General features: G+C 53.9%; 1 protein-coding gene across 1 annotated transcript; it reads right to left on the minus strand.

Moving 5' to 3' along the window:
* Nucleotides 1-15,124: 15,124 nt before the first annotated feature.
* Nucleotides 15,125-53,972, minus strand: ALX4 (ALX homeobox 4). The gene is made up of 4 exons (XM_032415069.1): nt 53,531-53,972; nt 24,177-24,487; nt 17,772-17,900; nt 15,125-15,454 (listed from the first exon to the last, which is right to left on the minus strand). Exons 1-4 carry the CDS (start codon nt 53,970-53,972, stop codon nt 15,125-15,127), a joined length of 1,212 nt encoding a protein of 403 aa, XP_032270960.1.
* Nucleotides 53,973-70,323: the final 16,351 nt, after the last annotated feature.

Genomic DNA, 70,323 nt, shown 5'->3' on the forward strand with positions numbered 1-70,323 from the left:
TACTGTTCTTCATGTGAGGATGCTACATTGAACAGAACAAAATGCCCACTTTTATCTAAAAGTTTACATTCTAAGAAGGAAGACAACCAAAACAAGTAAATGAATATAATTTCAAATGGTAATAAATGCTGTGAAGAAAATAAAGCAGAGTAAGGGGAGATAGTGGCTTGGGCATGAGGAGGTATTTAGATGGGTTGGTCAGAGTGACATTTAAGCACAGATGTAAATGTTGAGAAGGAGTGAACCATGAGGGTACAAGGCAGAGGGAACAGCTAACACGAAGGCCCTCAGGCAGGGACAAGCTCAGCTTGTTTTAAGAACAGCAAGAACGCCTGTGTATTTAGTGTGGAGAGCATGGTAGGGATGACACCAGAAAAGTAGGCCAGAGCCAAATTGTGTTAGGACCATGTAGGCCAAAATGATTCTAGATTTTTATTCTGTGTGATTGGAAGACACTGGAAGGTTTTAAGCAAAGCAGTGATATCTGAATGGTATTTTTCTAAAAGATCATTTCAGCTACTGTGTGGAGAGTAGGCTACATGGAGCAAGAATGAAGGAAAGGAAATCAGTTAGAAGGCTTTTTTAGGGAGCCCAAGTGAGAGATGATGGCTTAGTTAGATTTGGGTGGTAGTAGCAGAGGTAGTTAAGAAGTTACACTGGGAATACAGTCTTACTGGACTTCTTGATGAATGTAGGAGAAGAAAACAATAGAGGATTCACAGCCAACTCCTAGTTTTTTGTCCTGAGTAACAGAGTGATACCATTAACAGGAATATGTCGACTATGCAGGGGTGAGGGCAGTCAAGTGTTCAGAGTGAAAATCAAGTGCCTTACTGCAGACATGCTAAGTTTGAGATACCTTTTGGACATCTAAGTGGTAGTGTCATTTAAGCAGTTATATATCTAGAGCTCAGGGGAAAAGTTAGGACTGAATATATAGATGGGATTTAAAACCCTTAGACTAGATGAGATTGCCCAGAGAGTCAGTATAGGTTGACAAGATAAAAGGACTAAGACCTGATTACTAGGCCTACTCTAACATTTATAGAGAGAAAAAAAAAAAAAAAAGGAAAATCCAGAAAAGGAGACTGAAAAATTGCTGGTTAGTTAGGAAGAAAGCTGGGAAGGTATCTGTAAGATAGACTGTGATAAAGATGCACGTTGTAAACCCTAGAGCAACCACTAAAAACCTTTAAAAGAGGCATAGCTAATAGGCCAATATTGAAGGTGGAACACAAGAAAAATATTTAATCAAAAAGGCAGGAAAAAGAAAGTAAACAAAGAACAGACAGGACAAATAAAATAATAGAGTAGACTTAAACCCAAATATATCAGTGATTGCATTAAATGTAAATGGTCTAAACATTGTAGGTAAAGGGTAGAGATTATTCTGAATTCAACAGCAAGAGCAATTAAATGCTATCTATAAGGAAAACACTATAAAATATAGGTAGAGTATACTAGACAATCATGAATCATAAGAAAAGTGGGGATGATTAATTCATAAGGGGCAAAATTAACTTAAAAACAGGAATATTGCTAGGGAGAAAGAGAAATGTTTCATATGATAAAGGAATCAATTCATCAAGAAGACAAAACAGGTAGTCCTAAATTAGGCACTGAGTAATGATGCTTCAAAATATATAAAGCAAAAACAACTGAAAGTGAATAAGAAAATCTACAATTGTATTTGGATGTTTTAACAGTCCTCTCTTAGTAATTTTTAAAAAAGATTTTATCTGTTTATTAGAGCATGAGCCAGTGGGGGTGAGTAGAGGCTGAGGGAGAGCAGACTCCGTGCTGAGCAGGGAGCCTAACATGGGGCTCGATCCCCAGACCTTGAGATCATGACCTGAGCCAAAGATAGATGTTTAACCAGCTGAGCCACCCAGCACCCCACTCTCTTAGTAATTGACAGAACAAGTTGGTAGAAAAGTCAGAAAGATACAGATGACTTGAATAATACTATCAACTGTCTTGGCTTAATTGACAGTTATAGAATACTTCATTCACTAATAACTGAATACACATTCTTCTCAAGTATACATACAACATGCACCACAAATGCTTGCACCATAAAATAACTCTCAGTAATTTTTGAGGAAACAAAAACATAAAAACTATGTTCTCTGTTCACAATGGAATTAAATTAATAACAGATATTTGTGAAAGTCCCCAATAGGTGGAAATTAACATATTTCTAAATAATGCATGGGTTCATAAAGACACAAAGGAAATTAGAAATATTTGGGGCTAAATGAAAATGAAAACAATGTATCACAGTGTGGGATAGAGTACTAGGAGATCTATAGCTTGAAGTGCTTATGCTAGAAAAGAATTAAAATCAGGTCACCTGGCTGGTTCAGTTGGAAGAACATGTGACTCTTGATCTCGGGATGGTGAGTTCGAGCCCCACATCGGGTGTAGAGGTGACTTAAATAAATAAAACTTTAAAGAGGGTAAAAATAAGGGCGCCTAGGTGGTTCAGTCGGTTAAGTGTCTGCCTTTGGCTCAGGTCATGATCCCAGGGTCCTGGGATTGAGCCCCATGTCAGGCTCCCTGCTCAGCAGGGAGCTTGCTTATCCCTTTCCTCCCCGCTTGTGCTCTCTTTCTCTGTCTCTGTCACTATCTCTGTCTCTCTCAAATAAAATCTTTTTTAAAAAAGTAAAAAGAAAAAAGAAAACTAAAATCAATTAACCAAGCTTAAGAAACTACCTTAAGAAACTTGAAGAGCAAATTAAGTCCAAAGTAGAAGAAAGAAGGAAGAATGGAAATAAATGGAAAATGGACAAAGAATGGAGAAAAATAAATTAAAAACTGGTTCTTTGAAAAAATCAATAAGTGCTCTATACTGTTCAAGGAAAAAAAGAAGTTATAAATTACCAGTATCAGGAATCAAAATGAGGACAGATTCTAAAAATATTAAAAGGGGAATACATATGAACAACTTTATACTGATAAATTCTGCCACATAGGTGAAATGGACACAATCCTTGAAACACACAAAGGGATGAAACTGCCTCAAGAAGAAATAGAAAATCTGAATAGTCTTATATCTGTTAAAGCAATCAAATCCACAGTTTAAAACTTAACTCAAAGCAAAACCCACATAGTTTTACTGGCAAATTCTATCAAACAATTAAGGAAGAAATAATACCAATCTTATATAAACTTTTTTCAAAAATAGAAGAGGAATAAATAGGTATAATTTACATAATGTATGTTTTAAAGAAACATAGAAAACACAAAGACATGCACACAAACGTTCATAGCAGCTTTATTCAGAATAGCTGAAAACTGGAAACAACTCACATGTTCAACAGATAAGTGGATAGACAAATTGTGGTATATCCATACAATGGAATACAATTAAGCAATAAAAGTAACAAACTACTGAGACACAAGACATGGATGATTTTCCAAAACAGGTGAACAAAAGCCAGAGACAAATGAGTACATACTGTATATACATACAGTATGTATTCTTACACACACACACACACACACACGTGTGTGTGTGTGTGTGTGTGTGTATAAAACTTTGATAAAGCTTTACAACAGGTAAAACTCACCTGGAGTGATAGAGTAGATCAGTGGTTGCCTGAGGCTGGGGATTGACTGGGATGAGTCACAGGGGAACTTTTTGGGATCAGGAGAATATGGTGACGGTTACGTGTGTGTGTATGTGTATACATATATATATTTGTCCAAGCTCATCTGAATCTACACTTAAAATTTATTATGTAAATTATACCTCAATAAAGATTATTTTTTAAGTGGTAATGAAATACTGTCACCTTTTACAGCTCCTTGGTTTTGTTGTGGGCTGGGATCCCTTTCCCTTCTTAACTTGGAGTTCTCTTAGGGCCTCAGGATCTAGGCTGCCTCTAGTTCCATTGCTTTAACTTAGTGTTTTCTGATAGGTTCTTGATGTGGAATGCAGGCTTGCCAGCCATCCAGCTAACATCAAATGCTTGCTATGATGCTTTGCCGGGTGCTACAAATAAATAGGTGAAGAATATACCATTTCCACCTTCGAGGAGCTTATAATGGAATTAATAAATACAGGAGATAAGTCATTTAGAATCCTATCATATAAGTGCATAATTCAGGGTGAGTTGTGCACATTCCCTGCCATGGTAGGAAGAGTGTGATCACTTCTGACTTGGGGAAGGAGGTGGCACTTGAGGTGGTCCTGGAGAATTAATAGGTGAAGATGGGCACTAGGTGGATAGGGGTGTGTTGAGAGGTTAGGGCAGGCACTTTGACTTGAGAGTGAAAGAAACCAAGAAGATGGGAAGTGTGATGCAAAAATCCTCAACAAAATATTAGTGAACTGAATCCAACAATATATTTAAAAAATCATGCATCATGCTCAAGTGGGACTTATTCCCCGGATGCAAGGGGGGGGGGGTTCAGTATTTGCAATTAATGTGATAGGTCACATCAATAAGAGGATAAAAGCCATATGATCATTTCAATAGATGCAGAAAAAGCATTTGACAAAGTACAACATCCATTCATGATAAAAGTCCTCTGCAAAGTGGGTCTAGAGGGAACGTATCTCAACATAATAAAGGCCTTAGATGAAAAACCCATAGCCAACATCACACTCAATGTGAAAAACTGAGAGCTTTTCCCCTAAGGTCAGGAACAAGACGAGTATGTCCACTCTCACCTTTTTTATTCAACATAGTACTGCAAGTCTGAGCTGCAGCAGTCAGACAACATAAAGAAATAAAGGCATCCAAATTGGTAAGGAAGGAATAAAACTTTCACTATTTGCAGATGACATGATACCATATATAGAAAACCCTGAAGACTCTGCCAAAAAACTACTAGAACTGATAAGTGAGTTCAGTAAAATTGCAGGATACAAAATCAAGGTACAGAAACCTGTTGCATACCTGTACACTAAAAATGAAGCAGCAGAAAGTGAAATTAAGAATACAGTCCCATTTATAATTGCACCAAAGCCAATAAAACACCTAGGAATAAGTTTATCCAAGAAAGTGAGAGACCAACATACTGAAAGCTACAAGATATTAATGAAAGAAATTGAAGAAGATACTCTGTGCTCGTGGATTGGAAGAATTAATATTGTTAACATGTCCATACTATCCAAAGCAATCTACAGATTTAATACAATCCCTATCAAAATACCAATAGCACTTTTCACAGAACTAGAACAAATAATCCTAAAATTTGTATGGAACCACAAAAGACCTCTAATAGCCAAAGCAATCTTTTTTTTTTTTTTTAAGATTTTATTTGAGAGAGAGTGCGTGCTCAAGAGAGAGCATGAGTGGGGGGAGGGGGAGAGAGAGAAGCAGACTCCCCACTGAGCAGGGAGCCTAACGTGGGGCTCAATCCCCGGACCCTGGGTTCATGACCTGAGCCGAAGGCAGACACGGAGCCACCTAGGTGCCCCCAAAGCAATCTTGAAAAACAAAAAACTGGAGGCATAGTAATTCCAGATTTCAAGTTATATTACAAAGCTGTAGTAATCAAAACAGTATGGTACTGGCACAAAGATAGACTCATAGATCAATGGAACAGAATAGAAAACCCAGAAATAAACCCACAATTATATGGTCAATTAATCTTTGACAAAGGAGGAAAGAATATACAAGAGGAAAAAGATAAGTCTCTTCAACAAATGATGTTGGGAAAGATAGACAGCCACATGCTGACGAATGAAACTGGGCTGCTGTCTTACACCACACACAAAAATAAACTCAAGATGGACTGAAGACCTAAATGTGAGACCTGAAACCATAAAAATCCTAGAAGAGAACACAGGCAGTAATCTGACATTGGTCATAGCAACAGTTTTCTAGATATGTCACCTGAGGCAAGGGAAATAAAAGCAAAAAAAAGCCTATTGGGACTACATAAAAATAAAAAGCTTCTGTACAGCAAAGGAAACGATCAACAAAACTAAAAGGCAGCCTATGGATTGGGAGAAGATACTTGCAAATGACATATCAGGTAAAGGGCTAGTATCCAAGATCTATAAAGAACTTAACAAACTCAACACCCAAAAAAAACAAATAATCCAATTAAGCAATGTGCAGAAGACATGAACAGACATTTCTCCAAAGAAGACATCCAGAAGGCCAACAGACACATGAAAAGACGCTCAGTATCACTCATCATCAGGGAAATCAAAACTACCATAAGATACCACCTCACACCTGTCAGAATGGCTAAAATCAACAACCTGAGACCAGTGTCGGCAAGAATGTGAGAAAAAGGAACCCTCTTGCACTGTTGGTGGGAATGTAAACTGGTGCAGCCCCTGTGGAAAACAGTATGGAAGTTCCTTAAGAAATTAAAAATAAAACTGCCCTATGATCGAGGAATTGCAGTACCAGGTATTTACCCAAAAAATACAAATGCTATTTCAAAGGGATACATGCACCCCTATGTTTATTGCAGCATTATCTACAATAACCAAACTATGGAAGCAACCCAAGTGCCCACTGACTGATGATCAGATAAAGAAGAGGTGGTGTATATATATATATATATGTTTGTGTGTGTGTGTATATAATGGGATATTACTCAGCCAAAAAAAAGAATAAAATCTTGCCATTTGCAACAACATGAATGGGGCTAGAGAGCAGAATGCTAGCGAAATAAGTCAGAGAAAGACAAATACTATATGATCTCACTCATATGTGGAATTTAGGAAACAAAGGAGCAAATGGGGGGAAAGGGAGTCAAACCAAGAAACAGACTCTTAACTATAGAGAACACACTGATGGTTACTGGAGGGGACGGGGTGGGGGAAATAGTGGATGGGGATTAAAGAGTACACATCATGATCAAATAAAATGATTTTTTAAAAAAGATGGGAAAGTGTAATGGATGTCTTGGATTTGCAGGAACCCTGAGTCCAGGCTGGGGTGTTAGAAAAGATGAGGCTGGACAGGAGTTTAGGCCTAAATAAAAGAGCTGAAATGTCTGTGTAGGCCGTGCCCAGGCTCTTCAGATGCTTGTTGGAGTTAGGGAGTTGGGTCGTTGCAGCCGCGCTGGTGTCAGGATGGGATGAGCAGGCAGGGAGGGACTAGGAATGGCACGGGACCACTTCGAGGTGGCCTAGGAAGAAAGCGACAAGGCACGGAGTTGAGATGTTGCCAGGCCCGTATGGAAACTTGCTGGGACCTGCTGAGAGCCTCTGGGACATGAGACTGGGGAAGCGCGGTGCGCATCTGGCTCTGCACATCCCCTCCGAGGTCACACACCAGCCACATTGCTTGTTATAGGCTGAATTGTGTCCCCCTGCAAAATCCACAGATGGAAGCCCTAAATCCCCCCAGTGTGACTGGGTTTGGACATAGGGCCTATAAGGAAGTAATAAAGGCTATGTGAGGTCTTAAGGGTGGGGTCTTAATGCCATAGGACTGGTGTCTTTATAAGAAAAGGAGGAGACACCACAACTCTTTCTGCATGAGCACAGAGACAAAGCCGTGAGCGCACGGGGAAAGCAACCATCTACGAGCCAGGAAGCGAAGCCTCGCTGGAAACCAAATCTGCCAGCACCTTGATCGTGGACTTCTTGCCTCCGGAACTGTGAGAAAATAGCCATTATTTAAGCCACTCTGAGTGTGGGTGGGTGTCTTGTTCTGGCAGCCCGAGCACACGACTACGCTGCTCACCACCAGATCGCTCGCCGGCACCCCTTTTTCAGTCCCGTAAGTATAAGACCGGCGGTTCTCAGGGCTCCCCAGTGTGGCAACTTCCCAGATACCAGAGTGCATGATTTCTCCTGTCTGTTCAGTGAGCTCCAAACTCGTTTCAAATGCTGTCATGCTTTTGGACGTCATAACCGCCTTGCGAGAGAAGTGGGAGAGAGCTGGTTGTCCCCATTTTACAGATGAAGTGATGGAAAGTTGGAGATGGCCTGAGATAACCGAGCTAATAAGTGGCCGCATCTCAACAGAGCTTGCCGTCCACACCTGTCTCCAAGAGGAGATACGGGCCACGTCATCCTTCATCAGGATGCCGATGGCTGTCCTCGCTTCTTCCTCGTCCTGCCAGCACACGTGCACGCACTTTCTTTTCCTTCTCTCTCCGTGGTAGAGCTGGGCCTTTATGTCACAGCATTGGGAGCTCCCGTCTTTGTCACAGAGCCTGGCCATCACAGAGATCTGTTGGGAGTAGAGGACGGAGGAGGGACGGGGAGGGGGCTGGGGGCGCCCCGGGGTCGGGGGGGGCAGGAACACCTGACCCGGGCTGCGGGGAGATCCCGTGCAGGCCCCACAGCGGGTTTGCTCCCAGCTACTTAAGGCAACACCTTAACACATGGTGCGCACATGGTCATAAACTGAAGCTCCTTTCGGAAGTTCGCCTTCCTCAAGCCTGTTGGTCTGTGTAGAGCCGAAAAATAAATCTGTTTGGAATCACAGCATTCCTGGGAAAATGTCAACTCTCACACCCCATTGTCTCTGGAGCTGACGTGCATCTTCTCACTTCTGAGCACAGAGACGGTTTGCAGTGGCCCTATTTTGGGGAGCAGGCTGTTTGTGGAGGGCCTATTGTTCCTCGGCAGCTGAGCACGCAAGTCTGGGCCTGTGGGGGGGGAAGGCCACCACCGCGGCACCGCCCCACTCCCCAGCAGCTACAATGGGGGGGTTCTGCTGATAAACGGACCCGGAGGGGCCAGCTTGCGGCGCCCTGAGGGCAGCGTTGTTTCCTGTGGCAATACCTGGGGCGGTGGGGTTGGTGAGGAACTGAAGGCAGGACGAGCTTCCGCTGGGTTGGCGGCGGGTGGGGGGGGGGGGGGGGGCCGGGGGGGGGGGGGGGGGGGTGCTGCGTGAGGATGGCCCCGAGGCAGGTGGCGGTGTGGAGGGCGTAGGGGCGTGAGGACTATCCAGGGACGACTTGGAGAAAGTAGGGTTTGAGCCCCAGACGCAGCAGAAGAGGTCTGAGATGAGCACCCTGGGCAATGAGACCACTCGGGCCGTCTTGGGCAGCTGGCCTTGTGCTGGCTCAACCCCAGGAACGCTAAGCAAAGAGGCCGGGCTTCCTGTCCTGGCTTTGGCGAGTTTCGAGTGCCCTTGACCCCTGGAGGAACAGGGTGGGAAAGGCCCACGGCCAGGTGGAGACTCTTGAGTTCACTCCTGGCTGATCCCTGGTGGCCTGAGCCAGCTTCCAGCTCTCTCTACCTGAATCCCTTCTCTGACCTTCCTCTTCCCCTCGTGACCCAGAGCATCGCCTCATTCCCATCCTCCCGTTTATTCACGCGGTTACTCAACCGAGTATTTTCTGAGACATCCAGATGTGAACAGAACCAACCTGTCTCTCCTCGGAGCCCTTTAGGCACGTGGGGCAGCAGGTAAGTAGATGACGTGTACAGATGATGTGCTGAAACAGGATTAGAAACAGCTCTGCGGAAGCACAGAGGGGCCAGCAGTTGACCTCGGGTGCAGGTGGGGGTGGGGCCTGGGCTTAAGGAAGAGCTTCACGGAGGGTGTCGCCGTTGGGAGGAAGCCTTAGGGAACCAACAGGAGTTCTCCCGGTGCCCGCAGCTGACCGGGGCGTGTGAGCATTCCAGTAATGTGGCCAAGTGAAAGGCCCCAGATGCTGTGGGGGGCAGTGAGTGGTCCTGGAGGGCTGAGCCACAGTCCTGTTCGAGGGAGGCCTGCTGGCCTCGCCCTCCCAGAGATTCTCCTCAGACGCACGGGTCCCAGGGACAGGGCCCCTGTCAAGCCGCCTGCACTTAGGCCTAGCACTCACCTGGACTCGGGGGGCTGGGGTGCTCGGGGCCACGAGGCGGACAGCACCGCGTGCACACAGGGTTTCCCTCTCCGCTTCAGTTCCTGCCCGGGGACTTGGCAGTGATGGGGGATGCCACCCTGACCCAGAGCCTGAAGAGGTGACAGGTGTCTTCTTTAAAAACAATGCCCAGCCCAGGCCAACCTAAAACCCGGTTGGGTCTATACCGAATAGGACCTCACTCACCACAGGTAGCAAATCGATGTGGCTCCAAGAAAGCAACACTTAAAAAGCTGGAAAGAGAGGATGGGAAGGGCCTTTGTGGTGGACGCCCAGCTGGTAACCGGAGGGAGATGTCTTTCTTTGGGAGACGATCGTCGTCCGTTATGTCGCTGTCGGCTTACAAAGGCTCTCCATGAGGCCCTCCCCACGCTGGTGAACTGGTCAGGGACAGGCTTATTGCCCACTGCAACGTGAGAGCTGACCCCCCTCTCCACACTGTGGTCCCTTGGAGGCTAACTCTTTCTTCCATGAGTCGCCTTCACGTCGGGAAGCAAGGAAGCCCCTAGTCTGGGGCAAGAACCTGGGCCCTCCCTGCTTCGTAATTTGCTTCTAGAGCCTTGCTTTAAAAAAATCATCTGGCTACATCTCCGGCAGGTTCCCTTAGCCACTAAGGAGTAGAGCCAGGACTGGGACCGGCTTCTCCTGGAGGACTGTCCGGTGCTCTGGGCCAAGCGGCCAGGCTCCCCTGCCCTGGACCTCCATGTCCCGGCTCTCTCTGCTTCCAGAACAGCCCCCGGAGATAGAGACCGGCGCTCAGGGACCGGGGAGGTGGGGGGTGGCTGGCTGGGCCGCTGTGAAGACCTCGGTGTATGGGCAGTGCTGTGCGTACCCGAGCCATGGCGTTGCGGGGGGAGGGTGGTGGCAAAGGAGCTGCGGGGACCCTTTCTGCTGCCTGAGAAGTGGACTCTGGTCCGCCGCCAACATCTTCCCCCCACCTCCCGTTTGCCTGCTGTGCAGGCAGGTTCTCTGGGATGAAGGGGGGCTGTCCCAGACCCTTGCAGGCCAAGCGCCCCCTCTCTGTGCAGGAGCCCTGGCCACCTGTTGTTAATCTAGCCCTGGTAATCCATTCTGTACTGTGTCAGCAGTTCAAAAGGGCACTGTTAGTATTTTTTGCCGACTTCAATTAATGTGAGATTTCAGAGGCCCCTCTGATCACATTTCATCTGTCACAAGTCAGGAACAAAACAGACAGGTTCCAGTCGAGAGGAGGAAGGAGAAGGAGTTTATTGCAAACACCGACCAAACAGACAGGGTGGGCTGTGCCCAGCGAAGGGCACCCCGGAGCGCCCAGTTGCTGCCGCTCAAGCCATTTGGGCCCCATGCCTAGGCCCTAGTCCCCTTCTCGCCAATATTCCTCCCCTCCCAAAGAAGATGTAAGTGCAATAACTTACTTTAAAAGGCAAGAAATGATTCTCTTAATAGTTTGCTATAATGTAGTTACACGGTGCTATAGGGCAGTAAAACTTTATGGAACTGACCTCATTTTTTTAAACATTTTTTCTGAATTTTTAATGTATTTTTAATATATATTTTTAATATTCCACCCCAGGCCATTAAGCTAAAGGAAAAGTTGCGTTTATACAGGGTTAAAATATCTTACAATGAGAACAGTCAGTGTTGGGTGAGGTTCACGTTCCTTGGAGCGCTCAGCTCTCTCTTCAACCACTGCACATCCAAACAGATTATTAGGCATTGAAAACTGTCCTTCAAAATCAGTAGTATAAAGGCCTAGCTCTATGTGTGTACGTGAAGGGGGAGAGGCGGAGGGCGGGATTAGGTCACGTTTGGTTCGCCAGAAGGCCTTTCCTCCCTACAGCATCCTCGGTGAGGTGAAGCGGGGTTGTTGCGACTTTGGAAGTAGGGTTCTCGTGGTCTTCTTATTTTTCTCTCTCATGGCCATGGGTGATTATCCTGGGGCCGGTTTGCCAGCCATCCTCCCCCCAGCTAGTCTGGTTTGCCTTTGCCCCTGACAGGGCCATCAAGCAGACCAGAGGCCCCGGGGTGTCCTACGAGACGGTCTCCCCTCAACCTGGCTGCCCAAGTGAGATACACGGTAGCTTTCATGGACAAGCTCCTCTTGACTACCCAGCCGAAAGGAGGGCCCGTGGGGCACTGGAGCTGGGCCCCACGTGGCCACTGCCGCAGATGCTGGGGACCCACCTCGAGACTGCCGCCCCCCCGTCCCCTCGCAGTGTCTTCCAGCCCACCTGGCCACCATGCTTCCCCGAGCTGGAGGCGCGGTAGTGAGAGCCGAGAATCAAGTATAGCGGAAAGGATTCAAGAAAGGTTACAAAGTCCGTGTGTCCCCCCCCACCCCGTGCCGTGGAGGATGTGGGGACAAGCCTCTCCGTGTGCCCCCAGGGCCCTCTCCCCCCGCGCCCCGGGAGTCGTGAGGGCAGCACCTTCGCGTCGAGCCCCGGCCGCCTGGCCTCGTTCCCAGCGGGGCCTGGAGGCTCTCAGTGCTGAGGGGGCTGCCCGTCGGTCCGCTGACTCCTCAGGCTCGCGTCTCTGTCTCTGTCGAGACCTTGGGCACGGAGCCAAAGGGAATACTCAGCTCGTGTAGCTTATTGGCTTGGCGGTGACCCACCGGGGCCGGCTGGCGCCCCTCTCTGCCCGCCTGCCCGAGCCCTCGCGCCCGAGGAAGGCAGCCCGCCGGCCCCAGAGAGTCACCCGAGCGTGCGGGCTCCTCGCAGGAGCTGCCGCGGGGACGCCTCCTGCCCTCCAAGGTCTGGGCCTGGCCACCCGCGGGGAAGGCGGCCGAGGGAAGGCTGAGGAGAGGGAGGCCCGCCGGCAGAGAGGGGAGAGGCAGGGGAGAGGCTGCGTGAGGCTCAGGCCCCGCGTGTACCCCACTCCCCAGGGCAGTCACGCCCCCCTCTGTCCCACCCCCCCGCCCCCGGGCTGGGACCTTCTCATCTCCATTGTGAAGGGAGCGTACTAAGTAGACGATCTTTAAGTCCCTCCCAGCACCGGGTTTTCTGATTCTCCGAGTATTGGGCCGGCCCTGGGGGGCCTGGGGCAGGGAACTACCTGTGGGGAGGTGAACAGGCACATTTCACCCCGACATGTGAATCATAAATACTTGGCTCTGTTGGTGGGAAGGGCAGCCAGAAAGCAGCCAGATAGAGGAATTGAGCACCAGGAGTCCCTTCCAGAAGAATCTGCCTGGAGCCCCCTCCCTCCCCTCCTCCTCTGGGGATCTCCCAGTTCTCCATCTCTCTGCACGGATCCCCTCCCGGGTAAGAACATGTGTGACGAGGGGTCCTCCCTTGTCCTTGCCGGCCACCAGAGCCCTTGAGGGGAATGATTCCCAGCCTTAAGTGCTTCTCCCTTTCCCTTCCTAGATTTGGGGAGCCTGAGTTATTTCAGTGAACCTCAGAACTGCAAAAGGCTTCCTAAGAGTCATTCCAAGATCCTCAGATATATGGAACATTTAAAACCAACATTTAACTCCATGTCCAAGATGCTTTTCACTTCTAGAAGATCCATGTTAGAGCTATACGGTTCACAAAGAGGTCTGACTCTTACCAAGGGAAGCCAAAGCCAGATCCTTCCCCAGGCCTGTTTCCAGGGCCGATGAGAGCACAAGGCAGAGGCGGGGACTGTGATTCCTTCTAAGCCTTGAGCGGCTCAAGGGCAGAGGATCTCACCCTCCACCCAAGCCAAGAGGCTGTCCTGTGTGCAGGCCCCCAAGCCTGCTGGACTTGGCCCTCCTCCCTGACTTGTCCCCAGGGGCTGCCTGCTGGAGGGGCCTCTCAGGCTCTCAAGGCCGGCCCCAGAGGACAGGGACCGTGTGCCACTAGCTTAGGTGACGGCTGGATCTGGTGCCAAAACTCGAGCTGCTCGTCTCCACTCAGGCAGAGGTGGAGTTCCTCCCCAGGAGGAGGCACCTTCCTGCAGGCAGGGAAACGGCTTCTGGACGGCATCCTGCCCCCCACATCCGGAACAGAGCAAGCGACCCAGAGGAGCGGAGCCCACCAGCCCTTCTAGAGGCTGGAGAGAGGGGGCTGAGATTTCGGATTCCCTAGGGACGAAGGGCAAGAGCAGACTCTCTCTGCCCTCGCCTGGAAGAACACGGGGCCCCCACCCACCGTGGAAGGCTCTGGGCAGGTAGGGTGCCGCTCCAGGGATGGCTGGCGAGGGACAGGCAGTCTGAGGCGGTTGTAGGGGCCGAGAGGCAGAGCGTGAGCACACATCCTTTAGCAAATTCCGCACGCTGCTCTCGACCCCCCTCTCCCAACATCACTGCAGGCCCTACTCGTGTGTTCCGAGGTATAAGTCCTTCCACGCCAGGACACTGCTCAGCAGCGCTGGCGAGCGCCCAGAATGGGTGGGGGAAGGGACAAGCGTCTCCAGGTCCTCCTGGAGGGGCCTGGCTGGCTAGAGAACAAAGCTGCCCAGACCTGCCCACTGCAACAGGCATCCTGCGGGCTGTGGGCTGTCGGGCGGTCAGGAGAGCGGAAGTGAGTGCCTGAGCCCCTGTCCCTTCCCGGACACCTCCCGGCAGCTCTTCCTCTCTCTAGAAGCTCTTCTTCTTGCAGCACTGTGGGTACTGTGGGTGGCCTGTGTCCTCCCCTTGCAGTGTTCACCGAGATCCAGAGTCTGCGGGTGCAAGGGAGTTGGAACGAGCCCCCTCGGGGACGGTCCACTCTCCTAGACGCCAGCATTGCTGGATGACAGCAGGATTCTTCAGCTCCAGCCCCTCTCCTGTTCTGTCCAGCCCTCCAGGTGGGTCCAGCACAGGGGCACGGCCAGGGTGGGTGGAGGGGAGGCGGGTGCCTTGGGCCCAGGAGGTCGGATTCCGTGGGCTTTTAGGAGGACAACGGGGGGATGGGAGGGCCAGGAGGCCAACTCTGCAGGACTCGGAAGAACAGAACTCTGTTCTTCAGCCACAGTCACTGGCCCGGTGACCAGGGGACCACACGGCAGAGGGAAGGACGGACGTGACGGCACGTGGCTTTGCTCGGTCTGGATGGGAATCTAGCCTTGACTCAACCCTCAAACCGGGCAGGGCAGAAGAGCAGGAGTGGGGAGAAAGGGTCTTCAGCTTATAATGGATGCAAAGCTGCAAAACTCGGCCACCTGGCTTCCTCCACGGCCTCCGGCCAGGAGCGGGGGCTCGGCCTCGGTGCCAGGGTGGGCGGGACCTGCTGCCCCCTCCCTCCCAGCGGCCCACGGGGCCTCACACTTGGGGTGGCTGAAAGTGCTGAGGGCCGGGCCCCTGGCCCAGGCCAGGTTCCTAAGAGGAAAGTCGAACGGGAGGCTGGGGGCCTGGGGAGCGTGGGCGTGGCCAGGGCCCCAAGGTGGGGGAGGGCGTGGGGACGGGCCGAGCGGTGCCCTGTCATGTGGCCCAGGAGATGGCCGCACTGTGCTCCTTGGCCTTCATGCGCAGGGCCGCGATGCTCGAGGTCTTGCGGTCCGGCTCGCCGTTGAGCTCGTAGCCGTTGAGGCCCGGGCTGAGGCCCGCCGCTCCGAACAGGCCTCCCATGTGTGTCTGGCCCACGTGGCCGCCAGCCCCGGAGACGCTCAGGAAGTCGGTGACGCCGCTGGCCCCGGAGCCCGGGGGGTGGGTGTGAGGGGACATGCAGGCGGGCACCGGGTCGCAGGGGACCACACAGGCTGGCACTGGTGAGGCAGCCCCATTGTTGCCGATCCAGGACGGGTTCTGAATCTGGGGAGAGGGAAGGGAGAGCCGGCTGGGGCAGGGGTGCGGGGGGAGGGCATGTGGGGGGCGGGGGGCTGGCCCTGTCCCCAGACGACCTCGCCCCGCTCACAAGCCCTTCGTTATGCTGAGATCATGCCCGAGTGTTTACCCGGAGCCTCTCAAAACCTTTATGGCCATCAGGACCTGGGAGGGTTTGGGTTTTGTGCTTGGCTCCCAGCAGAGAGAAATTGTTTTCAGGACCGAACTTCAAACTCCATCAAGGGCCGGGTCACAGGGCTGCCTTCAGGGCACAGCCAAGCTGCTGAGGGCGGCCCCCGCCTCAGCCAGCTGACTTTGGAACTTGAGATGCAGGGGCCGACTTTCCCTCCCTGCGCCCCTGAAGGTCAGCAACTGTGTCTTACTCCCCTGTGGCTCCTCACCAGGCCTGGGGCATCCCAGGAACCTGAGAAATGGGAGCTGACCCCAACTCAGAGAGCTTTGGCGTTGGGAACGTGGGCTCTGGGCTTGCAGGTTGTGGTGTGGAGGGGGCAGGGCTGGGCAGTGGGGCCTCATCTCCCAGTGTCAAGACCAGCGGCTGAGCTTCCAAAGGCTGTGTCCTCGAGGCTTCACAACTGGCTCAGGATGGAAGGGGCTGCCTCAGGATGTGGTGAGTGCCTGCGGGTGGATGGATGAAGCCAGGCTGGATGCCCACAGGCCAGGGCGTGTGCGTGTGGGGGTGTGTGTGTGTGTGATGCTCAGGCAGCACGTGGGGGGTGGACTGGAGGCCAACCTGGGCTGGGGAGGGCCAGGGTAAGCAGGACCAGAGGAAACGAGAACTCTCAGCCCTGTGCATGGGATCACAGGGGGCCCTCAAGCAGCTTCTGCTGGCCTGCTCTCCTCCCCACCCATGTTTGTAGTCCACTCACATTGAAAGCCGAATGAGGGGGGACCTCGGCCCCCAAGTCCCACAGGGCATTGTCATGGCCACAAGAACCACTGGCAGATTGGCCTGACCACAGTCCTCCTGCCTGGGGTGGTGGGGAATCAGCGGCCTTTCCCTTCCCCTCCGTCAGGAGGCGTGTGATATGTGGTGTTGCAGGTGGGAAGGGTGAGCCCGCCCTGTGTTGGTCCCCTCCCCGCTCCCTCCAGCAGGGAGCTCAGGCAGCAGAGATCCAGACCCAGGAGCCAGGCTGGAGGCTCATCCTCCCAGGACAGAGGGCGGGGAGAGAGGAAAGTACACAGCAGGAGCTGAGGATGAGGTGTGTGTGTGCGTGTGTGTGTGTGAGACACCCCACATTCCTCAGCCTCACCCCAGGCCTGACCCCCTGACCCCATGGATCCCGGCAGGGGGATGGGCAGAGCTGGTCTGGGGGCGGGGGGAGGGCATCCCGGGGGGCCACGGGACAGCAGGGCCCCGGGACAGTGGGTCTTAAAGGAAACAGGAAGGCCTGCGCCACCGGCTCGCTGCTGGGTGGGGCCGGGCTTGGAGCTGAAGGCAGAGGCCATGCTGCCACGGCCACCAAGAGGCCTGAGGGAGGGACCAGTCGCCTCTGCCGGGCAGGCTGTGGGGTGTGAGGAGTGGACCCAGCTAGAAAGACATCTCTGCAAGTGCCCCGGTGTCGGCCACTGCTCACACCACTTCTCACCCCTTTGCATCTCATGAAGACTCCAATGCCGCTAGAATGGTGCCAGGCTGACGGGACGGGACAGAGGAGAGGGCAGGTCGGGACACAGCCGCCTGGGAGAGCTCAGAGCTGCAGAGCGACCTTTAACCGGCTATTTAGTCCCCAGAGTACTTCTGTGTTGTCTAATTTTGGCCTTTCAACAACCTCACGAAAGAGTTGGGGTGGGTACTTTCATCGTGTCCAGTTTTCAGAAGACACCGAAGCTCGGAGAGCTCATGGCTTGTCTGAAGTGAGAAGGGTCTGGGGCCGGAGGACAGCGCGTCTCGGGACTCAGACCTCCCTGTTCGCTACAGCCCTGCCTCAAGCCCCCCAGCTTTCCGGACTTCGCTTTCCTAGGAGACACTGGGTGGCTCCTGATGGCCTGGGGGCCCTGGTCTTCAGCCTGCCTTGCTTCTGATGCCCACAGCGAAAGGGGCAAACATGGCAGAGGAGAAAGCCTCCCTCTCTGTCCAGGCCTGCCCCTCCCTAATGCCCAGCCAAGCCTGGGCCGGCACGTAGGGTAGACAGAAACGGCCCCGGCCTCGCACATTCTGGGGCGAACAGGCACACACCTGCACCGGGCTTGCTGAGTCCCATCTGCGGGGGGCTAGGCCCTCCTCTGAGATGCCCATTCCCGGAGCCCGAGGGGCTGGAGCCGGCCGCTCGGGGCTGGGACTTACCTGGGCGTAGTTCTCGGCTCGGGTGAGGAGGGGCAGCTCGTAGGCAGTGGAGAAGTGGGTTCGAACCTGCTGCATCTGCCCAAAACGCTCCCTCTTCCTCCACTTGGCCCTCCGGTTCTGGAACCAGACCTACAGGACAGAGCCGTTGTCACGGGGGGGTCAGACGGTACACGTCATTCCCTGGAGCTCCCACCCATCGCAGCACATGGTCTGGGCCATGGGGCTGCAGGGAAGGGTCTGCCTCAGCCTTTAGCTTCCAGGCTCACAATCTAGAACGAGCCGTGCTGAGGGTCGGGAAGGTGAGCTTAACCCCAGCTAACCACAGTGTGCTCTTGGGCCAGACTTCGTTATTCCAAGCTTCAGAATGCAGAGCAGGCAAATGTCGCACCCACGCGTCACGTCACTGGTCATCCTAGCGGTCATCTAACCAACCCCAGCACCGTGTGGCCTGGCCGGCCTCGGGCCACGGACTCCTGAGGGGAACCTGACAAAAGTTGTGACGGCTCCTCTCGAAAATCATTCTCTAGATGCTCACACACACAGTCTGGCCATAATTTTCCAAAAGCTCCGGGGTTCCCTGGGGCCTGTCTAGTGGCCCAGAATCAGAATTCCTACCTGTCTGAGTCCCCTCTGCAGCCTTCGTGTTGGAAAGTCTCCCCACTCGGGCCCCCTGTGGCAGCAGAGGCCTTCAGGGATGGCTTCGTGGAGGGGGGGCCTGGGGCCGGGCCAGAGTGTAGAAACAGCAGGGCACGCTCAGGAGACCCCAGGAGGCCCCGCTGCTCAGCTGGCCGGCGGTGGGAGAGAAAGACCCGTGGACGCAGAGGTCAGATTGTGGAGGGCCTTGATGCCCAGCCCTGGGGTTTGCTCTTGGTGTGGCCAGTAAAGGTGGCCACCGTGAGGTCTCATGCAGAGGGTGGCCTGACTCTAAGGAGGAGTGAAGACCCCCCTGTCCCTGAGCAGGGGCCGCTGGGGCACTGGCTGCAGTGGGGAGGGTGGTCTCTGAGCCGGCGTGTGAGCTGTGGTCTCTGACGGGTGGGGGGGGCTGTTGGCTCCTTTGCAGGAATACTTCTGACAGGCTGAGAACTTTCCCAGGCTTCATGGACAAGAGCTGGACTTGGGGCCTGCTAGCCCTGCACGTGGCTTGGGATCTGGGGCCAGAGGCGGGGTGGGGAAGGGGGCAGGGACAGGTGGGAGAGGGTGTGAGGAGGGGAGGGGTCAGCTTCCAGACCAGAAATGGCTTCAGGCTGAGTCAAAGGCAGGCCTCGGAGTCCCCAGAGAGAGGTTTCTGTCAGCTGTGTCCCTGCCAGTGGACTCAGGTGCAAGTGGGCACACCCCAACGGCAGCCCGCCAGCAGCCGAGCTGAGAGCCCCGAGCATCCTCGGAGGAGGGAGAAGGAGCTGGGCCAGAGGCGGGGAGGGCTCCCCACGGGGTAGCGCAGAGGCTGCTCAGCCCGGCTTCCAGTGGAGCCGCGCCCCCGAGCGCCCATTCCAGCCCCGGCATTGCCACTGGCCTCGCTTTCTGTGTCTGCAAAATGGGGCCAATATCTGTACTGACGTCCTCACGGGGGTGGCGCCTCACAGAACAGCAGGTGAGAGATGAGAAATGCTGTCACAGAGTTTCCGAGAGTACTGCACACTCGTTTATTTATAGCTCCTGACTTTTTCTTGCTGTCTTTCGCTAAAAGGAAAAGAAGTTGGGGTGTGTGTGACTCATGTTAGTGTGGGGAGGGTGGGGGCAGGGAGCCAGTGTGGCGCTGCACCTCAGTTTCCCTCCCTGGTCCCAAGGATACATGCGTGTGTGCACACGCACGTGCACGCGCACGCACGGGCTGGCATTGCTTTGACAGTCATTCTGCCTCCCTGACTTGAGTCTGGTGTAGGAGACGCACTCAGCCCCTGCTCCAGAGCCTCCTGGGCCCCTTTTCCTCCAGGGGCTCCTAGGGTCCAGGCCCAGGCCGCCCGCTGAGAGCCAAGGGCGGATCGGGTCTCCTCTCTGCGCCACTGAAACGGGATCCCCCTTTATCAGTGGCCTGGAATGGGGGCCGGGGGGCAGGATGAGAGAATGAATCAGAGGAGCTTGTTTTCATTTCATGTTTAATTTCCTGCAGGCTTAGCTCCGTCTTTCCGCTCCTTCCTCAGCCTCCCAGGGTTTGCTGGGGGGGAAGCCAGGGGGAGGGGAGAAGCCCGCTGGAGGCATCAAGATATATGGCTCCATTCTTTCTTCGGGGGGTGGGGAGAAGGTGAGGAAAAGTGTCCGCGGCCGCCACTGTGGGGGGCTTGCCGGGAGCCCCGGTGGTGGGAGGCGGGAGCGGCAGGTGGAGGGGCGCTCCTGGAGATGTCCCGCAGGCTCTGGATGGGCTGGGGAGGCACTGCAAGGGGACGGGGCGGCCGGTCCCAGAAGTGGGAGGAGGAGCACAGTGGGGGGAGATGGAATGTGGGGGCTGGAGCGGTGGTGGGGGTGCTGGGTTATCTGGGAAGACAGCTGAGCAGCGGGGGAGGAGTGCGCAGAGATAACGCTGTCTTTGGGATGGGAGTGGAGGAGGGCCCGGCCCAGGGATGGAAGGGAGGGTTAAAGACCCAGAGACTTCGGGAGGCGGGAGGCGAGGCTGTGGGGCAGCAGAACCGCCCAAACCCTCTTCCCTTGCCTGCAGCACTGGGCCCCGTTCCTGCGCAGGGCTGGAGCTCTTCTGCTAAGTGAGCCCCGCGGCTCTGCAGTCTCAAGCCTCAAGCCCCCCAGCTTGGGTGGCGGCCGGACATCCTCACGGCCCCTCTGAGCTCACGGTGGAGGGCCTGGAGATGAGGCACGGCCGTCCTTCCATCTCTGGCCCCCGGAGCCTGGCGCTCGGAGAGCTCCCCACAGATGCTCTGTGCCTCAGGGCTCTGCGGCCCCAGCCTGTCTCCACAGGACAACCCTAAGGGGGAGAGGGGACCACGAGGTCCAGCCTTCCAGTCTGCATGTCGCGCCCCAGGACCACCCCGCTCCCGGCCCACCCTGGCCTGGGCCTGCTCAGCACAGGCCTCTCCCCAAGGAACCAACCGTCTTGGCAGGGGCCTCAGTAACCGCAGCCCATCTGGGGCCAGGGCGGGGTGGCCCAGGGCGGGGAGGCCTCTGTCTTATTGTCTTCAGCACCAGCTGCGGAGATTGGAATCCCAGACAGCAGAGAGAGGCCCCTGCAGCCCCTGGAGCAGGGCCAAACCCCGAGCTTCTTCCCAGGAAAGGTCCATCTTGGAGCCGCCCACCCCCTCCCTGTCCCCAGCGCCACTCTATGCCAGGCACCTGGCTTCCCACCAGCCGAGTACGGGCCCCGAACAAACCCAGCAGGGGCAGGCAGGGGGTTCCACCACCACTCCCCCCAAACCTCGGGGCACTGCCAGGCTCGATCCAGAGGTCTGACGCACATGGAGATCCCACCCACCCTGCTGCCTTTATACAAAGAAAAGTCTCAGAACAATATGGCCCATGTCCTGCAGAGCCAACTAAAGTAAAAGAAACACTGGGCTGGAGCTCTGGAGTCCTGGATTCTAGTCTCAGCCCCGCCACTGAGTCACTGTTCCTGAGTCACCTGACCACAGGTGATCATGTCCCACCTGTGGGCCTCCTCCTACTTATTATCAAACGAGAGGACCAGATAGATGATCCTTTCCAGCACTAACGTTCTATATTCCTATGATCCTCCCCTTAGATGAGAAGATATGCAAACACATCAGCGTTTCCCTTTCTGCCTTGGCTGCTGGGAAGCTCAGGGTTGAAATCTGTGCTCAGTGGCAACTATGATTATTAGCCTAGATGTTTGACGTAATTACCTGCCTATTTCATGGCACCATTCTTGTTTTTAGATGAAACTAACAAGTCTTTAATTGTAGCTGCCTCAACTCCATTTTGGAAACAGGCATAAATGGGTGTGTGCGCACACGCAGAGGGAACACTCTGCTTTGGGTATGGGATGGCACCTGAAAAATGTTCTCTATAGCCCAGTGTCGTTTCCATGGTTTGTCCTAGAAGAGCCATCCTTCTTTTGATACTAAGTGAATTCTACTCCCAGGCACTCCCATGCACTTGTAAGGAACACACACACACACACTGTGCAGAGGATGGATCAGTCGATCCCACACGAACACGGTGCCTATAGGAATGTCCCATAACCAGCCACCCCCTTCTCCACCAGCTCCTTCAGTTCCTCCCAATCCAGGGGCTGGGCCGAGGCCAGGTTCTGGGGTTCCTGTCCAGACTCTGAGGCCCGGGAGGTCACACGGCGGCCTATCCTGATGCAAATAAGACAGCTGGTGCGTGAATGCTTGTGGAATGACAGGAAAGCCTCACCTGCCCTGCCTTCCTTCCCCAACCGTTCACCAGGCACTGGGCAGGAATAAGAGGGGCAGCCGGACTCCGGGAACTTGTGGCCAAACAACCCGACTGTTCACTCTGGGTACCTGTGGTTTCTGGATGGCTGCATATTTATGGTAATTGCTGGTCCTTTCTCGCATGATCCATTTTGAATGAAAACGTTTCTGGACGATGTTACAGAAGCTCTGCCTTGTTACACAGAACATGGTTGTGACTGATGCCTTAGGAACGCTCGCTAAAGGTCCTTAGTGAACTGAGGCAGCAGGGGGCGCCCTTGGGGCCTGCGGATAACGGAAGGCTCTGTCCTGGCCCTGAACCCACATCTGAGCTGAGCTTAGCCCAGCTGAGCTGTGTTGCTTTAAAAAAAAACACAACCCAAGAACTGCTCTTTGTTCTCAAGCTGTTGACTTCCCTCACCCCACTGGAGGGGGAAAAACCGCTATCTGACAACACTTTATTTGCCATTCCTCACATGCTCTGGGGTGGAAAAGTAGACTGAGCATGACATTTATTTGTGTGAAGCTGAAGCCTGAGCTTTAGTGCATGGATTTTGTCTCCTGTGTTTTGGGTACTTAGAGGTCTTTGCTTCCTCTCTGGTTCTTTTCTTGCTGTAACTTCATGCGAGGAGGGAGGACACACCTCTCTGGACAAAGGAGGTCCACCAATCTACAAATATTTATTTTTTGCCCTTGTTGCTCTGAGTTCAGCCTTCTCTATTTGGTAGGAATAGAGTGATGAACAATCAGACAGTACCTGTCTTCAAGGAACTCACATTATAGTGAGAGGAGACAAACATAAAATAATTTAAGCCAGTCATATATTCTATAAAGAAAAAAAAACAGGACAATGTGGAAGAAGGTGACCTGATTTGCTTGTGTTGTGTTATGTTGGTTTGGGATGAGTTGGGTTGTGTTGTGTTGGCTGTGTTGGTTTGGGTTATGTTGCATTGGGTTGGGTTCTGTTGGATTGTGTTAAGCCATGTTGGGTTGGGTTGACTGTGTTATTTGGGTTCTGTTGGGTTGTGTTGAACTGTGTTAGGTTGGGTTGACTGTGTTGTTTGGGTTGTGTTGGGTTGGCTGTGTTGCTTTGGGTTATGCTGCCTTGGGTTGGGTTCTGTTGGGTTGTGTTGGGCCATGTTGGGTTGGGTTGACTGTGTTGTTTGGGCTGTGTTGGGTTGTGTTGGGTTGGCTGTGTTGCTTTGGGTTATGTTGTGTTGGGTTGGGTTCTTTAGGGTTATGTTGAACTGTGTTGGGTCGGGTTGACTGTGTTGCTTGAGTTGTGTTGGGTTGTGTTGGTTTGGGTTATGCTGCCTTGGGTTGGGTTCTGTTGGGTTGCATTGAGCCATGTCAGGTTGGGTTGACTGTGTTGTTTGGGCTGTGTTGGGTTGTGCTGGGTTGGCTTTGTTGGTTTGGGTTATGTTACACTGGGTTGGGTTCTGTTGGGTTGTGCTGAGCTGTGTTGAGTTGGATTGACTGTGTTGGGTTGGCTGTGTTGGTTTGGGTTATGTTGTGTTGGGTTGGGTTCTGTTGGCTTGGGTGTTCTGGTGGCTGGATAGTGGTAGGGGGCTACTGCTTTAGCCACGGTGGTCAGGAAGACTTCACAAAGGAGGTATATTGATTTGGGAGCTGAAAGATGGAGGAGGCAGCTATCCTGGGCAGCAAGAAGAGCCAGGTTCTTCTCTGTTTCTGCCCATTGGACTGCTGTGGATGTCTTTAGGTCTATCCTGTTTCCTTCCTAAGAGAGAGGCCTTCGAGGGCAGAGATCAGTCATCTCCTTTGTGAAAGGGCCTGAACACTCACAGCACACAGAGCCCAGGAATATAGCTAACAGGCGACCCTCCTTCTTCTGCCCCTGCTCCCGCCAGAGTAGGAGGCCTGATAGTCAGGTGGGTAAAAGCAGACTGGCCCTGTTTGGAGCAGGGGTGTGAGGGGCAGGCTGTCCTTGGACTGAAGTAAAGAAAGCCCTGGTGTGGTTGAGGGACAGTCAGGCAGTCCCAGCTTTGGCCACCAGCCCGAGGGCAGGCCCTGCTATCCCAGCCTCTCCCCAGGTGCCCTCACTGACCTGCACGCGGGCCTCGGTGAGGTCTGTCCTCATGGCCAGCTGCTCCCGGGCATACACGTCGGGGTAGTGGGTCTTCTGGAAGACCTTCTCCAGCTCCTCCAACTGGTAGCTGGTGAAGGTGGTTCTGTTCCTCCGCTTCTTGCCCTTGTTGCTCTCGGAGTCGGCCTTCTCCAGCGGGCTGGGCAGCTCGGCGCTGGCCCGGTCCTGGGGTGCCTTCACTCCAGCCTCCTTCACACTGAGGTAGCTGCTGTCCATCCCCACGGTGTCAGAGTCCGGCGGCAACTCTGGCTCACCCAGGGAGCTCTCTTTGGCTGAAGGGGGAGGAAACAAGGTCAGAGAACAATGACTGAACCGAGCAAGAGAGGAGGGAGGGACAGGGAGAGCCCTCCCCTGCCATTCCCCTGTCAGCATCACACTGGATGCGAGGGCAGGAGGCCCCGGTTCTAGTCCTGACTTGCCATTAACATGCTGTGTGACCTTGGGCAAGTCCATTTCCCTCTCTGAGCCTCGTTGCCATCATCTCAGAATGGACCCCTTTTACCACCAACGTAATATGACTCTGGGTCAATCTGATCTCTTGGACCTTTAATCCCCACCCCCACTGATCCTGGGCTCCTCCTTCTAGAAGGATCCCCTTTGTCAGAACTTCTGCTTTGGGCATCGGGAATGCTGACCCAGTGCCTCAGACACCCAGGGGAAGGGAAAGCTAATTCAGCAGCCATGTCTGGCCCAACAGGGCAGGGGCAAGGAGGAGGCCAGCGTCGAGGCAGACAGGAACGCCCTTCCTATCCAGGCCTGGTCCTGTTTGGGCTCAGCAGGAGCTGAGGAGATCCCCCCACCCCGCCCCGAAGAATCCAGCGTGAGGGGTCACGCCCCTCGCCCTCCACAGGTTTCACCTACTGTCCACGCAGGGTCCGGCCTGCTCCAGGCAAGTGGCACATTTACTAAGGAAGCAGGGCAGGCGCCTGTGTCCCCAGGATGCTGACGTGTGTGCCCCACTAGATTCACACTAAGCTCGAGGCCTGGGCCCACAGCCACCGCCATCTGCCAGGATGGGGCTCCACTGGTTGATTCTTAGATGCCCAGAGCTGGAAAGGACCAGTGGATCTATGTAAGTCAGGGATGAGGAGGTAGAGGCCAGCAGGGGGAGAGTGAGGCAGGGAGTGACCTGTCCACACCCAAATGGCCCCGTCAGCACCCTGGGCAGACACACTTGCCGCAGAGTCAAGGTTAGAACGTGGACTCTGGAGCTAGTGGAGGAGGGTAGGACTCCCACATGTACCTCGTTCTGGCTGTGTACTTGGGACAGCTCACTTAACCTCTTTGTGCCTCAGTCTCCCCCCTCTATAAAATGGGGATGAAGATACTTGTGGGCTCTTCCTCCTGGCATACTGTGGGATTAAGGAGGCCAACAGGCAAAGCCCTTAGCACGGCGCCAGCTCCATAGGTTTCTGCCCGTATTGGAATCCCCAGTTCCAGTGTGGACTTCCGAGCAGCAGAGGACACGGACCCCGGAGAAGTCTTCCCAGCAGGCGGGCCCTCCCCAGAGCATCTGGGTGCGGGAGCAGGTGCAGGCCCTGGCCTGGTGTCCGGAGACCGGTGTGAGCCCTTCTCTGCGCCGCCCTCCCCGGCCCGTGCGGTAATGTACCGACGATTATTAATAAGGCTTCCGGGGAGCACTGGAGAAGGCCTGCACACGTACAAGCTCTGACTGTCGCAAGCACGCGTGGCTGGTGTGAGCACCTCTTCTGGGAACAGGTCCACGCGGCGGGCGTGAAGTGTCGGGACGATGCTGCTGGCTCAGGTCTCCCTGCTCCGTCCGCATCCCGGCGGCTGAGGCCTCGGGCTGGCTCTCCTCCCGAGCTTTGCGTGTGCCCTGGGAAGGTGTGAGGGGCAGCTGCCTGCCATCCCCACCTCTCTCCCCAAGGCCCCGACGAAGGGGGTGGAGGTGAGTGCCCGGAGCGGGCGGACGTGCACGCGGCATCGGGAGGGGCCACGTGCAGGACGCCCACGTGAGCCCGGGCACACGCAGACCGCCGCGGTTTCAGTGACAACGTTATGCAAACTGCAGATGGCAGCTGGGCCAAGAGCTTTCAGCAAAGATATTTATCTTGCTGGCAGACAAACAAGTTTTATGTTTTGGGTTTTTTTTAAGAGAAGAAATCCCACCCAGCCTCACCAAAAATAAACATCTCTGTTATGCAATTTCCTGGAGGCCAGACTGGGGGGCAGCCCCTGCCCCTCCTGCCCCCGCACTGATCTCCGGGCCCCATCCCATGACCCCATGGACCCTTGGAGTGTCCTCTGGCATCCGGCCTGGGATTGGGACCACCCCGCATAGCAATAGGGGCTGGGCCGCATGGGGAGCTCCGTGTTGCAGAGACCAAGGGTTGTAGGGACGAGCTCAAGCTCCGAGTTTTAACTGGGGGGAACTCACACCAGAGAGAGCAGGGAATGTGTGCTAGTTAGTGACAAAGCACAGCCTCTAGCCCCCGGCTCTGTCCTCTATTCCTACCCTGTGGGCTTGGGGCCTCTTCCCAGGGAGAGAAGGGTAGGGGCAAAAGGCAAGGAGCGCACAAAATCAAGGAGTCCTGCTTTGCTCCTGGGGGCAGGAGGACCAGCCTCTGAGGATGAGGAGGGAAGTCCCTCAGTGCTGACCTAGTTCTAGGCTTAGCTGGTGGGGAGGCAGCAGAACATCCAGTCTTCTATGGCAAGGAGTAAGAATCCAGTTTCTCAGACCTCCAGCCACCCACTGAGGCCGAGCGAGTGGGGGAGAAATGGGGAGTCAGCACAGGGTGCACAAAGACCACCGGACCAAGAGTTGGCAGATCTGCTGTTGGTCCCAGCTCTACCATGATCTGCCTGTGACGGCAGATGACTCTTCCCACATCCCAGAGTCTCCTCTGCAGCTGGAGGTTTGATGGTGCCCCTTCTGGAGCGGGGGGAGCAGGCAGGGATGTGTCACCACCTCGGCCCTGTGGAGTGTCCCTCCTGCCTCAGTCACCACCGGGGCCTTCCCTTAGGGTCTGGAGCGGCGAGAAGAGGGGAGCAGGATGGGGACCGGTCTGTGTCTAGGCAAACGTCGGCCAACTGGGAAACCTTAGAGATGGAAGGAATTCTGGCAAACTGATGCTTCTGGCTCCTCAAAGAAGAGGGAAGAGAGCCTTCCCATCTCAGTCTTCACTACTGATCATTTTGCTTTAAATCGGGAGGCTGGGTCTCTAATTTAGATTCCCCAAGGTCCCATGGATGACTGGTCAGAATGACAAGCCAAGACTCACAGGTGCTCAGTCCAAGGATCCCAGACTTGGGGTGGGAAGGGGGTCTATTTCAAACTCCTTCTACCCTGCAGCTTCTCCAGCAAGGGGGCCACGCGGCCTGTGGGGACAGAGAGCTCCCTGAGCTCCAGTCCATGTCTGTGTCTTGGAGGTACGGCTCACTGGTCCTGGTTCCAAGTCTCCAGGGCCCTTCCCCGAGACGGCTGCCACACCTCCCAGAGTCTTCTGTCCTCCTGTCTCAACAGCTGGGGTTCCCACTGCTGTTCCTCAGGTGGCCCCAAGTTTAATAAGACTGACACAGGGGGCTGCCAGGGACGGGCTGCGTGATGGTGCTGGCCCCTGGGCAAAGCCAGCAGTTTGCTCTCCAACCGAACAATCCTGAGGAGCTAGGTGGAGAATCAGGTGGGTGGCCCGAGGCCTGGGTGCTTGGTCAGGATCCAGCTCGCCCTGCAGTGCCCTCCTCGACAAGACAGCCGCTGGAAACACAGGAGCCCACAGCTCATGCTGAAATACTCTTGAGCAAACCCATTACCACTGACCCCCTTGGTCTCCCTCACCTGCACCAGCCACCTGCCTGGAATGCCTTCCTTTCCAGCTGACCTGCAAGATCCCGTCAAACACCAGCCCCTCCAGGAAGTCCTCCCAGACTGCGACAACCATACAGACCCCTCTGTCCCCTGCTCAGCCTCTCCAATTACTGCCTGTGTTTCTGACTAGTATATAATCAAGCCCTGAGTGTCCCTTTCCTCCTATAGCACATCAGTTCCCCGAGGGTTGGAACCTCATGTCACGGACCCTGGGCTTAGCCCAGGATGGGGCAGACGGCAGATGTGCAGTGAAAAGTCGCTGAAGAATAAGCGAACAATTTCTAACAACCAAACACTGCCGAGCTCTCACTCTGGGCAGCTACCTTCGTGTGCCCACCGTGTTTCGGCTACGCGTGCTGGAGCTGCCTACAGAAAGTGACTGCTGAAGCCCCGAGTGAACAGTTCATCCCGCTAGACAAGGAGGAGCCAGGTGGCTAGGATACGTGAGGAAGAGGCTCACATTCCCGAGTGAACTGTTGGCAGCAGAAGCAGCAGGGGGAGATGAGATGGCCGGAGACAGGACCAACACAGACAGTGAAGGATGTCTCCATGTGGGGCAGGAGGGAACAGGGAGCACCAGGGAAGCAGACGGAGAAGCAAAGGGATGGGATTCCTGGAAGGGGCTCTAGAATGTAAACGTCCAGGGAAGCCAGCCCAGGACCTGCTGGGAGCCAGCTCCACACCCACCATGAGCCCGCAGTGGGGTAAAGGCCCCTGGGAGACCCTCCGCTCGCCCTGCTTCTGGGCCAGGCTTCTTCAGGGACGACAGCCCTGTGCCGCCCGAGGCTGAGCAGCAACAGAGCCCCCCCGGGCCAGGCCACCTGCTTGCATCTCTGGCTTCCCCCCTGCCCCTCCTTTCCTATGGACTCTGGACTGGCGCCATGCTGATGCCCCTTCCACAGCGCGGAGGGGCCCCTGAGAGGGCTCTGTCCCGGTCTCTGGGGCCCAAGACAATGTCATCCTGATCTGCAGCTTCCCAACAGAATGTCCTGAGGTGGATATAAATCCCAGACGACCCAGAGGAATGAAGCAATGCGCGTACAGAAAACACCCAGAGCGCTCAATGGCTGCCCCTCCGAAGGTCCGCGCGCAATGGCAGCCATGATGGGGCAGCACGCCCTTCGAACCACCCCGGGTAAGTATTTCCATCAACCACTTCTGGTGAAGTAGAAGCATTTGGCTCGAGCATATATTCCGAATCAGGAGCCACAGAAGGGCCTCCAACCTCTGCCTGAACTCCGAGAAATACGAGCGATGGAAAACCTTTCTTCCTTCCCTTCCCCTCTGCTTGTTGTCCTGGTTCAACCCAATGACGTCACTCTAACCTAGTCTAACCTTTTTTTTTTTTTTTTAAAGATTTCATTTATTTATTTATTAGAGAGCGAGCGAGAGAGAAACAGCATGAGAGAGGAGAGGGTCAGAGGGAGAAGCAGGCTCCCCGCTGAGCCGGGAGCCCGATGTGGGACTCGATCCCAGGACCCTGGGATCATGACCTGAGCCGAAGGCAGTCGCTTAACCAACTGAGCCACCCAGGCTCCCCATAACCTTTTTTTTTTTTTTTTTTTTTTTTGATACAAAAGCCCTTGAGAGATTTCCGAAGGTGACTGTGTGTGTTTTTTTTTATGACTGTGATTTCAAGCGCGTGCACTTCTGAAGCGGGGAGGGTGCCGGAGGCCTGTGTGTGTGCATTCCTTCTGTGTGCCCGGATGTGCGCCCGCAGGCATGGGGCACAAGCCTGCAGTTGTGAATGGGTGTGCGGAACACGCGTGTGGTTGCCTGCAGACAGTCTGCGGAGTGAGCAGGCCCGCGGGGCTGAGTGCAGGCCCACAAGTAGGATGTGTGCTGCTGGGTCTGGGGATTTGTGCAAGCGAGCGTGACTTTGCAGGTACACGTAGGTGAGTACGGACACGGGAGGTGTGTGTGTGTGTGTATAGTTGTGCACGGGCCCGTGCATACCGGTGTATGTCTAAGGGGTCTGAGTAATTGTATCCTCCATGGTTTTGATTACATCTATTTTTCCTCCAAACATCTGCTTTGTGGGGGACATGCCGCTCGCTCTGTTCTCGGGTGAGCCGGCTTGCACACCTTGTGGCAGAGCGCACCGCGCCGATGTAATCTCCTTAAACAAAACAGGCCAGCGTGAGGCCCTTTCATGCTATTTAAAGGGCACCACTGCTGTCCAAACAGTCGTGTGGGGGTAGGGGCGAAGGTGAAAGGTTAGCCATTGATCACGGCCCCGGCCCACCTCCTCTGCCCCTGGGCTCTGTGCAGAGCTCAGGCTGGATGTCCCTGGTTTAGCTCCAGGCCTATAACTAATGCCGAAGGGGCAGCAGTAACTGGGGACACATTTCAGCAGACGTGGTCTCAGGCGGTGGAGGCAGACCGGGTCCCTGCCCTCGGGGAGCTGCCAATCTGCAGGGGAAAGTGGGAGGTAGAAACTCGGGGGCTCAGGCCGGCCACCCACAGGTGACGTGGGCACCCCTGCTCACCCACGCAAGCTCTAAACATGCCTCTTAAAACACAGAAAGTCTGAGACCCTGGCACAGACCACGGGAGGCTAAGGAGACCTGCGGACCACATGCGGTGTGCTGGATCAGGTCCTGGAACAGTAAAAGGACATCCGGGAAAAAACTAGTGACCTCTGAATAAAGGGTGGGATTTAGTTAACAGTAATGTGAAAGGAGGAAAAAAAAGTGGGCAAAACATCTAAATAGACACCTCACCCGAAAAGACCTTCAGGCGGCAAAAAAGCATGAAAAACCCTCTGGACGGATTATCCAGCCAGGAAATTTCAACTAGGACCCCCGTGAGATAGCCCCACGCACCGACTGCCACGGATGTGAAAACCCGGACGGCGCCAGGTGATGACCAGGACACGGAGCCATGGAAAGTCTCCCACGTCGCTGGTGGGAAAACAGAGCAGCAGTTCTATAATTAAACCCACACTCCCCACGTGACCCAGGAACGCCACCGCGAGGCATTCGCCCGGAAGACATGAAGACTGGTGTTCAGGGGTGGAACACCAAACCTGCGTGCAAATGCTTATGGCTGCTTTGGCCAGAATCACCCCAAACTGGAAACAACCCAAATGTCCTCTAACAGGTGAATGGGTAAGCAAACTGGAACTGCCATGCGAGGGGATAGGACTCAGAGATGAAAGGAACACAGACAGTGGCACGAATAACTCTCAAAAGCAGCGTTATGGTTCTTAAAAGACGCCAGACTAAAAACTTACATATGTATGACTCCGCTTATTTATCACAGGACATCCTGGGAAAGACAGCAGCAGAGGATGGGGAACAGATCACCGGTTGCCAGGGGCTGGGGAGGGGGAGGGCTGGAGCAGAAAGGGCTGGGGTGTGAGTACATGCATCTGCACAGGGATGTAAGATTCATAAAACTATACATGCCCCAAATTTTAATTTTGCAGCACGTTATTTTAAAAATGAAAGACACGTAAACTATAGAGAAAATACAAAATTGCATTTCTTTTTTTTTTTTAAAGATTTTATTTATTTATTTGACAGAGAGAGAGAGAGAGAACAAGTAGGCAGAGAGGCAGGCAGAGGGAGAGGGAGAAGCAGGCTCCCCGCCGAGCAGGGAGCCTGATGCGGGGCTCGATCCCAGGACCCTGGGACCATGACCCGAGCCGAAGGCAGCGGCTTAACCGACTGAGCCACCCAGGTGCCCCACAAAATTGCATTTCAATATGTTACAGAAAAACTAATAAAAAGTTTGTATGTCTTCACCCAGAAATCCCACTTCCAGGAATTTATCCTAAAGGAATCATTATGGATGGACACAAAGAATTTGCTAGGGAGAAAGTTCATTAGGGCATCATTATATAGAAAAACCAAAAATAACCAAAATATCCAGTAACAGGAGATTGGTTAAATAAAAGATGTTATTTCCATAAATAGAAGATCCTTCCTGATATTCGTCATTCTGCAAAATGTTTCCTTCTTAGCCTTTAGCACACATTATTATGTATTTATTGGGGATTTTTTCCCCTTTTGTTTATTATCTCTCTCTGCCTTCCATAAAATGGGGAGTATATCTGAATATATTTGCTTTGTCTACCCCTGTCTAACACCTGCTATCGTGGCTGGCATGCAGTAGGTATTCAATAAGCATTTGATGAACAAATGAATGAAACTGGTATTATAAAAGGATAGCATTTTAGTATCTGGAAGGATGTTCGCATGTTATAGTAAATAAATCTCATCTTAAAAAAAAGTGGAGAAGGGGTGGAGTATCTGTCCTTAGAAAATTCTAGAAGTTTCTAGAGGTGGGAATACAGGTATATGGGTTGATTTTTGTTCCTTTTTTTTTTTTTTTTCTGGTCTGAATTAATTTTCTATTTGTCCTACCACGAACAAGAACTGCTTTTATCATTTTAAAATACTGTTTGAAAGCAGCGATTAGAATCCTGAAAGATGACTGCTTTGGTAGGGTGCTGGACTCTGCTGTGAAGTTTTGGGAGGTGGGAGATGAGCACCAATAGGGGTGGGGTGAAGGAAGGGTAGGGATGCTTCAGAGAAAGGCCCTTTTGGGGTGGGGATTGGCCGCTGTCCTCACAAACTGGGCCCCTTATGACTCTGAGTTCTCTTAGGTACTGGAAGCTTCCAGACACAGGCTTAAGTTCACCTCCTAAAGGGTTTCTCTGCCTTCAGGCCCACTACCCTCAAATACAACCAGACACATGCATCTGATTGTATCGTGACCTTCCCTAAAGGCTTTCACTGGTTCCCAGAGCTCTCACTGGGATTGCCAAATAAAACACAGGGTGCTCAGTTAAATTAGAATTTCAGAGAAACAATGAATAATTTTTAGTATAAGTATGTCCTAAAGATTGCATGGGAAATACTGACAGAAAAATTATTCATTGTTTATTTGAAATTCTAATTTAACTGAGCATTCTGGATTTATTGTTAGGGTTTTGGTTTTTTTTTTTCCCTAAATCTGCCAACCCTACAAATCAGGCTTACTGTGGCATTCATGATTCCCCAGGCAGGACTGACCCCTGGCTGCTTCATAGACTCATATCCTCCCACCCTCCACCTTGCTTCTAGTCTCACAGAGCTGCTTTCACTCCCCCAGAGCGCCACACAAATTTAATAATTATCTATGTTCCACATGGAAAAAGGTTAAAAATCAATCAGCTAAGTGAAGATAAGCCAAGAGAAGAAAACGATAACACTCACACATAAACACACACCCGCGGGGACACATTTTTTCTTACACTTTTTTTTTTTTTAACCTAACACTCTATCCTGGACATCTTTCCATGCTGTTCTCGATTCTTCCATCACACCATTGTTAATGGCTGTGTATGATTCCACCACAGGGACCAACTCTGTGGTTGGTCCAATCCCCTACTGCTGGGCACCCGGGTTTCTGATTGAAGTGATAACAGCCCCTCGATGAACATCCTCATAGTTAAATCTTTCATACATCATGGTGATTACGTTAGAAGAAGCTCCAAGAACTAGAAAAACTGGATTACATCATGTTCACATTTGAAGGTCTCTGATAAACACGGCCAAACTGCCTTCCAGAACCGTGACACGCCCCTCAGCTACCAGCGTGCCCGCCTGCCACAGGAACAGGGCTGTCCTAGCGTGTTAAAAATCTTGGCCAGTATGATAAATGAAGTGAGATCTTGTTTGAATTTACGGTTTTATTACTTGCAAAGTTGAATCTTTCATTTGTTAGGTTCTTTCTTCTGTGGATTGCTTTTACTGGAGTCCCAAGGTTCCGTGTGAGGATGCCCTTTCTCCCTCCCCGACCCCAGGGTTGGGCTTACCTCTTGAATACTGAATTCCTTGCTTTCAAGTGCTCGTGTCGGGGCCTGTCCCCCACTCGAGTGTGTGAGCGGTTCAGAGCAGGGCGTCCCTGATGCACCGCTGGGGGCCTGGGCTCCTTCTGCCTTTGGGAGCTCTGTACGTCCTGCTGGGGGGTGATCCAGGGCACCTGCAGGGAAGGGACCAGGCCATGGGGCTGGGCTCCAGACCCAGGTGGGCCTTGGTCCCTCGGCTCACACTGTGGTGGCCGTGGCAGCGGGGTGGGAGAGAGGGCTCAAAAACCCACCTAGCCACGGGGACGGGCATAAAGGACCACAGGCAGCCCTGCTGCCTCTATGATCCTGAACAGAACTTCTGGCTTCTCTGTGTCCTCATTTCAACAAGTATTGCCTGACTCCCTCTCAGGGAGTGGGGAAGGGGTTATGGAGGGGCACAGTCCCTGTGCGAAGCCACAACTGAGGAGGACTCACCAGGGGACACGATGCTCAACCACAGGGCGAGGTCCCTGGCCCCCTGCCTGCTGGAAGGTTCTAGAGCCCCACTCCCCCGCTGACCAGGATCAAGGCTGCAGTTGCTCGTCTTGCCACCAGGAGGCACTGCAGCCCCAGTGAAGTTCCTCAGGGTGGAAGCTGGTCCCCCAGGGCCCCAAGCCTTGATGAGGTTTCTAGAAGTCTGCTTGAAGACCAAGGCCCGACCTGGGAGGGTTGGCCAGACGAGCAGCTATCCAGCCCTACTATGTGTCTGCCACCGTCCTAGCACCCCAAGGGACACAGAGATGAATGAGATGGGTCCCTGTCCTTCCCCACAGAGCTCATTCCTCCTCCAGTTCTGGGGGTTTTCACATTCTTGATTGATTTTAGCCCCCTCAAAATTCCCAGGGGCTCTCCTGAGCATCCTCACTCCACGGACGGGCAAATTGAGGCTCGGAGAGAAAGGACTCATTGATGTCCCCAGCCACTGAGTGGCAGTTTATTCCCCAAAGTCGCCTCCCTTCGTGGAGACCCTGGGGAATCCCGGGTCCTCCAGCTGCTTGTGAAGGAGCCCTGTGGTCCCTCCACCATCGCTCTACCCCCCCCCCCCCAACAGAAGCTCTCTCCGTTCTTCCCACATGGGCTGGGGGATGGTCTTCTTCTGGCCCAGAGGATGGAGGGGGCTTCCCAGAGCCGAAGAAGGAAAAGAAACCAGCAGTGCGCTCTCCCTAAAAGCCAGTGATAGGGCCTTGGGCTTGACCCAGGCCCAGGATGGAAACTGAGGCTGGTGGGAGTAAATGGCTTGTGTAAGAACCTATAAAGGGTCGGAGGCAGAGCTAAGGTTCAAACCTTCTCTGCGGGGCTGGGACGGGGCAGCTGGGAGACAGGGTCAAGACGAAGGAACAAGACCCAGAGTCCCAGGAAGCCGCTCCTCTCGGCTGCCTCTATAGCAGCCCCAGTATGTCCCACCTTCAGCACAGGCACTGGATAGAACTCTCTTGAACATCTGGGACCTCCAATGGGGACCCAGGCCTTTTCTCGGGACCTCGGTTTTGGGGTCTCCTCCATCCCCCAGCTTGCACCCCATTAATTCCCCCCCCCAGCACTGAGTCTTGTTTTGCATTCATTCTCTGCTAAATACTGAAGGATTCAGAGGAAGGAGGTGTGTGTTGTGCAACTCACTCTTAAAACAGTGCAGGACACAACAGGTGTGTGTGTGCGCATATAAATCAGCACACGCATGTACACCCAGAGAGCCTGCAAGAGGGACTGAGAAGAACACAAATACGGTAAGACGTTAACATCTGGGGACTTGATGCAATGGGAATTCGGGAAGTCTTGGTACTCTGCTTGTAACTTTTCTCTAAGTCGGAAACTATGCCCAAATAAAAAGTTTTTAAAAAGAAGAAGTATGTGGATAATGCTGTATCGTATATTTGAAAGTTGCTAAGAGAGCAGATCTCAGAAGTTCTCATCCCAAGGAAAAAAACTTATTGGAACTATGGAAGGTGACAGATGCTAACGAGAGTTACTGTGGTGATCATTTCTCAACATCTCCCGGTACCAAACCATTACGTTGTATACCCGAAACTGATAACATGTTGTATGTTAATTTAAAATCGCAAGGCAGATGCCACCTCTGGGGACGAACCTTGCTTCCCCAGCCCTCTGGAAACCCTCCCTTCCACGGAAGCGACGGGTGACCCAGTTGGAGCACGTGATTTTTCTAGCAGCGTTTCTAAGACCTGTAGGAGGCATATTTTGTTAGCCAAGGTCAAGCTACCGCTGGAACTTAAAAGTAAAAGAAGTACTTTATTTTTTGAGGCCGTTATAATTTCAGCTTTCTTACAAGTGGTATGAATGAGGTAGGTTTCCTTGTAGCCAAAAAAAAAAGGAACAATAAGAAAGCCACTGACAATAGCTAACACATGGGCGCAAGCCAATAAATGGCAGATGAATGGATAAGCAAACGGCGGTCTCTCCATACAATGGAATAGTATTCAGCCTTAAAAAGGAAGGAAATTCTGACCTATGCTACAACATGGATGAACCTTGAGGACATGCTGATAAATGAAATAAGCCACTCACAGAAAAACCTCCACTCATCCGAGGTACCTGGAGTGGTCAAGTGCACAGAGACAGAAAGTAGATAGTGGTTTTCAGCGGCTGGGGGGGGGATGGGAAGTTAGTGGTTAGCGGGTACAGAGTTTTGCTTTTACAAGATGAGAAGAGCTCTGGAGGTGGATGGCAGGGACGGTTGTACAACATTATTAATATATTTAATACCACTGAACTATGCACTTAAAAATAGTTGTTAATTATACTTAATTAAAATAGTTTTAAGATGGTAAATTTTATGTTATGTGTGTATTTTATCACAAAAAAATTGAAAAAAGAAAAGAAAGTCCCCTAGTCAGTGTCCCTTAGGGCCTTTGTCCTGGCTTCAGCTCACTCTATCCAGGGCTAGGTTCCCTCCACCTCCCAGCCTACACCCCCAAATTCCTTTTCTTGTCCTCTCCTGATACTGTGTCTGGGTTTGCATCTGTTCATGCCCTCATCCTTCGGTTCACTCAGGTGTCCATTCGTGGAGTGCCTCCCCTTGGTCGTGACCTTATGGAGGGGAGAGACAGGTAACGGTGGTCAGTTGTCCCAGGACCCAAAGGGCAAGAGCCCTGCGTCCTGGGCACAGCAGGGTCCCCAAGGAGGAGTGGTCAGTTCTGCTTGAAAACGTCAGGGGAAGCTTCATGACAGTGTGGCCTTGAACTGAGTACTGAAAACCAATGAAGTCTTGGTAAGACCTGTTACATTTTAAGGTAAAACAGGACACTTCCAACTCTCTAGACTAGGCAGGTCCTAATTACCAGGGAGGAGCCTTAGACAGGGGCCTCCCCGCAGGGCTGGGGACAATAATAAAAACAATCACATAATCCCTCTGAGCAGTACCAACCCATCCACTATTTCACGAAAAGCCCACTTATGATTGAACATGGAACATTACCTCCTGATATTTGCTACAGTGGGGTGGGGGTCTTGACCTCAGCCAGAACTCACACCCCCCTGTTAGCTGCTCCTCAAGGAGACTGGAAGTTTCCTAGCTTCTCCCTTCCAGGTCCAGCCCAGGTTTCAACCCTAAGCTCGGCCTCCCATGGCTGGAGGAGATCCTGGCACCTTTTTTTTTTTTAAGATTTTATTTAATAATTGACAGAGAGAGAGAAAGCAGCAGCAGAATAAGAGGGAGAAGCAGACTCCCCGCTGAGCAGGGAGCCCGATGCGGAGCTTGATCCCAGCACCCTGGGATCATGACCTGGCCAAAGGCAGACGCTTAACTGACTGAGCCACCCAGGCGCCCGAGATCCTGGCACCTTCCAGGGGAAAGGGGGCTGGCCAGAGAAGCAGGTATAGCCTCCCAAACTCTCCCCTCCCCCCAGCAAGAAGCCCGAGAGCTCGAGAGCTCAGGGTCCACACTGGGCCACCCCCCACCTTACAGGGAGGATGAGGAAGCCCTGAGCCATCACACAGCCTGTTAGTGGAGGATCTCCATTTCCTGACTTCAAATCAGTCCTGTGGTCTGTCTGCCCATTGCCCCTCTCCACCTCCGCCCCATTGTCTGCCCATTGCCCCTCTCCACCTCCGCCAAACCATACAGCCTTGGGCTTGTCCCTAAACATCTCCCACAGAACCCCTCTGAGCCTCCATTCCTCCCCTTAACAGGGCGAAAACCTGCATCCCCTGCACCCCACCCCCCACCCCACAAGAGACGCTGAAATAGCACTTTCAGACCCAAGGCAGGCCAGGCGGAGAAGCTTAAATCCTGCACTCAGTGAAATGAAATGAATGAGAAATCTTCGGAGTCCGACAGACTTGATTTCTGATTCTGCCACTTATTTGCTTCACTCACTCACTCATTCATTTGTTCATTCATTCATTCAGCAACATTTCTGGAGCACAGCTATGTGCATGCCAAGTTCTCGGTGGAGGAAACACAAAGCCCGATAAAGAGCCCTTCCTTCAAAGGCCCACAGTCATGAGGGAGACTGGTTACGGTGTAGGGTGCTGGACAGGGCAGGGGCATCCAGACCAGCCTCAGTGGAGGGGCCAGTCCAGATCTCTATATAGGAAGGCTTTGATTGGAGGGGGTCTGTGGAAGCCGTGCTTTGCTAGCACTTTACGTAAGAGGAGGAAATGTCAGTTTTCCCAATCCAGGAAATGGAAGGAGTCTAAAGAAGGTTACAGGGAAGGCTCCCAAGCCACCCGTCGCTCTGTCACCCCTGAAGGGCATGACTTGGCCTTGGGCTGCCCGGGTCTCCTCACCTGTAAAGTGAGGCCCATACGGTCCACGTCCCAGAATGGGTGTGAGCTTTGAATGAAGCAGAGCGCAAGCATGCACATCCCTGCGGGAGACACAGCATTGCCCTCCATCAGTGGGAGTCCTCCGGCAGAAATTCATACAGTTGTTGTCTGGGGCCAAGGTAGGCCAGGGCAGCTGCAGGAGCAAGGCGAAGTCACTCCGCCTGCAAATGTCCCCTTCCAATCAGGGCCCATTTCCCACATTTATAGCAAAGACTGTCCATGGGCTGGCTGACACACTTGGAACCACTGTAAAAACGAGATGTTAAATTTATTTTGTTTGACATTTACTTAAAACTTTTAGTGTGTTTTAAAGAAAGACACTTCCATAAATACATTTTAGCCTAAGGTACATTGCAATGTGAATGCATAGCCAGGAAAGGAGAATGGGAATTCTAATCACTGCACTGATCATGAAGTTCAGGTCCGTTGTGAACGACTTATAAAAGCCTCGCTTCCACGGACACTCTTGGCGACATCTGGCCTCTGCAGGCACCCCAATGTTTAACTGCTCAAGAATTTCTCAGTGGGAACATCCAGTACCTTCCACCCACTGTATCATTGGAAAGGCATCCGGGGTGGGCAGTGGCAAGAGGGACCATTCCAGAAATGTACCACTTGGTGCTGTCACAGAGAGACTAAGCTCGCTGATTCAGGGCCAGGTCGGGGCCCCTTCTGCCTAGTGGGCCCCAGGTCACCTTCCCAGGCCGGTATCACCTCCTCCCTGTGGATTCCCTGCCACACCTTCTTTTGAGCTTCCCTAGTGGCCCCTACTAATTAAATCGCTCATCACGCAGCATTGCAAGAGAAGATGGGCAGCCTCCGTCATCGGATGGACCCGCACCAGAGGCAGGGACGGCATCTTGCCCTGCTCCCTTACCCTTGATGCTCCCCAGCAAATACCTGCTGCACTGAATTAATCTTGTTAAATAACCGAACGGCTCAGCCTGCGCAAGGACCACGTGGGCCTACTGCAAATTTGCTTCTTTCACCAGGATCAAGCGTTCTCTCTCTCCAAATGGGTTTATTCAAACCTAAAGAATCATTTATAAGCTGAAAAAGCCAGAAGACTTTTCTCCTCCTGGATGAGAAAGGAAGACTAATGGTGGAAGTAATTGTAAGCCTGCCAGTTAGAGTTTCCTGAGATGGATAGAGATGGGTGAGATTATTCAATCTCAGCTTTAAAAAATTCCACCTTTATACCTATCAAATGGTTAAAATTTCAAAACTTCTAGAACATGCTTGTATCTAAGCTATTGGTTAGGGTTTCCATCTACGTGGCTGGGATTTGGAGTAGGTAAGTTCCAAGTGTTTTGCCCATCACATACAGGTAGGTAAGTATAAATAATCCTCAATATTCCAATATTTATGTGTTGGTTGGAGAACGGTTCTTTCATTGACTTTTGCTCATCTGGACTGAAAAAAGTTTTCAAATAAGTCTCTGCTTTAAAATGCGTGGTGTGGGGGCGCCTGGGTGGCTCAGTCAGTTAAGGGTCTGACTTCGGCTCAGGTCCTGGGATCAAGCCCCATGTCAAGCCCCACTTCAGGATCTGCGGGGAGTCTGCTTGTGTCTCTGCTCTTCCCCCCGCTCATGCGCGCTCTCTCTCTCAAATAAATAAAATAAATTTTAAAAATAAAAATAAAATAAAATGCACGGCATGCACCTTCTACCAAGAAAACCTTAATCCGCAGAGGATGTGTGACAAGTTCATCTCTTTTCCACCTGTTACCCCTTCTCGGGAGAATGAAGCATCCCATAAAACAATGAGAATCTACTTTGTGTGGCACAAAACTGACTTCTGTGGATCTTCTCCGAGGGGCTGAGTCCTGTGGGGCTCATGAGGTAACACAACGGTCAGGTACACGCCTTCATGTGGGGGAAGCCCGGCCCTCGCTGTTAAAGCCCACCCACCTGCCTCAGCTCAGGAAAGGTTTCTCCAGGTCAACTCTTTCCCTCTACCCTGGTCCAGACACTGATGCTGAGCAAACAAGGAGGCTGTTCCACCTGTGGTCAGTTATCTGTCATGAGTTCGGAGGGAGCAGGTGCGGTTGGCCCCTCCTTCCTCACCCACGGAGCTGCTCCCACACACGGGGTCTCGAGCTGGGCTGGCCTGATTCTGTGGAGGACTCTGGAAGTAGGAGGGAGATGGGGCCTGTGTGGTCAAGATCTGTGGTCATCACTGTAGTGGGTGAGGGGAAGACGGTGTGCTGTATACTGAAAATCCACCCCCAGGCGCACCCCACTCCACAGCTGACTGAGCTCTCCCACGTGCTGGATTGTGTCCGATGGCCGCAGAGACATGACGTCACCACGGCCAAGAGCATTAACCTTAAGGGCAGAGGAGTGGAGAAGAAAAAGGCCCTTTGGCTTCAGGAGATCTGGGCTCAATTCAGGCCCTTGGGCACCTGGCCCGCACTGGGTCTCCCCTTCTTCATCTGTAAATTAGGAGTACTAATACCTCCTGAGGGGGTTGAGTGCAAGATCCCAGTGCAGGCTTGGCCCACGGGCGACGCTTACCACCACTCCCTTCATCACAGATGGGTGTGCGGGGGCCCAGAGTGGGTGCAGAACCTCCCTGACAGGCCCCGAGCCGGACATCCTCTGTGCCCAGCCCTGAGTCTATGCAGGGATGAACACGCACAAATCCTGCCCTCGGGGACCTCCGGGTCTGACGCGGTCGGATGAGCACAGAGAACAGACTTTCGGATGGGGAAGAAAGAAAGTCATGCCCCAGCTCATGACGCCTGGGTGCAAGGTCCAGCAGCCTGGGGAGACGCGGGCTGTAGGTTCTGAGGGGCCTGGGGGTGCCCTCCTTCTCCCTCCTTGACCCTTGCTGCCCCCATGTTAAGGCCGACGGCCAGCCCCCACCCCTTGTTTCACTCAGCCATATTTTAAAGGATTTTGTCAACCACCCGGTGTAGATTCAATGATCATTTGTTCACTTTCCAATTTGATGTATCCAAGTCAACTGTAACTGCCTGTCAAAGTTTCTGACCAGCCTGATGTAGTCAGGGTTCCAGCGAAATCCTGCCAATAATAACAGCTAATATTTACTGAGCACTTACTCTGTTCCAAGGACTGTTCTAAACTCTTTACCTATATTACCTTATGTAATTCTCACGGTATTCCTAAAAGGCAGATAGTATTCTCCGCCTCACCTTACAGATAAAGAGGCTGAGGCAGAGAGGTCAACCAGTTTGCCCGAGGCCCTCAGCTGCACAGGCTGACACCTGGTCCCACGCCCTGGCACAGCAGCGTCCCCAATCCAAAGGCATCTAAAGCTTCAGGCTGCCTGGGAACCCCATGGTGGGCTGAGCACAGTTTCTACAAGATTCCAAGAATACTAGAGAGCGTGCCTGTTCCTTGTCTTTGGACAAGCAGTTGGGAGACCAGACTCAAGCAGGTGCCTGTCTAATCACTGGGGCCGGGGAACCGCAAGGTAAGAAGCACAAGGGAGACCCCCCTCCTCTGCTCTACAGCCCCCTCCTCTCTGGTCACCTACGGGGGGACCAGAATCATTGTCTAGCCTGGAGCCTCGGCCCCAGGCTCTGCTGTTCACTGGTCAGCACTTGGGATGGCCGGGGTGGAGGCCAGGGAGTGGCAAGTGCCTCTCATGGGACTCAAACAGAAAATAGTCAAGATGCAGGGCCAACAGCATGGAGCTGGTTTGGGGTAGATGGGGGCTTCCCTCCTGGAGTTCCTTCCTGCTCCACCAGGAGGGGGCACTGGGATCATCTTACTGAAGGAAGAGGTCCCAGATTTGGGGCTCTCAGCAGTGGCCCAAATGGTATGTGGACCCTAAGAGCACATGAGAATTTTCTCAAAGGCCATGTCCTCACAGGAAGGTCAGCTGACATACTTGGGGCTCCTCAACAGCCAGGGGCCTAGCCAGAGGCCAAGGACATAATTCTGGCACTCTTGCCAATGGCTCTGCCCTACCAGCTGCCTTACCAGCTCTGGTTCCTGGAAAACAAAGGTGTCCCTGAGCTGGATCTCTTTGGCTGGTTAGTCATTAGTTTGGAGGCAAGGGGATGGACAGGACGACTTTTGAGGTTCCCCACATTCAGAGATTCTGGACTTCACCTCAGAAGGCCATGCCTGGGACAGACAGACAAACCAATGGAACAACATAGAAAGCCTAGAAATAGACAAACATATGGCCAACTGATTTTCGGCAAAGGTGACAAGACCATTCAACAGAGAAAGGGCAGTCTTTTCAACAAATGGTGCTGGGAAAACTGGATACGTAAATGCGAAAAAATAAAGAGTTGGATCCTTACTCAGAATGGACCTCAACTGAAGAGCAAAAACTATAAAGCTCTTAGAAGAAAACACAGGGGAAATTCTTCATGACGTGAGCTAGTGATGATTCTGTGGATGTGACATTGAAAGCACAGGCAGCAAAAGACAAAAATTGATAAACTGGATTTCATCAAAATTAAAATCTTCTGTGCATCAAAAGGACACTATCCAGAGAGTGAGAGACAACCCACAGAACGAGAGAAAATATTTGAGAATCATGTATCTGATGAGGGATTACTATCCAGAATATATAAAGAGCTCCCACAGTTCAACAACATACAAACACGCAACCCAACCCCCCAAATGGGCAACACACTTGAATCCACATTTCTTCAAAGAAGATCTACAGGTGACCAGACACAAAAGGACAGCTGCTGTGTGAGTGCCCTTCCATGAGGCACCTAGTCCTCACCGAATGGTTCACTTAAAATGGTCAAAATGGCAAACTTTATATTTTTACCACAATAAAAAACTACCCCTAATTCAGCAAGAGATTTTGAATTTTTAAAAAGGCCATCTGAGTAGCACAAAGAACACTCAGCTTGGGATCTTGGCTTCTCGCTGCCTTGCTCAGAGGCCTCCAGGGGCTTCTCTCAAGTCCAAATCCTTCAGCAGAAAGCCAATCGCGCATTGGGCTTTGCGCCTGCCATTCCTCAGGCCCCATCTTGCCCCATCTTGCCTGTGTCCAGCGCAGCCCCCTGCACACCACAGGCTCGCTCGTTCCCAAACACTGCAGGTACTTTCCCAACTCAAAGCCCTTGTTCCTGCTGTTTTCTGGGTCAAGAGTGCCATTTCCAGCTCCTTCAGCAGGAGCCCCTCTTCAGCCTCCCAAGTCAACTTCAAATGTCCATACCCACAAAGCCCCAGTCCATTTACACTTCCCCTGGGGACTCTAGCTTCTGCACATCCAGCTCCCTGAGGTTCGGGATCAACTCACTCACAGCCAAATGCTCCACGCGTCCCTGACGCGGGGCTCAAGGCTGCGGGGATTTGTGGGACAGGAGAAGCTCTGGCAGCACACTTCTCACAGGGGTGTTTACACCCAATTCCCTCTACAAAGGGGGAGGAGGGAGCCCTCCGCCTCTCCGTCCACACCGTCCCCCTCAGTGCCTGGCGCACTGTAATCATGACTGCCACCCCCCCCCCCCAAGTGCTGTCTACACCCGAGGCTCAGGTCTAAATGCTTCTTCCTGTCTGGGCTCTGAGCTCAGGACGGCATCCTTGCCAGAGCAGAGTGCTGCATCCTGTGTGTGTGGGGGGGGGGGGGGTCTCTGAACCCCAGGGGGTAGGGCTGAGGAGATGGGGTACTCAGGTAGGAATAGTAGCAACTCTCAGGAGGGCAGTACGAGAGGACAAGGGGCCCAGAATGGGGCAGGCAGGGGTGGGGCCGCAAGCAGGGGGGACCTAACACTCACTGCAGGGAATGCGGAGACCTGAGGAGGACAGTGGGGAGGGGAGGGAGGTTACCCATCTCACTGGAGCTGGCCCTGGCTGTGGCAGCTGGACCCTGGCACAGAACCCAAGGGCTTCAGAAATCATCTAGTGCCGGGGCGCCTGGGTGGCTCAGTCGTTAAGTGTCTGTCTTCGGCTCAGGTCACGATCCCAGGGTCCTGGGATCGAGTCCCACATCGGGCTCCCTGCTAGGTGGGAAGCCTGCTTCTCCCTCTCCCCACTCCCCCTGCTTGTGTTCCCTCTCTCGCTGTGTCTCTCTCTGTCAAATAAATTAATAAAATCTTTAAAAAAAAAAAAAAAAAGAAATCATCTAGTGTCATGCGGGGGGTTTATAGAGGGGAGATCCAGGCCCCGAATGGGGACCTGAGCCAGATGGGAACCCATGCGGCTGGATGGTGGGGCTGCAGACCCTGCAAGGGAGATCCATGGACACTGAGGGGCCCATACACCTGGGAGAGCCCCAAAATCTCCATCCCCCACTCTGAAACCTGATCAGAACCCCCACCTCCTTGCCATCATTTGCAATATCCTAGTGCCCTCAAGGGTGGATAGTGTGAGGGGGTGGGGCTCTTAATCCTTCCCCAGCAGAGAACTTGACCCTGAAGGCACACTACCTCTCTGCACGCTCATACCCCCCACGCTCTCCTCCCTCCTAGGCAGGACAGGCCCAAAGGGCCTCAGTTTGCAAATGAGAATATTGAGTGGAATCGTGGAGATAGGGGAGTGTTCTAAAGGCACATTTCCGTGGCAAAGCCAAGACTTGAACCCAGACCTCTTGCTCTCTAGAGAAGGTGTGGAGGGAGAAAAGGAGGAAGGGAAGAAGCAGCCTCGGGCTGTTCAGCTACCAGAGAAGATCCACCTCTGTAACCTCCGATTTCCCCCAACCTCTCTGAGTCCTCCCCTTACTGGGCGAGGTTAGGCTCACCTGGGAATGGGACAGGAGGGGGGAGGACTTCTCATGAGCTGCAAGCCCTGCGGACAGCCCTTCCTGCTACGCACGCCCCACAGCCTGAGTCCAGGCTTCCGCATCCCAGTACCAGCCCCAGTAGTACCAGCCCCAGTGAACTGGACTTGCCCAGTACTGATCTTTCTACCACTCCAGGCCTGAAGGCTGGGATCATGTCTTGTGCTTCTCAGAATCCCCCACAAGGCCTGGCACAGTGACAGGCAAAGTTCGGTGAGTGATGAGTAAGTAGAACCAGCATCTCAGTCCCCCTGTCTGTGAAACAGGACATTTGAGCCAGCAGACATCTGGCGTCTCTTCCAACCCTGGGTGGGACAACCACCCCAACACTGTGACCCATTGTGTGTGGTGGGGGAGAAGCAAGGCTCCTGGACGTGACCAATGCCCTGGGCTGGACCAGTGGCCGTCCCAAAGAAAAGAAGATTGGTTATGTGGCCTCAGCTAATTCCCTCAGGCATGCACCCGCATGGTTTCCGCCACTCAGGGAAGTAAACTTGTCCTAGGGAGACTTGCAGAGATCAGGAGTCCCAGCCGAGTCACAGGTGGGATGAGTCCCTGCAATCCCACAGGGACCCCCACCCCCCGCCCCCAGCCCAGGTACTCAACTTTTGCCTTGAATCCCCAGGTTCTCAGGGTGGAGCCCGCCTTCTTTCTCAGGAGCGTGGGGCGGCAAGCACCTGCCCTATTTGGTGCCCACAGAGAGTGTGTGACTTTTTGGAAGGGTTACAGCAAAGGAAGAGAGTGGATGAGCCCAGCAGATATTCCCCCAACCCCTTCCTCCCCCACCCCCAGCTGTGGAAGGAAGAAAACCCAGCTGTGCATTCTGCCTTCCCACTAACCGGGCTGCAGGGCTCCATTTCTCCCTGGGTCTCAGTTTGCTCAACTGCTAAATAGGATCTGCAATGTGCATAAAAATGGCACCCATACTGGTTTCTCTTCCACAGTGAGCTACACAGGACAGAGGGTACACTTGAGAGCTAGAGGCTGGAGGAGGTCTCTTTGTGGTGTGGGTGGGCTGGGTGGACCCGGTCAGGGCCCCAGGAAGACTCCAGGACTCCACGTGGGACTCTCCTGCCACTCACTGAGTCAGCCTTCCTGGGGAGCTGGGACCCGTGGCTGGGAAGGCCACAGGCTGTGAAACACACACGCTTAGTCACTGTCTCCCCACAAGTGAGTCTGGCAGCTGAGGCCCTGTGTGCCACAGGGGGCCCCGAGGGGCGTTCCTAACTCGCACAGGTGCCCCCCTAACACGCATGCAGCTCCCCCACACGGGGTACAACGGGCGCAAGCACGTCTTTCACGCAGGAGTGCACATCAATTAGTACCCGTGGCCACACCCTGAGACACATTTGGACCGCAAGCCCCAGATCCAGTGAGTATGGGCGGGACACACCCCCACTGAGTTCATGCTGTGCTCGTGCTCATAAAAACCCCCCTATCCATGCTCAAGCCACACTCTGAATGAGACACCAATTCTCCATTCATCCTTCTACTAGCCAGTAAACATTTATTATGCCCAAAGAGCTTCATCTGGAAGGACCTAAGCTATAGGATAGCAGACAAGCACTGCGTTCTCCTAGGAGGAAGTCTGGCACATAGTAGGTGCTCAGTAAGTGTGGACATAGGTACCATGAGTGGAGATAGGGGACATGAGCAGACGGGAGGGACCAGGAACCCCAGAGCCTCAGCTTGAGCCTGGCCATCTGTGGGCACGAAGACGCTCCCCAGTTGGCTCCTCTCCGTATTTAAGTCCAAGCCTGGAGTCTAGAACCTGCATTCAACCAAGGCCCTCCAGAGCCACCAGCCCGCTTATCCTGGAACTGCTGCCCACGTTGTCCCTGTACCCCCTAAGCTCACCTCAGGGAACCCTCAAGACCCGTTTCTGCTTCCAGGGAAGCGGGTTGAAGGCGGGTCCAGACTGGTACCTTCGCAGAAACCCCTAGAGTGCCTTTGGAAATTGTCCAAACTCTTGCATTTCACAAATTCAGACCCAGGAGGGGACGGGGAAGGGGCTTTCCCAAGGCCACGCAGGGAATAGAGAACTCAGCGGTGGAGACCCGTGATCTGTCCTGGATTGGGCCCCCTGCCCTGCACGTGTGCCACGCTGGACCTTAGCGTCCTCGCCCAAACCTTCCACAGCCTCTCAATCTTCGCCGCCAGGGTGCTCGGAGCACAGGGAGAACCAGCTGCTCTGCCCCGGCCTGGGTCGCCGGCAGTCCATCTGCAAGGGCCTTGGGGCTGACGCCCACCCTCCGCGGCCCCCAGTTTGGACGGAGAATCTGCTCGAAGGCGATCTGCTTTAAGAATCCAGTGAAGCGCACACCCAGCTCTCGCTCTTTCTGGAACACGCAGCAGGGCCGGCACCCAGCAGCTCCGAGCGTCGGTACTCAAGCACGCCCAGCGCGGTGGCCGGGGAAAGACAGGTACTTGGCCGGTGGTGGCGCCTCAGTCCCTCCCTCGCTCGCTCTCTCTCTCTCTCTCTCTCAGACACACACACCCCACTAGTATTTCGCAGTAAAACCCTCCTCTCCAAAAAGGCATTTTGGGTGCAGTGGAGCTCCGTGGTGATAATTCTATCTGCCTCTGGAGCTAAAATCGGAAACTGCCCGCTGCCCCGCATCGCCACCCAAATCCCCAGCCTTTTCCTCCTCGAGCCTCCCCTCAGCCGAGCCTCAGCTCCCTTTCCACCCACCCCCCTGGTGCTGGTGGTGCCTGCGGGGTGGGATGGGGGGTAGAGAAGAGGTCTTTGGTAAGGTGTTGGAATGCCCTGGGCCCGGGGCTGTGTGGGCAGGTCTGAGGTCCCCAGGACACCCCCCTGGACACATAGGAGGCTTCTATCCAACCACTGAGTCAGCTTTTTTAGGGGGAGAACGGCTGACCCAGGCTACCTTGACCCCCTGTACTGGGTGAGGAAGGAGAATCTTGCAAAGAGGTGGGGGTGTGGACCATTTGCACATTTGTAGACCAGAGAAGGCTGGGGAGGGCGGTGCTGCAGCTCCGGAGGGGAGGTCCCTGGGGACCACGAATAACTGTGATCCCAGATGAAGCACCAGCCTGCGACTGGGAGGGATTGCCGGCTGGAGAGAGGTGCATCTTCTTTCGGCAAAAGGGCACTCTTCGGAAGAAGGGCCTCTTCTCACTAGTCTAATCCAGAGCCAACAAAGGTGTGTGGTGCCCAGGGCCCCTGAGCAAGGGGCCCCGGTGTCCTAAACTCTGAATTCACTGAGCAGTATCAGCACGGAGCTGTCTTGATTTCCTACTCTGATGACCCGCCTTGTCACTTTATTGACGCCCGGGAACCCCATAGCTTGGGGAGCATGTGGCCAGATGGCGCCTGGCAGGCGGTGTCCAGAGGCACAACTGGGCTCCCACCGCCCCACCCAAAACAGTGCCTGGGCCTAGGTGGGGCGGGGTGGTGGTGGTGGTGAGGTGTCTGGGCAGCAGGCTTCGTTCGGGGGCAGGGAGCTCTCTCTAGCCAAGCACTCTGTCGCAGCCCCTCTTCCCTACTCCCGTTTCCTTGCAGCAAAACCAAGCACCGCCAAGCCCGGTGGCTTCCCCATTCCCGGACGCCTGGCCTCGGAGCCTCGGGCGCTCCCGGCAGTTTTCCCTGCCTGCTGCTTCAGGCACCCCGGTCAGCGGAGAAGCCCGAACCCAGACTGAGCACGCGGGACTCCAACCTCCCCTCACCCCCACCGCTGCGAAGGCCACCATATTTCCACTTTGTATTCCAATTTTCCATCAAAACAAAGCCGCGCGCGCAGAGCTGCAGGAGGAAAGCGGCTGAGGCCCAGATGAAGGTACATCCCCGGAAAAGTGTGCCCCGCTGCTCTCCAAAACGAAAGTCCTTAGGGACTTCGGGAAATGTTATGCATGGTATTTTAACTTGTTTTCCTACCTCGGCTCCGTTTTGCAGTCTGCCCAGCCCGGGGCTTCGGGGAGTCCGGACCGGGACAGCCTGGCCGCTGCATCGAGGTTTCTGGTGCAGCGGGTAAGTAACCTCGTTTTCCAGTCCGGGTGGTGCAAATGTCCGGGCATACAAGGTCACCCTGCTCAAGAAACACCACCGTCGCAAACGGGGGTGGGGTCTCCGGCTCTCTGAAGTCTCTTCTGAATTTTTCTTAAAACAACTCACCAAAAAAAAAAAATTTCCCCCCAAATTTTCGGGTATATATATGCGTCTGTATTGTGATTCCGGTGGTAGTTTACAGAACAGTTCTTCGAACTTTCCACTTAGCTGTGTACTGCACTGAACATAACTTATAATAAAAAAAAACTGCAAATCGATTGATTTAAAATACTAAACCTTTAATCCAGGCCTTCTGTTTTTCTATTTAAGGTCATCTGTGTTTAGGCCAACTGTTCCAACCCGCTGACGGCTACAGAAATTAACAAAGTACAACATTAAAAGCATTTTCCTTCTCTGCCCCTCCTCCAAAAGTGACCCGGGTGGGCAACAGCACAGCTCCCAGGCTGGAGTTTTCTCTCGATCATCCTACAATCACCCGGGGGCTCTTAACTGCTTCTTCTCTCCTGTCCGTTTCTCGCGGTCTTATTTTGGGCTTCTCTTATGCAAAACCACACGCCGGTTCTTTGACTAACTTCGAATAGGACCCAGGCGGGGTTTACACATTTGGTGGTGTATGGACTGTGTCGGTGCGGGGGGAAATAAATACCCTTAGCGTTCAAACACTGCATCTAATTCGACAAATCAGGACCAGCCCCTCGGCGGCGCCCCAGGGGTCTCCGGCCCGGCCCGCGCGTCTCGCGACCTCTGAGCTGTGAGCGCTTCTTTGGGGGAGTGGGGGGGCACGTGGATGGCAAGGTAGCCAGCGGCTAGCAACGAAAACCTGCGCGCACCGAATCGAAAGCGAAAGAGAAGGAGGGGGCAGAGCTGCTCCCCGAAGCTTCCCGGGGCGCATGGCCGAGGCCTGGGGCAGCGGCGGCCGCGGGGGGGCTCGGGGCGGCTGCCCGGGGCTTGGAGGGCGAGGCGCAGGAGACCTCACTCTGGCGACGAGGAGGCTCTTTGTGCGGTGGAGAAACGTCGGGTCTCCAACCTGGCGTGTCCGCTGGGGCCCATGGGCCCAAGGACGGGCCAGGAACCAGCAAGGACTTCGCAAGGCCGAGGTGCGCCCCGGGAGCCCGGCGAGATGGTGACTGCAGCACACGCGAACCGTGGGGCACGTTCCCAAACTCGCAATCATCTCCTGCACCCGGAGGGGACTGCCCAGTCGGCTTGCTCGGCGAGCTTTTAGTACTGAGGGGGAAACGGAGGCCCAGGAAGGGGTAGGGACGCCTGCGGACTGAGAGGATTTCTCACCTCCACTTTCGGCAGCTCCGGGAAGAAGGCCGGGCCCGCGGGGACTGCAGGCGGCTTCCCCGCCGCACGCCCGCTCAGCGTGGCCCTGGCGCAGCCCCCCCAGGCCGGGGCTTCGCTCGCCCAGGGGCGCTTGGACGCGCCGGGAGTGGCTCCCCGGGCTGAGGTCCCGGAGGAGGTCTCCGGGGCCTCGCCCCCCATTCGGTGCCCTTCCGCCGATCCAGAACGGAGCTTCCAGCCCCGGGACCAAAAGAGCCGGGAGGGAGGTTTGCAAGGTCCAAGCTACCTGCAGTCAGATCACGGGAGCCGGCTTTTTCTTTGAATCCCATTTACCCCCTCTTGAGTCCACATTCTCCAAGTGTGGGAGAGAACTGCCACCAGTGTGTGCCTCAGTTTCCCTGCTTGCTGGCCGCCCACAGAGCCAACTCCAGAGGCCCTCCTCCCAGCTGCCTCTGTAAAGGGCACAGCCTAACCTCTTGGTGCCTTGGTTTCTCATCTTGGACTTCATGTGCCTAATCTTTCCGCAAGGGCCAGAAATCTCCTCCTGGCCCGGGAAGCTCAGCTGCTAGGAGAAGAATAAACAGAGCTGTTTGTTGTTTGTGGCTTTGCCCTGAGCAGTGCCTCCATCTCAGGCAGCAGGGGAGTGGTGGTCCTGTGGCTGATTCTGGGCCTCCTTTTGTCCCAATCTGCAGCTTAGGGCTTTGCCCAGAGCAGGGGCAAGGGCCTGCCCTGTCCTCAGAATTGAGTGTCTACAGGTTCCCAACAGCACAGAGGCTTTTGGTGGAATCTTGGAGGAGACCAGACTTTTGCTTTCTTGGCGTGGGGGGGGGGGGGGCCACTTACCACCCACTGATGCAGTTACCTCTATGAGGAAAAGGGCCTTCGAGGAGTCGCTTGCTCAACCGGCTAATGCAAGTTAGAGGAAGGGCCAGGCCGGTGTGTGGGGGCCCAGCAACGCTCTGAGACAGTGCCCAGAGGAGGCCAGCCCTTTCTCTCTCCCTGGACCTGAAGACATCTGCCAAACAAGAGGTTGGAAGCAGCTTGGCACCTCTTCTTATGTAATGTCTCTTCCTCTGCAGAAGCCTCTTTGGTGGATTTCTTTAAAACATGAAAATCCAGTATAGTAGGAGAGAAAGCCTATGAGGTTCCTGGCTTTGCACAATGGACCTCCACGGGTCCCTCAGTCTGAGACTTGCTCTCACCTAATGGTCCTGGCAACAGGGACCAGGAGGGGCCTGGGTAAGGCCTGGAGGAGGGAGCGCGAGTCTGCAGCCCTGGCAGGCGGGTGCCTGCTGACAGGAGCTGACAAGCCCTGCCTGCCCGAGTGGGGAAGGAGCACCTGTGTGGGGCCGTGGATGTCTGTGATCTGAGTGCCTGATCTCATTCCCACAGGAAGGTGGAGAGGAAAGGCGGTGGAAGTGGGGAAAGGCCACTGGACCTTTCTAAATCTGCTCTCAGTCCTGTCCTGTGGGTTTGGGAGTGTGTGACTATGTGTGAGGCCACATGACTGAGTGTATTTAGTGTGTGACTCTGTTGGCTCATGAGGAAGAGGTTGTGTGTGTAGTCAAGTGTATGATTGTGCAAATGTTTGCATCAACAACCACCTAATGAACTAGTTGTGAGCCTCTGGAAAGCTAGTTTGAATATACGAAAGTGTCTGCCATGGGCTGTTTTCCTAAGGCAATTCTAGCCACCAAGGCCTCCACCATGTCCCATGTCTGTCCCCAGTCTTGGTGTCTCTCCATCCAGACTGGACCAGTGCAGCCAAAGCCATCGCTGTGTCAGGACCAGCTCATCTCCAGGGCCCTGCCTGAAGGCCAAGGCCTCAGGGAGAGTGTATCAGGGCTCCCAGCCCAGGAAGATTTTTCCCTCCCTTCTGGGTTTCTCTCTTTGCCAGCTTGGGGCTTGTCAATCCCGATTCAGTGGGCGAGAAGGCCTAGGTCCCTGAGCGGCTCTGGCCTCAGGCTGCCCTTTCCTCCATCATGGTTGCTAAGCTCTGGGGGCCCAGGCCTATGTCCTGCCTGCGAGCTCAAGGGGGCTTGGAGGTCATTTAGGCCTCGGGTTTCCCTGTGGGCCCAAATCAGGACCCAGAAGCTTCCCTCTTCCCCCAGCATTGCGCTGCCTGGAACTCTGCAGCTCCCTGCCTTCTCGCCGGTCGGTCCTAAACCATTGTTCCGAGGCCAGCCGCCTCCCAGGTTCGCCCGGCGAGAATCGCTCCGAACGCCAGCCGGCCTGCCTCTCCCCCGCGAGCCGCGCTTGTCGGGGGGTGCGTGTAGGGGGCGAACTCGGGTCCTCGGCGGCTCCAGGCATCTGCGGCCCCGCACCCGTGCGGCGTCCCCGACCCGCGGCTCCCCGGGCGCGCTCAGCCTGACTGCGCTCCGGGCTCCCGGCGGGCTCGGCACCTGCGACGCTCCCACCTGCAGCACCGCCCGGGGAGCCTCCAGGCCTGCGGGGAGCGGGGCCTCGGCAGCCCCGGAGCCCCGGAGCCCCGCGCCCGAGCGTCGCGCCGCCACACTTCGCCGCCGCACGCCCCGAGCCGGGCGAAGCATCCGCTTCGGAGGCGGCCCCGCGAGCCGCGCAAAGCGAGCGGTCGGGGGAACCGGCGAGGACGGGGAGAAAACAAACCCCAGGGCGGCTTTAACAGCCACAACCGCTCCGAGCCCTCGGCGTGGGGAGATGAAGGGGGCCGGACGGATCCCACGGTCCCCTCGGAACCGTCGGCGCCCGTTTTCCGACCCAGAGCCACCCGCGGCGCGGCCCCGCGCCTCCCCGGCCCGCCGAGCCCTGCCTCCCGCCCCCGAGCCCCGGCCCCGAGCGCCCCGCACGTGCACTCACCGTAGCAGGGGACCTGCAAGGCCGCGTTGTGGCCGCCACTGCCTTCCTGGAGTTTGAGGCTGCCGTCCGGGGGAGTCTTGCAAGCGCCGCGCTGCAAGTAGAGATGCGGGGGCTGCGCGGGCGGCGGCGGCGGCGGCTGCGGGGCGGGCGGCTGCGGCTGCGGCTGCTGCTGGAACTTGGTAAAGGAGCCCCGCGCCCCGGCGCCGCTCTCCAGGGGTGCCGCCAGGTCCTGCTGCCCCGCGCCGTAGCGGGCCCGGCTCTTGGCGTCTCCGAATCCCTGCCCTTTGGCGGCGGCCGAGAGGAAAGTTGTGCCGAACTTCTCGCCGCCGGGGTATGCCCTGAAAGGCGAGGAGCCCTCCCGGCTCTGCGACACCGGGCTGTAGTAGGCGTCCATGGCAGCAGCCGGCGACTCGCAGTAAGAGACGCAAGTCTCAGCATTCATGCCTGGCCTGCGCGGGCGACGGGCGGGGGCGCGAGCGAGAGCGCGAGGACGCCACCGCGCGCCCTGCCCGGGAGTTTGGGGAGGCGGGGAGGCGGTGGCCTTGCGCTCCGCGCGGGCCTGCTCGCTCTCCCTCCTCCCTCCACGTCTCTCTCTCTCCTCTCGTCTCTCTCTCTCTCTGTCTCTCTGTCTCTCTCTCTCCTCCCCCCTCCTCCTCTCTCTTCCTTCTCCCTCCCCGCAGCTGGCCCAGGGAAAGAACGGAGGGCTGTAAAAAGATTCAGATGTTTCGGAAAGTTGACCAGATCTCCCAAAGCCTCTTAAGATTTTTGAAGTGGGGGTGAAAAAAGAGGGAGAGTGAATTTTTTCCCCCTGACTCTCTCCTTCCTTCTCTCCTTCTTCCTCCACCCCACCCCCTCCTCTCTCCCTACTCTCCTAACACCGCCTGCTCCTCCCTTCCTCTCTCTCACGGAGATGCTACTAACTCGCTCGCTGGGGATTAAACCCGGAGGCGCCCGAGGGCCTTTCCGATTCTAGGCCGGGTGGGAGAGGTGACCCGGCCCTAGGACTCCCGAAACTAGGCTGAGAATGGCGGGTCCAAGGTTTGGCCCAGGGGAGGGAGGCAGGCAAAACTTTAGGGACAGATTAAAAGAAAGAAAAAAAGAAGAGAAAAGAGAAAAGAAAAGAAACAAAAAATACCTAACAGGTTTTCACTTTCAGAGTCAGAAGGGTCGCTAGCCTCCTAGTGCAGTCCTTGGGACAATGACCTTCGAATTTGTCGGCACAGCTTTGGGCCTTCCCACCAGTGCCTCTTTCTCTGCTTCCAACCCCTCTTCCCCATTCTCGGTCCCTCTACGAAATTAGCACACACCCAAGGCGGTAGCCCTGTGCTCAGCCACTTTCCCGTCTAATTAACTATTTCCCTCCCCTACATGGGTGCTGGGGCAGGGTGTCGAGGGGCCTGTGTGCGCTCAAACACCAGAGGAGCCCTTGATGGGCCAGGTTATGGAAGCTTTAGAGCTCGATCCCCTCCCTCCCCTCCTGGGACAGAGCCGCGCTCTCCTCCCATCTGCACCCAGCCCAGGGGGTTTTCGGTCCGCGGGGTGGAGAGCGAGGAGTTTGGAGACCTGCTGGCTGTGCCCTGTCGTCTCGCTGTCACCTGCTCACGGCTTGGGGTAAGGGTGAGGAAGCCTTTTCTCTCTCTAGACTCACTGTCTCCCACTGTAAAACCGATGGCTTGGATTTGACGGGTTGTGGTTTCCCTCGGCAGTGCGCGCCTCGGGGCACTGGGACCAGCCACAGCAAGGGAGAAGAACTTTTAGGGTGCGTCCAGCCTTTTCCCCAGGGTTGGTCATCGATTGCGCCGCCTCACAACAACTGTGAAGGGTGGAGGTTGGGGTCCCCAATTTTAGATGAACAAACCGAGGCTCAGAGAGGTGCGGTCATCTGGCGGGGGCCCGCCTTGGAACCCATGCTGGGGCTAGTCCCTCCATGGCCCTGGGATGGCACTGGGGACAGCGAAAACGCAAAAAGCAGAGGAAATGGGTCTCCCACTGGGGAATGACTCAGTTGGAAGGAGACCACTTAGAGCAGCTTTTGATAAACTGCAGGGAAAGTCCGTGGATTGAGGATTTACCTCAAAGGAGGCGGGGGATGGGGTGCGAGGTGAAGGGGCAAAGTAAAAGGAGAGAGTGCCTGAGCGCCACGAACCCAGGGATGCGGGTCAGAAATCAATCTTCTGCACCTAAGGTCCCGCAAAGAAAAAATACCTGGGGGGTCGTGCTTCTACCCCCAACCTCAGCTGGGCTAATCCTCACCCCCACCCCACTCCCTTGGTATCTCTGCTCCTTGCTCTGCCGCTGACTGCTGGATCCCACATCTGGTTTCCATCGCGGCTTACCTTGAAGTGCTCGTTAATAAAGATATTCCGAAAACCTAGGCCAAGGGTGTGCAGGTCTGAACCCCTCCCCCGCGGCCCATGGGACCCGTGCCTCTGTGGCCCGCAGACGTAAGCCACGCAGATATATGTCATCTTATATTTATTGAGCACCTATTGTGCCAGAAGCCATCCACAGGTCATTCCCCCTGCCACCCCCCCACCCCGACAATGTGACATCACTCACCTTGTCTTACCCATTTTGCAGATGGGTAGATTGAAACTCAAAGAAACCATCGCATTTCCCAACCTCAGATAGTAAAAAGTGGATGAGCCTCCATCATCCCAAATGCTCCAGTCCAGCCAACTTCTTTCAGTTCTCAGAACCTGCCAAGTTCTGCCGGTGCGCAGTAGCCTGGCGGTTTCGTCTACCTGGAATTCTCCAATCTCATTCCTGCGCTTTTGTCTTGTAAATGATTTGGGGTCCAGCTAGGGTCCCTTCCTCCCAAAAGCCTTCCCATATCTCCCAGTGGGATATGGTGCTCCCTTTTGCTGAGTTTCTATTTCGGACCCCGTTGTTGTCTTGGTTGCCCATGTCCATGTGAATCTTGACCTCACTAGTCAGAGGTTCCTAGAGGGCAGTCTCTTCCAAGCTTGGTGCCCCACAAATATTTGTGAAAAAAAATATTAAAGCCAGAGCTGTTGGACCCAGGTTTCTATTCACTGCCTCTTGCCATACTAGTTCCAGGGTTTTTGGCTTCCTTTATCCCTCCCCCGCTTCAGGAATGAAGCGACAAAATTAAGAGCCTGCCAACCTCTCTGGGGCTGCCCAAGAATAGCGAGTTCTCTCAGAACAGGGACCAGGCCTGTTTTGTTCACTATAGGACTTGACACATCATAGGTCCTCATAAAATGTGTGTTGAATGAATGAACGAAAAAACAGCGTGTGGTCCAGAGGCTTAGGGGTGAATTTTTGCCAAGGAGTGCCAAGCGAGCAGGCTCTCCGTTCCATGCACCCAGAAGCTGCCCACAAGCCCCTGCGCCGTGGCAGCAAACCCTCTGTTTCTCCCCCACCCCTCCAATTCCAGGCCTAGACATGAGGGGAAGCATCGAAATGCACGGGTGCAAGACAGGTGCAGTTGCAATGACACGATCTTCTCCAGTGATCTCTGCGCTGCTGCAAGCTCTCAATGCAAAAAACCTGCCCAGTTCCAGGAAGCTTTCTTTAAGCCCTGCCTCTCACCACCTACCCACCCTGGTTTTTATTACCTATTTCATTAGTTCCTCATTATTCAGCCTTTTCCCCAACTGCCTGGGGAATTTCAAACCCAAGCGGGTATGGCATTTGATGCCTTCAACCGGAATCCCTCTGGTGCATTGACGTCCTGCATCCTTGGAACCATCGTGAGAACCAGAATTCTACCTTTCTATGCTGTATCTTATGGATGGACTCAGATTGGGCACTTGCTTGCGAGTGAAGAAGGACGAACCTGGGTGTGGGTTTGCCTGCGACCCAGGTGAGAACATGCTGGGCATGTTGTTTGCCTCATGAAAACCGTCACTGACCCCCTCTTCCAAGTGCCTTCCCCCAAAACACACCTTTTGGGAGAGAACACTAATAAGTGTAGCGGGTTATTTCTGTCTGTGTGCGTCCAGTCATTTGTTCACCCATCAGCCCACCCATCCCTCCATCCATTGCTGAAAGCCAAGCCCCTCCCACGCACTTCCCCAATGAAGGTTACCAGCCACCTGGCAACTCTGAGGGCACTGAAGCCAGGTTTTGGCCCCAGCCTCTGCTTTCCGGGTAGGGTATTTCTCCTGCAGCTAAAGCTCCCTCTGACTTGCTGTTGGTCTTGAAGGTCCTCCGCCTGCTCTTGACACCCCTGGCTTGGCCATCTCTGTACTTCCTGTTACTTCACTGCCACCAGGAACAGTGGGGGTCAGCAGGGCTCTCTGCTTTAGGTCCCGCACCCCCACCCCCTGCAGCCACATCATGACTGTCCCCTTTCTTCTCCCTGTGGCAACTCCTCCTCTGAGGGCTGGAAACAGCTTCCCCCTTTTGAGGGCTCCCCACACCGCTGGGGAAGGGAAAGTGCTGAAGAAAAAGCCTTTCTTTGTCAAGGCCAAGTGCTCAGTGTCACCTCCTCTGGGAGACCTGCCTTCCCCACCCTAGCTACTGTTCAGTGCCGTCTGCCTGTTTGTTTTTTTCCATAGTATCTATGCTGATCCGACATTATTTCCACGTTTGTTGATCTGCTTGGTTTATTGTCTGTCTTCCTACCAGAATGTGAGTTCTTGGCTACTGTCTCCCCAGTAGGAAGTAAGTGCCTGGCACATGGTACCGCTCAGTAATATCTATTGAATGAATGGCTGAAGGAGTGAATGAACGAACGAACGAACGAATGAATGAACGAATGAATGAACGAATGAATAGCAGGGGAGCATGCTCCAGCACTGTAGGGTAACTGCCCAGTCCCTGCAGTTAGGGGCTGGAACTCTGGAGATCAGGCATGTAGGAGTGAGTTGGGTAGAAGGTCCCGATTGGGGAAAGACGCAGCAGACACACCTTTCTTTCAAGGGGAAGGATGGATTTGGAGCCACCCCCTTTGGTCTGAGCTCTCCCCATTGCATTCTTGCCCCTACTGGACAAACAGTGGAGCTCAGGGCCTGGGTACTCTAGCCGCCGCCCCCCGGGGGCGGGCAGACAGGCTTGTCTTCTACGGGACTTCTCCCGACTGCCCCAAACCTCAACTTGCAGTGTGAGTAAAATGGGGATCATACCCACCTCAGCGGGAGTGCGGACTCCTTGGCTCCAAGTTGCCCCTTGGTAAATGGCAGGAGGCAACAAAGACTGCCCAGAAGTTTGGGGCCGATGAAAGGCCATTTTGGACACCTGCAGAATGGGCAGGAAGAGTTAAGATATAAATTGGGGAGGCAGGAGTCTTATAAATTTTGCACAGGACCCCTCCCTACCTTGCAGACCCCTGTACACAAGCCTCACACTCTGGAAATAACATATTAGCAACAGTGTATTGGACGACTGTTACAAGTAAGTTCTTGCACGTGGAGATCTTTGCAGTCCTCACAATAGCCCCATGGTGGTACTATTATTCTTATTTTACAGTGATTAAAACATCCAAGCCCAGAGAAGTGAAGCAATTGCTTAGCGTCATCAGCAAAGCAGAGGACTTGGGACTCTGACTCAGGTGATCTTACATCATACCATGCCCCTGATCACTTTGCGTTGTCAGAGACCTCTGTAAGTAAGTCTGGTTCTCAGAGATCTCTGGGGACCTGCGGGTCAAATGGTTCCTGGTCCCCTTGGCCTGAAGACCTTACAGAGAAGCTTTCACTTCTCCAGTGCTGAAGGTTCGTGATAGAAGTGAGCCGGGCCAGGGACTTGGAGCGATCGCCAGCCCCGGCCACACGCGTGGACCCACCTGCATGCAGCCTCCCAGACCCCGCCCCAGTCTCCCCAATGCGGACACGGAGGCACCCGCCTGCTCCGCTTCCACACCCGCGCTGCCTTGGGTGGGCCGCGCCCCCTGTCGGACCGAGGCGGGGAGGGTGGCACTGCCCCACCGAGGTTCTCCAGGCACTCCCTGAGGCCCGCGGTGAGGGGTGGGGGGCTCAGGACACGGCAGGTCCGCGCCCAAGTGCGCCCAGCTGCCCAGCGGAAGGAGTGGGTGTCCCTAGGAGCGTTGAGCTCGAGGGAGGACCCAGTCTTAGGGGGTGCGGGAGCAGGTCCCGGCCTGCCCTTCCTCCTTGCCTGGCTCTGTCCCCCGAGTTTCAGTGCTTCGCCTTTTCCCATGCTCCGGGCCCCTATCGATCCCGGCTGGCGAATGCTCAGGAATTGGGCGCTGGGAGAGGCCTTCGAGGGCAACCACCTCCCCCACCTCCTGCACTATGTTTAATAAGGTCGGAGAGCAAGGGGGTTGAAAGGAAGCCTGCATTCAGGGGCATATCTTCCTACATTAATCTGCAAAGGGCTCGAGCTCCCAAGGGGCCGGATAAGCTAGATGTTCTAGAGTCCTCGTCGCTCACACACTGTCTTAGGCGTCAAAGCAGTCCAACGCAGAAGGGATGGAGGTTTTTACAAAGGATCCACGCCGCCGGCGCTCCCGCGGGGACACACAGCTTGGCCCACCCAGATGCGCTCCTGGGGATCTGCCTCCCACACTCGCGGCGCGCCTGGCACCCCGACTTCTCCCGCGGGGCTGGGGATCCCATCTGAAGGCGCAGGCCCGGCATGGCAGCTCGGTTCCCTGCCCTTCCCTCGGAAGTGCGCAAGGCGGGGAGAGAGCTCCGAGGCCCAGAGCTGGCGGAACTGGGGTCTGGTGAGCCCTGTAGAAAACATGGCTCGATCTCCTTCATCCTCGCTTGATCTGAAGAGGACCTTGCTGGAACCGGAAGGCCTCCTCTGGGGTCCCAGCCGGAGCACCCCCTGAATATTGGTAACGGCCCAAGAGGACACGGATAATTTAAATCTACAAATACTTCTCAAATGTCATTAGCCAAACCCCCAGCCGGGTGTTTGGATTAAAGCTCCTTGTCCCTTGTTTTCTCCCTGTCCTTTCTCTCCTGGAAGGCAGTCCTTAAGTCTTCAAAAAGTGGCTGGAAAAGACTGGCTGTGGGAAGATGGAGGCCCAAACAGACAACCTCACATACATGGGGGTCCTGAGGCACCTCGTGGGCAGAAATGAGGCCTCGGTTTCTTGAGGTGCTTGCTGGGAGGAGAGGATCTGCCCTGCTCAGACTGAGTTCCAGGGAAGCACTAGGAACTTTGCACCCATTTCTCTGATGGGAGGATGGAGGCTTCAGCAATGGAGGGAAAGAAGTGTTGATGGCCAGAGGGATCTGAGGCCGCCCTTACACTGTGTGTCAAGTGTTCTTGTCTCTGGGGAGAGAGTTCAAAACTTTCAGCAGAGTCTCAAAGGAGTCCCTAACTCCGGAAGATTAAACTTCATTGGTCTGGGCAGAGCTGGCCCCTTGGGACAAAACAGGGCTTTCCCCAAAGTCCTCTCTGTCCCTCAGACCTGCACTTGAGCCCCTTCCTCCCTAAGCACCCTTCACTCTGCAACGGAGAGGCTCACGTACTCCTCCTGGGACTACTCAACAAACGGACTTCTGCCTAGTACGAGTGGTCTTCCCCTCCCATCACCCAGACAACCAAGCTGGAGCCAGGAGAGGCAAAGGCAGGCTTTTATGAGGGCAGGAAAGGGCTGATCCTCTCCCACTGGGGATCCTTGAGTTCAGCCCTGGGCCATCGCCCCCTTTCCCCTCAGTTCCCCAGCATCCCCGAAGCCCACTGGCACATCCACACTCCCTCAACGACCAGACCTCATTCTGCTCCCATCACGGAGGGGAGCACGGCCCCTAACTCCAGTTCTCCTCCTCCCCAACTTCCAGGGCCCTGGCTCCAGCGCCCTCCTCTAGGGTTTCATTTGCCCACTTGCCCCTCCCCCAGCTGCAAGAGTTTGTGGGCAGCTGGTGGGACCTGTGCTGACTCCTTTCCGACACTTCCCACTTCCCCCATGGTTATCCTCAGGGGTGGTGGGAGAGGGCTTCGGGATTCTTTCTGGGACACAGCTGGCCTGGGGAGTCTGCCTGTGGCGACCGGGAGGTCTCTGGGGCTGGGAAAGGGGGGCGGGAAGGAGGAGGCAGCAAGGTGTCCTGACAGCAATTCCATTAGTGGTCCAGAGCCAAGCTTTAGGTTCAAGTTTGAATCCCAGTTCTGCCCCTTTTGGGCTGTGTAACGCAGGCTAAGTGACTGCCTTCGTAAGTCTCTGCTTCCTCTTCTGTAAAATGGGGATGATCATAGTACCCACTTCACAGGATAGCTGTAAGGAATAAGTGAGATCACGCCCAGTTAAGGTATTTTCTAGTAACAACAGTAATCACCTCCTTTCCATATTGGAGACTCTGCTATTTTAACATCGTACTGTAGCCCAGTCTCGCAGAACCAGAAATGGCCATTTGGGGTTTCTGTCCTTCTTCCTTTGGGGAAATGGGTCATATTCCTCCTTCTCTCTGGCCATAGCTCCTCCATGATGTGTCAGGTTCTTCTCAAAGCACCAGGAGTAAAAAGGCCAAAGGAATTCATGGCTTCCAGAGTCCTGCCCTTCCTGCAGTTGGTGCCCGGTGGTTGGTGTGGGTTTGTGTGTGTGTGTCCGTGCGCCTAGGGGGCGTTTAGGGTTGGAGGGTAGCTGCTGCCCTCCAGGTCCCAGCGTCACCCTACCTTGCACTTCAAGCAGTAGCTCCTTCACATCCCTTGGTTCTCTTTGTAAGCTCCCCACTGTCCTGTGGGGTAGGGTGTGAGTCCCTGTTTACAGCCAGGGAAATGGAAGCCCAGAGACGTGACGCCCCTTGCCCAAAGTCACATTGCCCACAAGAGGTCAGGCTGACTCTCAGGCTCAGTGCTTTGGGCTCCCAGCCTGGTATCTTTGGGGGGGCAGCCATAGCACGGCCCGTGGCTTCACCGTAGGGGGGAGCTGGAATTTACATCCCTCGCCTGCACCCCATCCCCCAACCGCCAGCCCCACGTGGCCTGCCTCCCGAGGGAGGGATCGGGAGGGAGGGATCCTGGCCCTAGCACCTGTCCTAAGAGGCAGCCAGAGTGCACATTCTGATCCGCATAATCCCGAGGCTTGTGATTGGCAGGGAGGAGGGGGAGGGAGAGTTAGGGGGAGGGCAGGGCAGGGAGAGAAAAGTATTTGAGCAACCCTAGAAACCAGAGACTGAAGGGCAGACAGCTACAGAGCTTGGCACAGTGCCTGGCACATAGTAGGTGCTTAGTAAGGGCTGGTGGTTATTCTCTTTCTCTTGCCTCCTGCTCTCACTAGCTGCCTCCCAACCTCCCTACCCCCTCCAGCCGGCGGCTTGTGTGGGAAGATTTCCGTGGACCCTCTCTCTCCTGCCCAGCCTGCGGTCCTTGCCTCCCTGGGACCCGTGGGCGCACAGCTGCGGGCAAACTGGGGGTCCTTCTCCTCCAGTCGACCTTCTCCTCCCGGAGCCGAGGGGTAGGTAGGGGGAGGGGGAAGCAGGGGCCTTGGCCACCGAGCTAAGGGCCGAATTGTCGTGCAGCTGGACACCTAGCCTTAGGGGGAACCAGCGCGGATTCCCAGTCGCCCGGGACTGGAGTAATCGACTTGGAAAACCGAAAAGGCAGCCGACAGGATAAAAGACAACAAATCTAGAGCCTTGCGCCGGGCTCGGGCCGCCACCAGGGGACAGAGGCGAGGCCCCGAGGTGGTGGCCCCTTCCCTGAGGGTCTTGGGTGCCGGTTCAGGCCCCGCGCGCCTCTGCGGATCCCCGCAACGCACTCTCCCTCGGTGCTCGCCCACGGGCTGGGGACTGAAGGAGGCAGCGCCGGCCTCGAAGAGGAGCCGCCCGCCCGAAGTACGTAGGGAACCACAAGCCCCCAGAGCTGGTGGCGGGACAGACTTTGGCCCCCGTGTCGTCGCTGCGTCTGCGCAGTGACGCGATGTGGGGCCTTGGACACCCAGCTTCCTCTCTCCCCCTGTTTTCCCGCAGCTGCTCTGCCATCCTCAGGGGCGCGGAAACTCCTAGCTACTTTCTCTACATTGAATTCGTTTCCAGGTTGGAGTCGAGTTTTTCAACGGCTAGTTGCAAACGCCTGGGCTCTAGAGCCAGGCAAAACTGGTTGCTAATCCCCCGATCTGCTTGAGGATGCGCGATCTTGGACAGGTCACTTCTCTCCGTGCCTCAGTGTCCTCAGCTGTGAGTTGGCGGTGGTTATTGCTGTTTCCTAGCGAAGGGATCACATGGGTCGGCGCTCCTCGACTCCAGTTCTTATTCGTATTTAGGACAGTTGCGGGATTTGCCCGGCTTGGAGGAACACACAGTTCTTGCAGTCACCATGACCTAGTAGTCACGTTCAGATCACCGGGCCGCCAGGTTCCCGGAGTTCTTCATCCTCTCCTGGTCCTGCGGCCACATGACTCGCCCCTCTGGTCCCCAAGTGTGGCCAGTCAAGTCCTTTCGGGATTTGCCTCCTTTAAAATAATTCACCAGACTCACCCTTTCCCTTGCCAAGCTAACTGACATGGTTTCCATTTCTGGGGGATTAAGGTGGGGAACAAAATGAGCTTTGCTAATTATTGCACCTAGAGTAGAAATTGATACCTAGCTTCCTTTTTTTTAAAGGTGAAATTCACATAACATAAATTAGCCATTTTATTTAAAATATTTTTTTACATTAGCCATCTTAAAGTGAACTGCAGTGTACATTCTGTCTAGTTCCAAAATGTTTTCATCACCTTGAAAGGACCTAATTTCCTTTTTCAGCTCTGTCCCCAGAATGGAGCTGGGAGTAGGCAGACAAGCTAGATGCTAGGACTCGGTACCTTTACAATTTCCCTTTTTAATGTCTTTCAAAGGAGCTCAGTTTCTCAAATGATTTGCAAGGTTGCTCTCAGAGGACTAGGGAGCCAAGGAGGTGGGAATAGGGTGCTTTTTCAGAACCCAGGGAACCAGTGTGTGTGTGTGTATGTGTGTGCAGAGAAGGGATTGTGAGACCGGACACTGGAGAACCAGGCCCAGGTAGCAGGTGCGTCATGGTCCTGCTCATCCAAATTATAGGTACCATCTTCATTCTGCAGGAGCGAGGACGCTGCATTTATAGTTTCATACAAACATTTCACATCAGTGTCTTTTAGCCATTTGGGAGGAGCCACTTTGGTAATCGGATGAAAGCAAAGGACCCTCGTTCTAGAAAGATGCAGATCGATGTTACATTGGTTTTCTAGGGCTGTCATAACAAATGACCACAGACTTGGGGCCTTATAAGAACAGAAATTTATTCTCTCATAACTCTGGAGGCTAGGCGACTGAACTCAACGAGATATGAGGGCCATGTTCTGGGGAGGACCCTTCCTTGCCTTTTCCAGCTCCAGGAGGCTCCAGGCTCCCTGTGGCTTCATGATGACCTTCTCTGTCTCTGTCTTCACATGACCTTCTTCCCTGGATCTCATAAGGACACTTGCCATTGGATTAAGGGTCCACTTGGAGAATCCAGGATTATCTCAAACATCCCTTTTCCCCCCAGTACGGTCACACTCACAGGTACCAGGGGTTAGGACCTGGAGATATCTTCTGGAGGCTTACATTTCACCCGGTACGGGTGCCTACACCCAATTTCTCATACAACTTCAGGGGTTCCCAGACTGCTGCTCAGGCTAGGACTCTCTGATTTCAAGTCACAAAGGAATCCTTGGATGTCACTGTTAGAAAGGCAAAGGGAAAAGATACCACGCCTGGGTCCACAGTTTTCCTTAAGGAAGGGAGCACCCACATAAGGTTAAAAGGAGAAAATGGACCCGCCATTCTGCCTCCTTGATATCATCTACCCTTTTGAGGGACGACATTCCAGAACAGAAGGCTAGAGACAGAAATTGGTTGCCTTTTTACAAAGAAGCCTTGAAAACTGCAGCATCAGCCAGAATCTAAATTTGCAAAAACGGACCAACAGGAAATTTTGCCCTGTCAGACAAACTTCATAAAGACCCTGTAGGGGCTCTCTGGCTCAGAGAAGCCTTTTAAGAAAATTGCAACTTTTAGTCAGACCCTGAGGGAAGTCTCACAAAGATCTTCACACTCCTTTGTGGCTTTTCCTGGGGTGGGGAAGGAAGAAAAAAGCTTTTTTTTTTTTTTTTTTTTTTTTTTTTTTACCCCTTCCCAGGGAAGGGGAGCAGCATGGAGAGGAATCAGGGTTGGGGAGAGCTATTCCCAGAGCTAGGGAACCGGATGGGCCCCAAAGATAGAAGTGACAGCTCCCTCAGCTGAGTCCCTGGGTCGCCACTTGTGTCCTTCTTGCAGATAGGATTTATAGAGTGTAACATTTTAATAAAAAACACACACACCTTCCCATTTTGGTGCATTAAGAGATTTCTAACAAAACACTGTAATGTTGCTATACATTTTTCTCCCAGCACCCTCAAAAGTCATAACTCAGCTCTAGCATTTCGTATTTAATGTTTATTTTGATGGCAACATTCCAGCCAGAGTAGGGGCTCAGGGTGGGGAGAGAGAAGGCAGAAATGCCTCCTCTTTCCTAGCCATTAACTGTGTGTTTTTAATAAAATCCCCACAAATTGGGGAGCTGACACTTGGAAGGGAAGGAGGGAAATCATGACACCTTTATCAGGAAGTACCAGGGGCCTTAGCTCTAGGGAGAGCTGGGGTGAGGCCCGGGCTGGGTGCGGCCAATCTGGGTCCCCAGAGGATTTCCTGGAATGTCTCTTTGCCCATGCCATGTGTTCTGTCTAAAATGCTCTTCTCTCTTCCCCCTAGCACTTCTGAGGCACAGAAGCCTCAGTCTTCTGGAATTTTCCCCACACCCTTTCTCTACTGGAGTTATGGGCCCCTCCCCTGAAGAGTATTCACTCTATCCACTTCTCACCTGTAATATAATCTTTGGCTGGAATGGGCTCAGGCAAAAATGCTGAAAGAATGAATGAACACATGAACTTAGTAGCACTGGCTGGAGAATTCTGTTTCACTATATCTGAGGTACCTCCAGGAAAGCAGCTGTTTGGGGAGGGGTTAATTGTTTTCTGCTTTAAAAAGGGATCTGAATGGGGGCAACTGATGGCTCAGTCGTTAGTTAGCAGTTAGCATCTGCCTTCGGGTCAGGTCATGGTCCCAGGGTCCTGGGATCGTGGGAGCCCCACATCGAGCCCCACAGGGAGCCCTACATGGAGCCCCACATCGGGCTCCCTGCTCAGTGGGGAGTCTGCTTCTCCCTCTCCCACCTCCCCCCTGCTTGCATTCCCTCTCTCTCTCGTTGTCTCTCTCTCTGTCAAATAAATTAAAAAAAAAACCTTAAAAAAAAGGATCTGAATAGTTCCATCATATGGAAACCAGCTCATGGCCCCCTTTTCATTCCAAGTTGCTGTCTTCCAACCGTCTTGTGCCTGGGACATAGGTCAGAAGAGAAGTCAGTTAGGCCTTCTGGTCCCTTCCTTTGCCTCCAGGTAGAAACAAAAGGTGAGGTGCTATTCCAAACTGTCAAAGATGTGGTGACTGCTTCCTGGAGGTTAAGGCTCAGGGTCCTGAAGACGCCTGATGGCTGACGAGGCTTAGCCTCCTCACACCTTGGCTGTGGGACCTCCCCAGGACTCTCCTGCCCCCAGCCTCTCCTTCTCAGCACCTCACGGCCCCACTGCTTGTCTTCCCACAGGGCCACTGGTCAAAGCCTGGATTTGGGGGGATGCCCCATCCCCGAGGCTTGCTCACATTGTCAGTGGAGATAGTGAATGGAAAACATGCTTGTGAACGGCGAGGGTAGCACTTAACACTGCGCACAGTTCAGTGGTTGAGTCACATGGGTAGTGAGCGGGTCAGACACTGGAGTCCAAATGATTAAGGCTGTGTAACTGACTGACATGAGACCTCAGTTTTCTCATCTGTAAAATGGCAATAACTTTCGTAACCGGGTCCTGGGGAGGAGGAGAGAGGATTATTTGAGCAAATTCCTGGGAACTGCTTGGCATAGGTAAGTGCTCTCTCTTCATTGTTTAGGATGGAAGAGGACTTGGCTATTTACCTGCCACTCCCGGGTCTCTGGGCACGATGGGCTGGTTGGGCAGGGGTCCTGTTCCTCCTCCCCCACCTCGACCCCACCCCCCTCCACAGAAGGGAGGAATAGTCTCTTCCAAGCTGCTTTACTTCACTTTCTCTGTGGAGGAAAACCGTTCTTTCATCAAGGGTTTGAATCCTGCCTCTGCTACATAGTCGCTGGGCAACCTCCGGTGAGTTACTTAACCTCTCTGGGCCTCTGTTTTCCTATCTGATAAAGGAGAATGATAATGCGGGCCCTGATGCATTGCTCTGAGGATGTAAAGGAGATGATGGGAAGGTGTGGTACCTAACAGGTCACGGGCACTTTATAAATGTTTTTTCTTTCCTCCCTTTCCCCACGTGGATGACAAGCAGATCACTTGCACCTGCTGCTCTGGGTGCCTCTCCTAAAGTCCTACACACAGACGGGGCCTACCAGCTGCCATAGGTGGATGGACTAACGGGGGATACATTGCCCATACTGGGGAGCTCTCAGGGAGACACCTCATTCATCCTGGCTCCGTTTTTCCTTTTTTTTTTTTTTTTTTTTAAAGATTTTATTTATTTATTTAGCAAGAGGGAGAGAGAAAGAGAGTGTGCATGTGAGCAGGAGGAGGGGGAGAGGGAGAAGGAGGTTCCCTGCTGAACTCAGAGCCCTGAGGTGGGGCTGGATCCCAGGACCCGGAGATCATAACTGGAGCCAAAATCAAGAGTCGGACGCTTAACAGCCTGAGCCACCCAGGCGCCCCTCCATTTTTCCTTTTGACAAAACTCTCAGCCTGGCCCACGACATTTAAAAGCTGAGATAAACAGTTCCAGGGCAAAGCCAGAGATCAGGGTTATTCCCAAAGTGCTGGAAATCTTTGGCTCTTTCCAAAGTGTTTCTGAGCCTTGTAGGCAGGATCTTAGCCCCCAGCCCGCAACCCCTCTAGCTTTAATGGGTGCCGAGCACTTTACACCCCGTGAAATCCGCGGCAAATGGTCCTGGTCTCTGATGTGCCATCCAGGTTGGCAGCAGGGCGCTGGCGCTGAGCCTCTGCCTGAGGAAATGAAAGCCTGATGGGGGCTGGAGGAGAAGATGGTGCCGGACCTTCCAGAAACACTGTGGCAGCTGGAGCAAGTCGGGCCTTTGCCCTCGCTAGGCCATCCCTCCCACATCTCTCCCTTGCCAAACGGGGCAGCAAGACCCGCTCTTTCGGGTGATTTTCCGTCAGCTCCCAGAAGCACTTCCTGATCAATCTGTGAATCTGACCTATAGTAACAATCATCGATGGTTAGTATCATTTATTGAGCACCTATGATGAGGCAGACCCAGTTCTCAGCTTGTTCCAGAGATTTTGTCTTCTGGGGCACCTGATGCAAGTTCACCTCCCCGGGGACTCCTCGTCACTTACCTTGCTTGAATTCTTCCGAGCGCTTATCACTATCTGTCACCATCTGGCTTATTTATTTGTTTGCCTGTCTATGGTCTGTCTCCCCCATGATAAGGCCAGGAACCTTATGTAGTTTTCATACTCTAGGGCCTGGAGAAGTGTTCGGCACCGAACAGGTGCTCGGTAAATATTTTATTATTTTACTTTTCGTCTGAGTGAGTGGATACTCTTCAGAGCAGTCTTATAGGAAGGTACTATGGTGCTCTCTTCATTTTACAGATAAGACAAATGAGGCAGGGGGTTGGCCTGGAGCCTTGACAAAGTGAATACACTCAGGAGGGTCAGAGCTGAGATTCCAACCCTGGAATATGAGACCGAAATTTGTACCCTACACCGCCTTCTCTTGCCCACCTGGCTTCCCTTACAGTGAATATTCTGTTGGAAACAGAAGGCCTTGTCCAAAATGGAAACTTGTTGCCCTTGTGTTCGAAGAAACATTTCCCAAATATTTGTATTCATGATCTGACAACTTCTTGTTTTCTTGAGTTTTCGCAGAAACTGTTCAGGTTGTGATCACGATACACCATTCTATAATGAAGAAATCAAAGCTCAGAGAGGCTGACCACTTGCCAAAAGACACACAGCGAGGAAGTTGCGGAGCTGGCGTTCAAGTCTGGATCTGGCCAGGAAGGCCATGCACATCTTGCGTTTTAGGCACATGGTCTCCCAGGGAATCTGAGTGACCCCTCCGGGCTCACACAGCCAGGAAAGGGCAAAGCAGAGCCTGGGTGCCACACCTGGTTCTTCTCCCCCAAATCAGTATCGCAGCCCAGCAGCCAGGTGGGCAGAAGGAAGGCATGAGGGCTCTAGCTGAATACATGGTGCGGATGCCTTGAAGGCCAGGGATTGGCAGAGGGTAAAGGACCCTCTATCGAGGAGACTCATAAGACCATGGCTACGTGCTTGCATGTGTGTGTGTATGTGTGTGTGTGTGTGTGTGTGTGTGTGTGTAAACTACTAGGGCCTGAGTATTCATAGCTTCTAGCCCCACCCCCACCCCCACCCACCAGGGATCAGAGGAATTGTGGAGCAAGGAGGAGGGGCAGAGGGGCCAGAAAAAGGGGCTGCATTTACCTGGGAAAGGCTGCAGAGATGTGGGAAGTAGGAACAGCACAGACAGCCTAGGGTGGGAGAATGGGGTTTGGGGACTCTGCAGTCAGGAGAGAAGGCAGGCCAGGAGGGAGGCCGGGAGGGAGGCTGCCAGGTCTAGGAGCCCTGGGAGCTGAGGGGAGAGGGAGAGTCTTTCAGATGGTTTTGGTGTTATGCATTATGAATAGAATCTCCCCGTTCCTGTGAGTCTGTAGTACACATTTTAATAGAATTTCAAGTTAGTTTTGGATGCTGGCCGATGCTTCTTTGATTGAGGGTCTGTGTCGAGAGGGGCTAGGAGCTGGCTTGGCTTTCGAGAGTTAAGATGTCTGCGCAGGTGTGTTCTCTATGTGTGTGCACACGTTTGTACATGTGTGTG

The sequence above is a fragment of the Phoca vitulina genome, unplaced genomic scaffold, assembly GCF_004348235.1.
Source record: "Phoca vitulina isolate PV1807 unplaced genomic scaffold, GSC_HSeal_1.0 scaffold16, whole genome shotgun sequence".
Lineage (NCBI taxonomy): Eukaryota > Metazoa > Chordata > Mammalia > Carnivora > Phocidae > Phoca > Phoca vitulina.

Bases quoted from the DNA above. Each gene is read 5' to 3' on its own strand.
- ALX4 (XM_032415069.1), bottom strand. From the start codon at position 53,972: ATGAATGCTGAGACTTGCGTCTCTTACTGCGAGTCGCCGGCTGCTGCC. The intron at 24,488-53,530 runs GTGAGTGCACGT...CTCCCCCTTCAG, and splicing joins CTTGCAGGTCCCCTGCTACG to CCAAAGAGAGCTCCCTGGGT. The intron at 15,455-17,771 runs GTAAGTCCCAGC...CCCTCTCCCCAG, and splicing joins GAGCCGAGAACTACGCCCAG to ATTCAGAACCCGTCCTGGAT.